Genomic DNA, 72,089 nt, shown 5'->3' with positions numbered 1-72,089 from the left:
ACCACTTCCAAGTACCCTCCAGAAACCGCATAGTGAAGAGGCTGGATGGACCGATCATCACACATAATCAATCAACACAAGGGTAAGCTATCCACAAACAAAATAACACGTGATAGTTTTGGCATTCTCTCACAGTGTCACCATCTCTATCAGTAGTGTTTAGTATCCTCTTGAAAACCTCCAAGTATGGAGCAGTATTTATCAAAAATGCAACAACTTCAGCGGATCCTACAAGATATCAAGCAGGCCAGGAACTAAGTGGATGTTGGGAAGAATGAGAAATGTAATTTGAGAGAGTCGGGGTTATGCCTCCTCCACAAGCATTATGAAGAGGATTCGCCCCATTTAAATCCCTGGTCTCCAAGTTTGCTCCTCTCTCCAACAACAGCTGAGGGCCAAGCAAGTGTAGGGCTCTTTTCAGTATACTGATTGAATAAACTATAAAAGACAAAGAAAATGTTGAAACATTCAACTGTAACCAACCTGGACACAGGGCAAGAAACCATCAAAGCATGTCATATGAAGAGCACTATCCCCACGCTTCACAGGAACATCAATGCAGCCATCTAGATTATCTGCACCCATTAAGCAACTCAGCACACATGCATTAGGTAAAAAATTACTTGGATAGATACAAACAGGGATCACGTAATGCTAAAAAGTACTAGGATAGTTATGAACAAGGATCACATAATGCAATTTAAATTTATTATTTGAACAAAGTACTGAGTTCTTATAAACCAACAAGAATACAAATTCACAACCAATTGCAGATTGGATATTTCAACGTTCGCATCCATTAATAAGATGGGAGTTTCTAAAGAACTGTTAATATTTGACCTGGAAACAGAATTCAGTAGCAATTCTAACAGCTAAACATGTTGCACTTTAAATTATAAATATCTTTCTAAAAAGATCCAACAAAAATGACAACAAAACCTATAACTCCCAATGACTATCAGGAGGTGGATAGAACTCTCGCAAGCTTCACCAAATGCCCCACTCCATGGCTCATGAATCTTGAATGACCTTGCATGTTGCATTGTACCATAACTGTCACAAATTTGCAAAACTGTGTCAGCCTAAGTCATTTGAACGAACATCATTATTGAGTCCATACTTCTGAAACTGTTTAAAGAAGAATATACAGAGTTTGCGGTGACAAAACTCATAAATTAAGTTATCCCAAAGGAAAAAAGCTATCAGTTCTGAGACTTTTAACTGATTTTTGGGTAACTTGGATTCACAATTCTACAAGAGTGGAGGTTCATGCCTTTCTCAACATCATCTAGCAAGGTTGGTTGAGTTGATGGGAGAGGGTTTGAGGCTCGAGAGGTTCTGTATGCATGGTATAGTGGGGCAGAAGGATAGGAGGTTGATGCAAAGCCGAAGTTGGAATTATGGTAGCAGGTGTGGGTGTGAGGGAGTTGTCATGGCATTGAATGTGGTTGGAGAGGGGAGTTTGGGGAAGGGGGAGGATGATAGGGGATAATAGGCGTTTAATCACCTTAGAATATTTGTGGAAAAGAGGGACCAGAGGAATATGGGTTGATTTTGGATCGTAGGTTTGGAAACAAAGGCAGTAGGAGCATTGAGATGCACAATTGTCGGAGGGCAGCAACGTTATGATTAACAAGGGAGTAGGGTGAGGATTAGAGGGACAAGCATAAGGACGTTGGGGGGAAAGAAATGGTTGGGTGCGAACAGAAGCAGAATGCAACCTAAAATTTGTCATTGGGCAAGGGATCAAGGCTATCCACCCCTCAACAAAGTCGATAGTGCCATGCACTTTGCTTCTTGCTACACCAGGAAATTGCTCGTCCTCTCAAAGTAATGACATATCCTGACGTTGACTTGCATTCATCCAAGTAACCCGCCCAATCAGCATCACTAAATCCTCGCAATCTAAGATCACTTCCTTGAAAGACCAGCTAGTAATCCACAGTTCCCCGGAGATATCAGAATATCCTCTTCACGGCATGCCAATGCTCCGGACTTGGATTGCTCTGTTGGAATTATGTCCTTTCAAGGCCTTTACGGCATTTTAATGGCTCTCAGCTTCAGTGGGAGTAAAAGCGCAAAGGATCTTTGCACACTGGGACCAAGAGTTACGGAACACCGACGAGGGTTCAGGTTACATCTTAGTCAGGGTCGGTTGTTATGCTTGTACCTCAAGACTGCATGGGGCTAGGGCGATGTGACTTATGCATTTATGTAATATGAGTCGGTGACAAATAGTCATGCACGAGAAGGTTAGGGCCAATAGAAGACATTGGCTTAAATCCCTTACTATTAGAACATTCTTGTAGCATGTGCATATATAGTTGCAATGCATGGGAAGCCGCTCTTCTAGGGATCCACTGGTTAGAGGTATGAACGTGCCAAGAGAAGAACCCCCACACCATGTGTGTGCAAGTCCTCTGTGGGTTGCACCTGAAATCCACTTATACATGGGGATTCAAGTCACACATTGGTTTGACTTTGATAGGCTGAGATCATGAGCCCCTGATTATACACTGTGGGTCAGGAATCTGTTAGGCCATATTGAGAAGGTGGATTTGGATTCCGAGTCTATCCGAGTGGAATGCTCTAATTTGTAATTCAACTCCAAGGATCCTAATTTCCTTTGTAAATGTTTTTAAATAATGCCAAAATGATTTATTTTGATGCAAAATCGTTAAAAAGATTTTTATGGATTTTTGAAAAAAAAAATGGATATTTTTCGACACCCAATGACTAGTGAGCATCCACATGGTGGCGGCTTCGGGGGTCCCATGTCACCCCACGTGGAGGATGACGTAGGGGTGACGTCAACCCCCTCATGGGACCCCCATGTCTTACTATTTGTTGTTTTAAGTTAAGGGCATTGTTTTATGGTATTTTGTGAAACATTGAGATTTTGGAACAATCATTTTAACACATGTTTAAAGCTTAAAGCAAGGGATTTGTACACAAGGTTAAATGTGAAATTAACCACCTAGCTTAGGTGGCATAATTTCATTAGCCCCACATGCTCTTATAAATGAAGGATACTTTTGAGATTTTCTTTTTACCTGAACATTTGTCAGATTACCATAAAGGTATACCCTCCATCTTGGTTTTGATTTTATTAAATGTAAAGAGCATGGGTATTTTAATAACGAGGGAAATTGGAGTGTATTAAAGGAGGATAAAGGTGCTTAAATCCATACCACACATCTTGAAGGCGTGATGCTGGATGGTGGGCTAAGATCAAGCCTCTCTTTATACCATTGGAAGATGACATGGAGGGCTAAGATTCATCAATTTAGAAGCATGTCCACACTTAAGGGTTATAAGCTTATAAATACCCCTTTGAGTCTTCATTTCACACATGAGTTCATTTCACTCTCTCTCTAAAAGTGGTACGCCTCTCCTCTCTCATTGTGTGGCACCCCCAAGCCAAGTCTCTTCTTCTTTTCTCTCGCTAAAAAGCAACATTCAAGTTAAGGTGAGAGAGAGCTCCATTGACGCTCCTAAACTACTCCATTAATGGTGATCCAAAAATCAAATTCAAGTCATGGATATCTAGATTTCAAGCCTTCAACAATTGAGTAAGATCTCTTCCATTTTCATTAATGCTCGTTGTTCCTCCTTGCTATAAGTTCTCAATTACCGCAACATTTCTTCATCCTTGATGATTAGATCCTTGATCCCTTGAATCATCTTTGATCCATATAGTTGAAGGCATCATCCATGCATATTTCAATCTAGTTTCCTTGAGATTTCCCCTTTGATTTTTGGAGCATTTTTTACTGATATTACTCTGAGATTTTTATGATCATATCAGTCACTTAGATCTTCTTTTTGATCCCTTGAATTGTGGTTTTTATAAGAGGAGACTATGCTGAAATTGTGTGGACCGAATTGTGAACTCAATTGAACTGGTTTTATGTTTTAAGAGCCCGGTTTCTCCCACAATTTTCCTACTTGATTCGATCTTTAGATCTCTGCAAATTCTTTAATGTTTTACGTGTGTATCAATAGATGCTTGGCTTCCCACTTGTTAGATAGTGAATTGGCCCGATTTTTGAGGTATGCCATCGCATGTCACCCATTGGCACATAGCTAAGACCCAAAGCCGTAAACAGCGCACCCGAGCACTCTGATTGTCTTCCCATGGTCATGATCCTTTGAATTTTCATTTGTAAATTTGTGTGGTGCAAAATTTTCAAATGCACACTATACAGGTGTAGTTTAATGTTCTCTTTTTCTAACTAGTTTTATTCATATGCAAACTAGTTTTATTCATATGCATGGGACCCTAATTGAGTTGTATCCTCTCATTTGAGTGTATTTTGAAATCAATAACTCACTGTAGTTATAGTGAACTTGCTATAATTTGATTCTGCAGGTTGTAGTTTCAATTGTATTGGAAAATTTAAAGGTGTATTGTCTTGTATTTTGTCTACATTGCAATCTAAGTCAAGAGAATTGGTTCCTATACACTCTCATGCTCTGGTAGGGCATAACAAGTCCTATCGCCTAAGAGATATCTAGTCCCGTACACCAGATATCTTCTCTTTTTCAGCCTCAGTCTTGGGACAAAGGATTAGACTAATTACATGATCCTCTAAAAGTTTTAGGAGAATCTAAAGGGAAAAGAAACTCTGATAAGGAAACTTGGTAGTGGAGCGATGAAGTTCAAAGGCCATTAGCAAAAAACGATCATCTACTAAAACTTGGCAGTGGAATAGAAACGATCAAAACTTAGAAGAGTATAAAAATGCTGAGAAAAACGTTAAAACAATAGTAAGTATACCTAAACTTAAGGCATATGATAATCTATACAATAAACTGGGAACAAGAGAAGGTGAAAAAGATATCTTCAAATTAGCAAAATAAGAGATAGAAAGCGTAGAGATCTAAACCATATTAAATGCATTAAGAATGAGGATCAAAAGGTCTTGGTGAAAGATGACGAGGTCAATGAAAGGTGGAAAGTTTTTTTCAAAAACTATTAAATGACGAACACAATGGGAACATAGCAGTAGAAGGAACTGTCGATTCAAATGAGGGCAGAGGTCATAGACACATTCGTAGGATTAGGATGTCAGAAGTGAAAGAAGCTTTGAAAAAGGATGAGGGTAGGAAAGGTTTTAGGATCATATGGTATACCGATTGAGGTTTGGAAGTGCATGGGGGAGACTGGCATTGACTGGCTGACGAAGTTGTGCGACAAGGTATTGAGAATAAAGAAAATGTCAAATGAATGGAGGAAAAGTATTGTGGTACCTATTTATAAGAACAAAGGAGACACAGAATTGTGTGAACTATCGAGGAATCAAGCTTATGAACCATACTATGAAGCTCTGGGAGAGAATGACTGAGCAACGACTAAAGCATGAAACAAGTGTATCAGAAAACCAATTTGGTTATGCCCAGAAGGTCAACAACTGAGGTTATTTTTCTACTTGGCAGCTGATTGACAAATTAAGGGCGAAGGGGAAAGCTCTCCACATGGTCTTTATTGATCTAGAGAAAGCATATGATAGAGTACCTCGAGATTTGATTTAGCGGGTATTAGAAGAGAAAGGACTCTCTAGACACTACATCCACTTGGTGGGAGATATGTACGGCTGAGCGAAAACCACTGTACGAACAACTAGAGGAGAGACGAGTGAGTTTTCAGTAACAATAGGTCTACATCAAGGGTCAGCATTGAGCCCGTGCCTCTTTGTCCTAGTTATGGACGACTTAACTAAGCACCTACAAGAGGAGGTACTGTGGGGCATGTTGTTTGCAGATGACAGTTTTGATCGATGAGACCCGAAACAGTTCTTCATGGAGCTAATCTCTTCACCCATTGCGGCGACCCACTTGACTGCATTAGATCTCATTGCTTCCTGGTATGAACCGGGTTCACCCTCATCAATGGAGATGCAGGTTAAACATTCCCCTTTGTTCTCAAAATGTCTCCGAGGAACTCTACCACGTGAACTCCTACAAGGTTCACGAATGAATGATGGTTCACTCCCATTGTCCTCAATGACCATGGGAATAGTCCCACAGTCGTCTATTAGTGGAGGAATTTCCTCACCACTCTTTATATGAGTATCAGCCATCTCATATAGGTCCAATGTCAACCCAGACCTTTTCTTACTTGGGAACTCGTCTCAATCACTGTTAGAAAATTCAACAGCCTGAGCACTCAGGTGGCTGCCTTGGCCAAAAAATTCAAAAAATGCCTAGGCGTTGTCTGGGCAGAGTCATTATGCGGCCTGTCTATAGGCGACCGCCTAGGCGCTACTGTCTGGGTCAAAAAACTTAATTTTTTAGGGGGAAAAGGGTTTTGGGGGGTATTTTAAACCCCCAAAACAAAAAATGTTGCCTTTAGGGTGAGAAAACTCCCCCAAAACCACTATTTTGTGATTTAACGAAAGATTGACAATTTTTTATATTTTCGATTTCTTTCCAAAACAAAGGCAATAGCTCGTGGTTGGAATTGGAGCTTCTAGTAGTTGATTTTCAAAACTTTGGGCGACCCAATAGATGAGGTTTGCACCGACATCGATTTTATTTTGATATTTTAAAAGTATTATCATATTTGGAAGAGGGTTTTGATTTTATTTTGCTACAATATATTATGTTGTGAATCATGCGTATTTTCTTTTACTTTTTTCTTTTCTCTTATGATATATTTACATGTTTGCAGGTAAAAGATTGATTTTTTTGTGATTAATTGATATTTTTCTCACTTGGACGATGAAATTGAGCATATATTGTATTCTTTTATGAATACTTAATTCTTTTTTTTGTACAATGTGTCATGTTTCGTTATTCTATTATTTTTTGTTTTCTTTATTTGATAAATAATTGATTATGTATTTATGTGATATTTTAATGAATTTAAGTCTTAATTCTTGAAGTGAAACAAAGATCTTATATATTCATTTAAGTCTTATTGTAAAGTAATATTAAGCCATACTGTATTGAAACTAACATCTTAATGATTTCATACATATATCTTAATTCTTAAATTCTTAATTATATGATATCTTAATGAGTAAAGTCTTATTGTAAAAATAACATAGCAACATTTTAATCTTATATATTCAGTTAAAACTCATATCCCCGGGGGAGAAGGGGGGGAGGGGGGTTTCAATTTTTTGAGGATTGTGCGGGTAGCCCGTTCCTGGGCAGGTGTGCCTAGGCGGCCAGGCACCCAAAACGCGTAGGCGCCCGAATCCGCATTTTTGAACATTGGTCTCAATGAAGTTCACATCGCGGGATTCCACATGTTGTAAGCTACCCTCATCAGAATCATAACACAGAACATACCCCTTCGAGTTTTCAGGATATCTAATAAAAGTACACACAGTGGACCTCTTATCTAGTCTACTGGTCAACTCAGTTGGTATATACACGAACCCAGCCAACGCTCATGGGCGCAAGTGTGATAGGTCAGGCTTTCTACCAGTCCACAACTCATAAGGGGTGTTGGGTACTGATTTTGAAGGCACCCTACTCAAGATGTACATAGCAATCAACAAAGCATCTCCCCAAAAAGTAACTAGGAGATTCGCACGTGACATCATGGACCTTACCATGTCCATTTGGCTCTACAACACCATTTTGCTACGGAGTATATGACATCGTTTCCTATCTATGAATCCCATGTTCTTCACAGAACTTTCTGAACAACTCAGAATTATACTCGCACCCCCTCTCAATTCTAAGAACCTTAATCCTCTTCCCTGATTGGATCTCAACCTCTAGCTTAAATCTCTGGAAGCAATCAATTGCATGAGATTTATGTGAGATTAAGTACAAATAACCATAGTGTGAGAATCATCAACAAAACTGATGAAGTACTAGGATTTGTTGCAGGACTTCACATTAAAGGGACCACATATATTGGAGTGAATCATTTCTAAGAGTCCTTTTGTTCTTTGAGCTTTAGGGGATGGTTTCCTAGTTGATTTTCCCATTAGACAAGGTTCACACGTGGGTAGGTCTACTTTGGTTAACGACCCCAAAAGTCCTTTAATCAGTCTGGTCATCCTATATTTACTAATGCGCCCCAACCTCGCATGCCATAACATAGAATCATCACCATGAATAGTGGAATAAGAAAAAGAGGTAAGGCATGTATTATCAAAAGGAATAGATGAATCTCTAAATCCAAAGTAAACAACCCACCATGGAGGAAACCACAAAAAACACAACCATTATACAGTTTAATTTGAACCCTATTATCTAAAAAAAAATAAAATCAAGCGTCCTTCTGAAGAGAGCTTAGGTATTGAGACTAGGCTCCTCCTCATCCAAGAGCATAGAGCACATCATGGAGAAACATGGTCCAACCAAATTGAAAGTCCAAACAATAGGTCCCCATGCCCGCCACATCTTCAGCAGCATCATTTCCTATGAATATCTTCATGCCTCCCACTAGAACTCAGTGAAGCTCCATCATCCAGAGAGGGTCATGTCAGGGAGGGAAGCAGAACTTCATCTGACAGCCATGGTTGGGCCATATCACGTGTATGATGCGACGGCGCAGCGTCGGGACATCCCACCACCATCATCCAGACGCGAATCCTGTCTGGTGGCGAGACACACCATCATCCACTGCCGAAGGCATGCCATATTGCACCAAGGACGCAACGCGCAGCATCAGGCCTGCAACCCCACCACCATCCAAAGAGGGTCATGTTAGGGAGGGAAACAATAGGTCCCCATGCCCACCACATCTTTGACAACATCATTTCCTATGAATATCTTCACGTCTCCCACTAGAACTCAGTGAAGCGCTACGAACCTGCCTTCATCCATCACTTTGTGTTTCATTGCTCCCAAATCCACAATCCAACCATTAGATAATGGATGAGTAACTACCACTTTTGTACACAAAATAGCAAAAATAATGTAAAGATCGGTTTGCACGTTCTTCGGCTCAGTGCACTCACAAGCGAAGTGGTCGGTCTTCCCGCAGTTGAAGCAAGTCAAGGCTAATTTGTACCATGGAGCACTCTTGTCATAATTGCGCTTACGCTTAGTATCCTCAGCTTTCACTTCCTCTTTCTTGGGAGGAGCTTTCCCTTTAGGCCTGCCCTTGGATTGTTACCACCCTTGGGCTTGCCTTATCTAGTGAGCAGGGCAACGCCACTATCATTAGCAGAGCGGCGTTCTATCTCAAACACTAGATAGTGAGATAAATGCGCAAATATCTTAAAATTCTCATCAGGCGTCATCATTATCTTCATTTGCTCCCTAAAAGAAGGGAGTGAACAAAGCACAACAAAAATTTGTTTCTCATCACTCATAGAATTACCAACGATGCCCAAGTCACGAATCACCTATGACATTTTTATGCTCCGTCAAGGAGACTTTGGCAGCATTTTGTACGTCTCAAATGCCAACGTGAGAGCGCGCTTCCTAGTAGCTGAGTTACCATTGAACTAAAGTTGTAAAGAATTCCACATTTCCCTGGTCAAATAGCTGCCAAACTGCCCAATTAGATCATTGTGCATACTACTTAATAAGGTAAAGCATGCACAATGATCTCTCTTGAGCCAATTCTGATAAGCTTCCATATCACAACACACCTGTGCACTCGTGCCTTCTTCAGACGGTTCATACTGTGGTCAAATGTTCGATTACCCCTTGCTCATCAAGTATGTAGTGGATCTTCCCGTACAACATGGCATGATTATTGAAATACAGTTTTTCCGCTCTAAGGAGGTCGGTTATCACATTCTAAGAGGTCATAAAAGGAGGAAAAACACAATAAATATTACGGATAAGGGTTTGTTCATACCCACTCAGGTATTCACACACATGTACCATTGATTTTAGCACTTGCTCACATCATCAAGAATTAACGAGTCATACTTCCGGAGTAACCCAAAATGAAAATTTCATGCAGCCATAATGGGGCTAAGGCTAGTAATCAGGATCGGATCTCACGTCATCAAGTTAGTGTTTGCATCCCAGATGCAAAATCTGACATGAAAACGGGGCAAACTAATTGCAGTCAATATCCAGAAGGATGCAATCAGATTACCAAGGCCTTATCGACATCGATCGCACCCACAGCATAGCCAAAAATGTGTATAAAATAAAAATAGGGCCAAAACAGGGTTAGCAATAAAATCAATAGATAAGAACCTGCTCGTTGCGTTCCTCTTCGCGAGCTAGCCCAAAACCATATAAGGCTCGCCAAAATCTGACATCCGGATGCAAAGTCATGCCCCACGCAAGATTTGAGGCTGCAGTCAGCCACAAGCAAGGCAACACAGAACCAAGGTCGCACGAAAACAGGTGCAACCACAACATCACCTCAACAATGCGGTTTCATAGGACAGGGAGAGAGGTTGCACAATCATATTGTACGGTTCCAAGCTCACCTACAACAGTGCGGCCTCAAAAGACAAGTTAGAGGTTGCACAGTTTAATGGCGCGGTTGCAGCCTCACTTAAAATGTAAGGCCACAGATGCACTTTCACAGTGCAGCTTCTGTGGGCTCACGTTCTAAGGCTACACAATATTTTGTAAGACTGCGGCCGCACAATTTAAAGTGCGGCATCAGATGGGGTGCATAGGCACGTGTGGCTTCGCATTTATGCCATTCCACATGTGTGATAGGACATGCCTTTTCAAACAAACCTCTATGCGCAACCGCACATGTCTAGCCTAGCAAGTGTGTGTGAGTGAGCCCCCCCCCCCCACTTTTGGACAAGTGTGCCGAGCTAAGGGTCCACACAGCTGGGTGTACACTTGCAGGTCCACTTGATCAATGCCATGGTCCACCACGACCATGTGACCTCACGTGGGCCCACATGCCTACTCCTTGCATGCACAGGTGTGTCACCTGTCCCATGTATTCACATCGATGGACGTGCACCTCGATGGTAAGTCACATGACCACCACACAGGACCATAGTAGGTTCACACTTCCCACGTGACCTGGAAGAACATAGCGCCCACATGCACTGCTTGTCCACACACTACTGCAGCATGGTCCCTCGCGGTGACCACCGCGGGACTAGGATGTCCAACACATCTTTGGCATGCAATCAAGTCGTTTGCACCTGTAGGTGCATGGCGCAACCCCGAATCAAACCAGACACCTACAAGGGCCTAACAGTATCCAAATATCCAAAAATAAACACAAAAATAGTACGCAAAAAATATCCTTAAAAAATAGTTTTGTGTTCACACATTAAACTGCACCGATTATCAAATCGGAAGGAGAGTTTCCACCATAACGGCTCTAATACTAATATTAGTTTTTGGGTGAGGTCCGCCCCTTGTCCGTAAGGGCGTAGTTTTTATATCATAAGACTTTTTGCTTTATGAGATAAGGAGAGAGAACAAGAAGGATTTTCTTGATAAGATTATGAAATCCAAAAAGATAATGGGAAGTTGTTAATCCCTTAAAAGGGGGACCCACTTCTATAAAAGGGGGACCCACTTCTATAAAAGGGGATGTGAGAGAGATGGGAAAAGATTAATCCAATTGAAAATGTAACTTTCTCTCTCCTCACTCCTTGGGTATTTTCTCTTTTCTCCCATAAGAGTACATTCTCCCTCTAGAAAAAGCTAGTCCCACATAAACCTCTAAAAATAAAAAATGGTGAGATCAATCTAAGCCAGCTCCATCAATCAGGCTCAGTGATTTGGGTTGTGCATACAGTTCTCTCAGTTCTAGTAATTGAGTGTGGGCCTAAGGTTGCATCATCAACCTCTTAAATAAGATGATGCGTTCGAGGAGGAAAACCAAAAAAAAATATATTAGCCGCACAGGAGGATCCGAAAAGGAATGTAGATTTTATCCAATCCTCTTATTTTTGTGTTTCCATGGCCTTTCTAGGTTCATCCCAATTTACAACATTAGTTTCAAAGTCGTTACAGTAGAATTCCACCTTCGGATCTGATAACCAGTGCAGTTTAATGAGCAAAAAACAAAAAACATTTTTCATATATCTTCTTCCATTCATTTTTGTGTTTTTTCTTGATTTTTGGACACTAGTAGGCCCCCCTATAAGTGTCTAGCTGGATTCAGAAACGCGTCATGCACGCACAGACGTGAATGGCTCAATTGCAGGATGCACAGGCATGCCAAAAATACGTTGAGCACAACGCGGATGCCCTAGTCCCTCGATGGTCCATCGCGAGGGCCCACTGCAAGGAACCACACCACACTAGTGCATGGATAGGAGGTGCATGTAGTGCACCTCTAGGTCACGTAGGAAATCGAAACCTGTTGTGGTCCAGCGTGGCATCATGCTATGAACCATCGAGGTGCACTTCCAGCGATGTGAACCTAAGGCCAGGTGGCCCACCTGCACAGGCAAGGTGCAGGCATGTGGACCCACATGAGGACACATGGCCCCGCCGGACCACGAAATTGATCAAGTGGACCTGCGGATGCCATCACACACACGTGCCAGGCCAAACACATGTGTGGTTGTGCACACAGGCCTGCACACGTGTGGAAAGTCACGTGTAACACATGGAATGACACACAGTGTGAAGCCACACATGCCTATGCATCCCATCAGATGTCGCACTTTAAATTGCGTGGCTACAATCTTACAAAATATATTGCTGCCTCAGAATAGGAGCCCACAAAAACCGCACTGTGTGAATGTAAGACCGTACAATCGTAGGAGATAGTGCAACCTCACCATTATTCACAAAGCCCATCTAAGCAAAGTTAACTTCATTTTCAAAACAACATGAGATGGTCTTTCTAGTTTATATCATTCAAATGTTTAGGCCCAAGCAATTGCAAATGATTGTCACTCATCAGAATGCCAAAGCCAACTTTCTAAGCTTAAATAATATTACAGTGTGTGAAAAAAGCAATGATCAAATTTTCTCAAGATCATGAGATCATACCATAGATATGGGAAACTCTATTGGGGGGGCGATCCCCTCGGAATCTCGACAAGAATCTCCAAATTGGGACCTGAGCAAAGCTTGCTTCCCCATATCACAGGATCTCGATCACTATCATATATATATCTCAATCCCTGACGATAATGGATCTTGATCTTTGTGAAAGGGGGATCATGAACCCTTTGAAAATGGGGACATGATCCTAGTTTAAAAAGATCTCGATCCAAGAGGGAGTTTTAAAAGTTTTTGAATTTTGAACCGAGCACCTTTGATTTTTTGCTTTCTGATAATTTTCTAACTAATGACCACATGCTGAATATTTTTGTTTTCCGGTTTCAAAGTCATAGTTTGCATTACTGGTTGAAAACCAATGAACTGACTAGGTTGAAAACTAGTGACTCGAGACGGCTCGGCCCATGGAGATTTCACTATCCTGGATGGTCCTGAACTTGTCAGGTGGTTAGCTTCTCACAGTAGTGAATCTCCCTGTGTTGCCTGTTTACAATAGGGACTCGGGCAATTCCTGAATTTGGTTCTTATCATGGTCCTACATTCTCATTTTTCTCAATTTGTTTTTTTTATGGGGCTTTTATGCTACAAATTTCTCATTGTGTATAGGTAATGCCAAAAGTGGAAAATACATTTCCAATTTTTAAATTACTTTAAAATAAAATTATATATCCCCAAGTGCTCTCATATAAACCTAGTACACCTAGACCAAAATCCTAGGTGCTCCCAAAGTAAGTTGATATAAAGCTCATGATCCCACTCCAGTTCCGTCACCCGCTCCCACTCCAAACAACTGTGGATCATACACCAAAGTTCATGTCCAAGAAATCCCCCAGTAAAATAGCATGATAGGATGGAAGAAATACCACCTCCTAGAGGTATTTGGGCATGGTTAGAGGGACAGGACTCAAACTCAATCAAACTCCTGGGTCAGATCGACCTACTTGCGATCGAGTTAATAATAATTCAAAAACAACATATTATAAAAAAAAATTAAAATAGAAGTGGATGTCAAGAAAAAAATAAAAATAAAGAAAACATATTGTTTATTCAACCAAATTTCAAAAAATTTACAAATTCCCAAAAATTCAAAAAAAACTTCAAATTCCTATGCACAACCAACACAATGCATGATTGTCACTTATGACCCAATCTATTAAGATGAAAAGTGATGACCCAAATATAAAATTGGGATCATCGCAATATTGGAAGTAGTGAAGCCATTCCATCACATGTATGGAACAGCAGCTACAAGAAGACAATAGTCGCAATGCCCTTCCCTGGACCCATGGATGCAACAGGGGGTACGTTGACGTACCAAAATTTTGAAATGGGTAGTCAGCGATAGCGACCATTTCCTTTTCACTTTAATGGCCCATTCTTCATCCTAGATCACTATAAAATCCAACTAAAATTTTATTTTTTTAAAGCTTATTTTCAAATAGACAAAGATTGATGTGTGTCAGAGAGAAGAATAAGAAGGCAAAGAGAAGGTTGCCATTAGATAAGGAAATTATTGTGGAAAATGCTGCAATAACGAAAACAAAACAAAATACAGTCATCATCAATGTTCAAAAAGGTGGATGCTGCCGCAAGGGTCTGCGGGCACCCAGATACCTAGGCGGCCCAAAGGGAAGAGGGTTGGGGTGGGGGCCATATGTTGGTTTGTGTGTGTGTGTTTTGTGAATGTGTTTGTGTATGTGTTTATTGTGTGCATGTGCATGTGCATGCGCATATATGTGTGTGCATGAGGTCTCGCATGAAATTCTTAAAGATCATCCTCCTTTCTTTCTTTTTTTTCCTTTTGGATCTGTATTTGTGATAGAGAGATCTCGAACACATGGAGGATATGGAGAGAGAGAGAGAGAGAGAGAGAAAGAGAGTCTATGAGAGAGAGGGACCTCGCATCGAACACTTGGAGGTCATCTTCTACTTTTTCTGCTTTTTACATGTAAAGAGGGAGCATATGGGTCTATGTATATCTTTATGTGTGTATGTGAGAGAGAAAGAGGCCAACCTTCGCGCAACTTTTGTTTGCTTCCTGCACAGGCTTGGCTCTTCGACCAAGGAGGAACTCTTGTAGGAAAGCATATATAACCTCTCTTTTTTCTGGTGACGCATTGAACACTTGGAGTCCATCTTCTTCTTCTTCTTCCTCTTCTTCTACTTCTCATATGTAGAGTGAGCGCATGGACCTGAGAGAGAGCGAGAGAGAGAGAGAGAGAAGGGCAATACCAGGCCTTATTTTTGTTTGGGTGGATTTTAATTTCTTTCTTCTTGTTTTCTTTTAAGGGATGGCACTAGGTGGGCGCCCAGACTGCCTAGGCGCCCACCTTAGGCATGCCAGCCCAGACCCCACCTTCTACGCAGTTTGTCAGCCAGGCCACCTAGGCAGCAAGGCGACTGAATTTCCGCTCATTGCTCATCTTTATTCCAAAAAGATGACTAGTTCAGCCTAGTTGGGCCCAAGCAAAGTCAAACAAAACCCAAGTCAAACAGTTTTTAGCCAAGATTCAAGAAAACCCAAGTTTCACCATAAATTTGGATAGGTTGGATCAACTCTAGGAGGTCTCAGAACTACCCATTAAGTCCTACAACACTGGATCAAAATATAATCACCTAGAGTTCATATGGGGCATGGATACAATTACTGGTACACTAGATTGACAAAGGTTATGGGTATGTTTCGGCACATCTTAGAGGATGACATTCGTTAAGATACGGATACTTTAAAAATACAACTAGGGACACTAAATTGAAATGGCCATGTGTAGGATGTTGGCAAAATCCATTATGAAAATGGTGCATCGTATTGGTATGTCAATGGTAAATGGTGGATAGATATGTCCATTCTATGTGCATGCTTGTGGAAGTTTATACTAGGGAAGTATAACTTTTAACAATTTTTTTTATCGACTATTAATGCAGTTATTCCTCTACACATTATCATATCATTACAAACACATGAAGTACCCCATGGTGATTGAAAAATGAGTCCCATGATATTTATTACACTATATTAGCGTTATATTGAGTTTTTTTAACTTAAACAAACCTAATAAACTTAATGAAATATAAAAACAAAATATACCAAGTCTGTCAAAATGCATTTTTAGGATTATCTACCTCGAAAAGGGGTGTAAATGCTTTGGCCACAAGTTGAAGAAGGTATTACATTTCCAAAGAGGTACTTTATGGGAAGATGTAAGCTACTCCATTCCATAAGAGTCTGCTCAAGGTATTACTCAAGAGGAGAATTTTATATTTTAGATTGGTATGCAATGTCCAAACTCCAAACTCCAAACTCCTCTCTCTCCAGAATCCCAACTTAATCCCCCAATGTTCATACAAGTGAATTCAAGTGAACCTCCTCCTCCAGATGCTTCCTAGGCATCAAACCCATCCACAAGTATGCCTTCGTAGTACTCACTATCACCTAAACTCATGATACCACTAAACAAGTCATTCATCTCATCTAATGTTTTATTTCATCATACGTCAAAAACACTCACCATCATCAATGTTTCAAAAGGGGCCAGGCTGTGCCCAAGCGACCTAGGGGGCAGAGTGCCCCAGCATGATGCAATTTCCTAGGTGGCACCTTGGTTTTGAGGTGCCCAATACGCATTTATTTTCATATTCGAAACACCCACACACATAATGGGCTGTAAATGACCCGAATATAGTGTTTTTTAACCTCTCTAAAAACAGCGGAATGAATCCTATCCTTGAAATTCGACGTGAGAAGATTTCTTGAAATTTTTTCATTTCTTTCCCAGAAAAATTTAACTATCTTCAATTTTTGTTTATTATTCTCGATTCTCCCCTTATAGAGGGTAGAAAGACAAATTTTCCCATGGCCCAAGGGCGATACGCTCTCAGTCCATGAGTAGGCAAGGCAGGTACCTCAGCTAAGGTGCCCATCTATGGGCTAGCCACCTGGGGGGGGGGGACCACAGAGCCAGCTACGAGGATCCTAAGCTGCATAGCATTCCCCACTGGATGTGGCATTCATGCACATGAACACAAGGATTTTAGTTCCTTGCAGAACAGTGAAAACCAATTATGCCCAAAATATGTATCTTAATTCAGTATATTATGAAAGCATAGCATGGGACAAATACAGTAGGAAAATGTGGTTGGCTTGACAGGGTAAACTCTTCCGTTCTCGTTAGGTAGACAGTACAAGCTTCTTGGAGAATTTAACGATATGCTAAACAAAAAATTGAAGATCACTTAAGCTGATCACATTTGAAATTTCAGAATCGGCATACTGCCTTGTTAGTGCTCAAAAATCCCGGATCACAACATGCACCTGAATATCCAAACTTAAATCAGGATTTTCAAGGTTGTCTAAGACTGATCTAAGGTAGAAATATAAAAAAAAAATCATATTTCAGGTCTCTGGTATACTATTAAAGGTAACCAGTCACACAACACGAGTGGCATATGTAAAACTTGTAACGATCAGAAAAGAAAGGTTTTTATTCCTCTTGTCCAAAGGAAATCTTCGGTACATAATCACTAATAGATTGAATGGAAAAACTACATGGTTTGATCACATATCATGAGACATGCGATTGCTGCAAAAAAAGTGCTGCTGTTATTTGATGAAAGAATAGCCCCAACCAATGAAACCAAGACTAATAAATATTGTTATCTGCCTAAGTTGGAGACATGGGCAATTACATGTTGGCTTCTTGTTCTAGGAATGGTTGAGCCAAACATTAAAGCCCTCAGCACCATGAGACATTGAAGGAGAGAAAGAACTAACTCCAGCATTTGCATGTTAACTCTAACATATCTCAGCATTACAAGCTCTATCAAAAGATAACCATGCTAAAACATGTTAATAATTAAGTACAAGGGTACTTCTTTGTTATGCACACCCTGATGGATGAGCGACCTACATGGATCACATTGATGTGGATCATAATTATCATCATTACATGAACCAAAACTGATTTTTCAGATTACAGATGGTACTAAAGCCAGAGTTTGAACAAATTACAGATTCAATGATACATGACAATCATGTAACTTCCATGAAATAGGCACATTCCGAACTTAATGCAGAAGAAGCAAGATTGGGTGCAATGATCTCTACTATGGTGCAGCATAAATCAATATGAGAAGGATGAAACTCATGATACAGATTGTGAAAATCGAAATCACCTCTTCACTACACCAGTAATAATAAAAGAAATGGCCATTTCTTACACCTATTGAAATTCTCATTGGGATTCTAATAACATGTAATGAACAAGATAATTAATAGTTTGTCAGTTCTTCAACATCTAGAGATAAATATTGCTGCCAAATCTTTTAGGGACGAATTCATGGGGAAACCAAAACACTTCACGAGCTTCCCCCATCATATTACCCGAAATCTAGATCATACTATACTGAAATATCATCATGCAAAAGAAAACAAAAAGCAAAACAAAGATAACAAAAGTGAAATGCAAAAGAAAACAAGAAACAAAAAAAGAGAACAAAGCTGAAGGAATGAAAACTACATAAAGTCATCACAGCTATAACAGCAAGTGGCAACAAATGGAAATGACGAGACATAAACAGAAAGAGTAGGGAATCAAAAGACAGAGAGGAAGGAAGCAGAGAACGTAGAGAGAAGGTAGAGTACAGAGACAAAGATAGAAAAAGAAGCAAGATAAGAGAAAGTATCAGGGAGAAGATAGATTAGAGGACAGAGAGAAGAGAAAGTATAGTGAGAGAGAGAAAGATAGCAGTCATGGTGTAGAGAGAAAGAGAGAGAGTAAGTACCAAGGGCAACGCGAAGCTGATCGACATTGCCAATCCTCGCAGCCTCGAAGATTGCCTTTCGACAGTCAGCGAGGTCCCGATTCCCGTTGGGGAGAGCCACCTCCTCCTCTTCCTCTTCTTGCATTCTCTCTCTCTCTTCTTTCTCACTCCCTCTACTTTCTCACTCTCTCTAACTTCTTTCTCTCTCTCTATATCTTCTTTCTCTCTCTCCTCTGCCCGAAAGCTACACCCGGTCTCCGAAAGCTACACCCAGTCTCCCTTGGAACAGGCGAGAAGTCCTCCCTTTATAGCTGAGTCCCCAACCTTTCAACAAGGGAGTGTATATATAACTTATTATAATAATATAGACCACCATGGTCGTAGAAAAGCTACGTTCACAATAACCCAGTTGATTGAGGGTGATGGATCCCCATAACCGGTTGATTGATTGGATGGTTACAACCTCATTGTTTAATTAAATTTATTTTTATTTATATAAATTGAAATTATTTGAAATTTTAGGTAATCATTTGTCTCAAAGTTCACTTAATAAAATATAAAAAAAAAATATTATAAAATATAAATTAACTAAAATGTCTCCAAAATGATTCAAGAGTATTTTGATCTATTTATATTTTGTGAATTATTTTTTTATAATTTAATTAGATTCTCCTATTTTTGAAGAATACCCACTTTAAATTTCAAGTGATAGCAGTCAGCCGCTGACATATATATATTGATGTTGAAATGATCAATTAGAGATTTTTCAACATCAAAACAACATTTTTGATGAATTTTTTAGGTGCTCCATAATTCAACATTTTAAGGTTGCAACATTATATACAATTTTTCTTCTATATTAAAAGTAGGGAAAAGTTTATATAAGGCAGAGGCTCTAAACAATCAATTTAGGGCACACCTCATAAATTTATTGAAAAAGGTTATTTTGAAGCGCAAAAATCCTCAAATTAATCATCTCGACCTCAAGATATATGAACATGAGAAAAAATAATTTCAAACCTTAAACAGTGTATCTTGTAATACAATTTTCGGACCGTTAATTTTCAAGATTTTCAAATGTTCATAGATCAGCTCCAACAACACTACTTTTAAAATTTAAAATTTTGTAGTTAGAGATGAATATAAATTTTCAGGCCATCACAAGGATTTCCAGTATTGAAACAATATCTTTGGATACTAGTTGAAGGTGCGCCTTACTTTGATTGTTTATAGCCTCGGCCTTATACAAACCACACTCTTAAAAGTATGACAAAAGTTTATAAAAGTGTGAGGCCCTAAACAGTCAAATTAAGGCACACCTCAAAATTTTACTAGAAGAGGTTGCTTCAATGCTGAAAAACCCTCGATTCGATCATCTCAACCTCAATATATATGGACATAAGAAAAACTAGATTTCAAGTCATGGAAATTGTGTATCTTGAAGTGTATTATCTAGACCGTCAATTTTCAAAATTTTCAAGTGTTCATAAATATGCTCGATCTACAATTTTTTAATCTTAAATTTTATAGTTAGAGATGAAAATAAATTTTTAGGCTGTCACAAAGATCTTTTATACTAAAATGATAATTTTGATGTTGTTTGAAGGTGTGCCTTACTTTGATTGATTAGGGCCTCGGCCCTATACAAACCACACCCTAAAATTAAATGGTCTCTTTCTATATGTTTTCCTTATAGCTTCTCATCATCCATCCCATCATTTCTATTACATGTCTTTATATGCCTCACGCTTCTAAAAATACATGGAGCATGTATATTTTCACTGGTATATATATATATATATATATATATACCTCACGCTTCTAAAAATATATGGAACATGTGCATTTTCACTGGTGTGGGTGAATATATATATGAAAACTCTTAAAAATGTCTATAGGTGAAATTAAATAGTGTTTCAACCCGCCACGGACATTCTATGTCTGTTACAGTTTACCTTAAAAACCGCCACTGATCTACGAGAGTGTGGCAGTTTCCCTTTTTTTTTTTTTTGCGTGAAAAAATACTGCTACAGAAATGATATATCCGTTGCAATCTTTTAATCCTCGTTGTCCAAAAAAATTAGATGGTGCCGAGCTTATGGGCAAACACATTGTTCATTTTCGCCCATAAGCGTTGCGTAGTGGCTTTATATATATATATATATATATATATATATATATATATATATATATATATATATATATGGGAAAGGTTTCTATGCTTTCCCTACAACATAGAAGATCTATGCTCCTCCTACCATCTAGCCGTCCAATTTTGATCAAGAGAACTACTCACCGTTTGATCTTAAATCTGACGTCTCAAAGTATTTTATTTTTAGTTTTTTTATAAAAATTTATGGAAATGAAATTTGGTACGTGTCATCTTCTCATTGGGGCACACCTATAAAAAATATTAAAAATAAATTTTTGATAGAATATAATGACCAAAATACCCCTTGAATCTTTCAGGGGTATTTTGATCTTTATAGTTCATTGAAAATATTATATTCATATTTTTTGCTAGTGCGAGTTTAATAGAAGATTGGACGTAAAAAAAAATTGGTGTCAAAATAGTTTATATAAAAAAAAAATTTAAAAAAATAATGTAGAGATGTGACACTGAGATTTGGGGAATCTTAGCCCTCCATTCAGAATATATGGTTGGATAAGAGGAAGTTTATAAGTTTTAAGTTTTGTGTTGTAGGGGAAGCATAGACAGCTTGCCCTATATTTTTTGTGTAGGACCCCAAACGATCACCATTAAAATTGGCATGGATCTCTAGAAAAGTCATCACATGGGTGTGGGACTTGACTTTTTTAGAGATCCGTGCCAATTTTAATGATGATCCCTTAGGGTCCTACATACATGGGTGGGGGAGAGTCCTACAGAATCATTACTCATATATATATATATATATATATATATATATATATATATATATATATACTATGCAACGCCTATAGGTGTAAATGAACAATGATTTTACTTACGCCTATCACCGTCCAAAATTCATCAGGCGGTCACGATTGTCTGGTATTGTATTATTTTTTTTCTACAAATCAGAATGATCTGAAATTCAGAGCGTGTAAAAAATGTGGGAATCTTCGAAAAATATAAAAAAAAATATTTTACATGAAAAACTTGACCAAAATACCCCCAAAAAGTTTCAGAGGTATTTTGATCAATTTTGTTTTTGGGGATAATTTTTTTATATATTGTTATTAGATGCGCCTCAATAAGATGTACATACCCTCCAAATTTCAGGTCATTTTGAATTGTAAAAAATAAAATAAAAAATAAAACATTACCGGACAATCGTGATCACACGATGAAATTTGGACGGTGATGAGGGTAGGCGAAAATGCCTATACCATCCAAATTTCATCGCACGGTCACGATTATATATATATATATATATATATATATATATATATATATATATATATATATATATATATATATATATATATATATATATATATATATATGAAGATACTACAAAACGCCTATAGTCGAAAATGAGCAGTGATTTCGCCTACCCTCATCACCATATAAATTTCATCGTACGGTTACGCTTATCCGGTAGTGTTTTATTTTTATTTTTATTTTTTACAAATCGAAATGACCTGAAATTTAGAGAGTGTGTTCATAAAAACAGATGAATCTACAAAAAATATCAAAAAAATAGTTTATATTAAAAAATTGATCAAAATACCCCCAAATTTCAGGGGTATTTTGATCAATTTGGTTTTCACGAATTATTTTTTGTAGATTTTTATTAGGTGTGCCTCCTTAATATGTTCACACGCTCCAAATTTTAGGTTATTAGAATTTGTAGAAAAAAATAAAAAAAGTGAAATATTACTGAATAATCGTGACCGTGCGATGAACTTTGGACGGTGATAAGAATAGGTGAAATCATTATTCATTTTCACCTATAAGAGTTGGGAAGGCTTTTCCACACACACACACATACACACATATACGCACACGTACACACACACACACACACACACACACACACACATATATATATATATATAGACACATATCATAGTATAATGCAACGACACTTCTAGGAAACCATGTTTGTGGTATTTGTATGAACCCAAATTTTGCACACACACTATCGTTATCTCAATAATCAATCCCCCCAGAAAACAAAAGTTCAATTTTAACCCTAAATATGGTCAAAATGAGTCCCTTTCAAAAACGAATCTAAATCATTCATTTTGTGAATTTCAAGATTTTAGCTTTTATAAACTCAAAATTATTTTTTTATTTTTTAATATTGTTCATCTAAGGATAATAAAAAAAATGAAAAAAATCCCTCTAGAACCTAGATCTAAGCATCTTATGAAAATTAACGACAAATGTTAATTGGGCTTAAAAACTACTTCTTCAAGAAGAATAAATGAGAAGGTAAGGTGTCTAAAACCCGAAGTACAACTTGAAGATGCCTAAATCCTCAAAGTCAATAAGGGCATATCCAAGCTAAAGAAAAGGCCCAAAGTCATTCACCAGTCTGTACCCATAAAAAGCAATCAAGGGGCATCAGTTGAACAAACCATGGAAAAGGGATTTTTTGAGTGAATCAAGGGACCTCAGCCATCCAAACCTCAAATGGCGGCCGTGGAGGAGCAAAATTGAAAATTCAAGAAAATCTCAAGCACTAGGTACAATATCGCATGCTTTCCAAAACATGATTTGTATAAAAATCTCAATGAAATCTTCTTTGAGCTGCGACTTGAGGAACGAAATTTGAAGTCGGGACAATACTTGAAGATTCCTAGATCTAAAGGTCCCATAAAGGGAAGCTCAGCTAATTGACGTTAATAAATCAAATCAACTAAGTCTTCTTAAACAAAGCACAAATGGGCAAAATTGTTTTGCCAAATTTAGCTTCCAAGTTAGGTTTGGGTAGATGAGTCTCTAATTAAATATAATAATGATAATAACAATAATAAATAAAATTTGCACCAAAAGATTAAATTACAAGACTCGCCTTTTCAATACATTTCAAAACCTTTCTAAAAAATACGTCAAAAATCTTTCTTTTTTATTAGGATTCAAATTTGGAGTTTTTAAAAGTTTCAATTTGGATTTCAAATTTCACACTATCTGAGGTTAACCCAGATTTTGGATTATCCAAATTTAGGATATGTGTTTTCTAGAAATTTAATTGTCTTTTAAAATCTATCACCAATCTCTTTCTAAAATCTCCGCTATTTCAGAACTTTTGTAATTTTTAAAAAAATAAAGGAGTTAGATCAGGTGCCAAAAATAATCACATTGCATTGTCACAAAAAGTCTAAATCTGGAATTCGAGAAGATTGCCTATACAATAAGTATATCAATAATGGGAGAAAATGCCTAGAAAATAGAAACATCCCAATTAAAGTCTTCACTTTAAGGGCCGGGATTAGTAAATCAGCACTGACTAACTGTCGCCTAGAAGCGTTGGTAGTTAAGGGCGGAAATAAGCATTGTGAGTATTAAAAAAGACCGTCAACTTGAAGCATTAGCAACGTGCACTTCTTCATTTCTAAACTCTTGTATCACATATGTTTAGTTCTTCAGCACTCTCCTGCTCCTAAGTAGATTCTCAAAAACCTGTGTCCCTGAATCCTAGGGAACACACTAGATTCATATACAATAGAACAATAGAACCACCAAACTGTAGTAAATACCCCCATATTACAACACAAACACCAAATATTCCCCAAAATTATAAAACCTATTTTTAAGAGGAAATATTTGAAAATTAACAAACAGAAGTCCATATGAATCCCAAAACCACCAAATCTCACAAAATCATGAATACCCAAAAGAAATAATAAAATTTGGAGGGAATTTTGTTTCAGTGATGTGTATTACATTGTTGGGCCTAGAGACGCGCACACCGCGTAGCTAAGGTTCCAATGGCTCAGATCAAGCTATGTAACTACAGTTTGATGTTTTGATTTTTCTATTAATGAGTGGCTTTTGGTCAAATTTCAGATGGACTTTTGGGACTTTAAGCAGATTAAATGCAAACCCTAGTCTCCCAACTTCCGATTCAATGAATTTAGAAAGCCTAGTAAAAGCCTAGGTGAAATCAAATCCAAAAGCCCCTGGAATTTAGAACCAAAACCAACCAAACTCAAGAGAAGAACATCAAATCCAAAAGCCCTAAAAGAATGTTTTTAGGCACAAGAACTCAGCCCCGGGCAAAGACTCAACTTTTTGTCTGATATGGGCCCAACTCCAGTGCTGGGCTTGAGGGCCGGGCCTCTAGATAGTTTTTATATTTTTTTTTTATCTATTTTTTGTTTTATTCATTGTTTGTCTCTCTATTTTGAAAAGCTTTTCAAAACCCCTCCTACTTTCATACTAATTTTGAAAACTTTTTCGGTTTTTCATAAATCTAAGCTTGCCCCTTGGCCAATGATCTATGAGAAAGAAGTCTCTCCTAAGACCAATTCCTCATAGATTGGGATTTGGTGGGACCCATTGCTGCTGATTTGTTTTTATGCATAGATTAGGATGGGACAGACTCGATGCAGTCTATTTTTGTAAACAGTTAAGAGTCTCAGGTTTCTTTGATGAGACTCGATGTCCATTAATTAATATGAATATACAAGCTTCTCTTATGTAGACAAATACATATGACAATAATAAAAACAAATCACATACACCTATACTATACCCAAATTTACCCTTCTCATGTATACTAATCACAATATATACCTTTCATATTAACTTGGTATATATACAACATTTCACAATCAACCTAGCAAAAGAAGAAAATCATAGACCACGTTTCAAAAACAATAGATTACTCTAAAGCAAGGAAAAAAAAGAAGAACGCATTCATGACTTCCATCTCAATTTCACATAATACAGTAAAGTTATATAATGAAAAACGCATACACAAAGCAACTATGTTCATGTGAGAATTGCAAACATGAAATAAGCAACCTTCGAATTGTTCTTGAATCTGAAATGCACCAATCACTTTTTGAAAAAATAAGAATAGCAGAACTAGATTACAAACCGATAATAATAAAAATCAAGAAATAATACTAGATTTAAGGAGGAGAAATTGAAAAATAGAAAAGATTTATTGTTTGACATCAGACACATCCTGCGACCAAAAAACAACGTAATAAAACCCTGAAATGATAAATAAAGAAATGAATATTTGTTGAAGAAAGCCGTAGAACTCTAAAAGTTCGCTAAGAAAATCTTACCTCTTAAAATAATAACCAAAAATAAAATTCATAGCCAATATATCAAGAGAACCACAGATTTGCCAAGACATCATATTTCAAGAAAGAAAAGATTAAAAAAGGGAAAAAGTTAAACTAGGAAAATCAACAAAAAAAAATTCAATGAAAATATTAGAATTATCTAAACACTTCATTTTTTCTGTAGCATCATTTTTGACATGTGTCACACAATACGGCCTGGGGCATTCTATTCGTACGCATCTTCTAAGCTTTCATCCTGATACAAATTTGTCACAATTAGGTGTCAACATTTTTAGACCCCATTTGTTTTTATATTGATAGTAGTGCATTTGTGAGACTTGAACCCATGACCATTTGAGATGGCATTCAAAGGAATAACCACCAACTACCTTGTCATCCATTCAAGGTATGAACAAAAGTCAACCATAAATACTTAATGGTGCATTTATTACCAAGAAAGTATTAATTAAATACATGCATATGTTTATGCATGCCCTTTCATGCATGAAAATCATACACACTCTTATAATGCACACCCTTCGATATATGGGTAGCTGCCATACATATTATTATATTACCATATGCATATCTTTATGAATATAATTTTATGCCCATATAAATCATGCATATTATTATATTATCATATGCATAACTTTATAAATATAATTTATTGCGATATTTATATGAGTGCATATGGACTAAGAAAATACCATCTTTTATAAAATATACTTGTTTTAATTTATTAAAGTAAGATGTAGTTTATAATCTAAAATGTAAATTGCTCTCTATGTGATTTGAATTTTGCAAGCTTCTAGTTTGAAATTAATTGATCTACTTATATAAGTATAAAGGATGTTTTACATACATACAAAATGCTATTACTAAAAATATCTAAACAATGCAATTTTAAAATATAAAAAATAGAAACAAATGTAGTTGTACAAATGTATTGGTACCATACTAAATTTTGGGCCTATGTACTAAATACTCTACACTTGTGCTAGATATGATACCCATGTTGGTATCAATGTAACATTGATAACAATGAAGTGGAAAATGAAGCACATAATATGGTGATAAAAACAACAAATCACATACTTCTGGTTTTTCAAATAACACGAGGGCTATAGAGGTGATGATCCTAAACTCTTCTATCCATAAAACACCAAAAAAATGGTGTAAAAATAATGCTCAAAGATAGACTCACGAATTTAAGGTGGTGGAGGAGTTTCTCTCGAACCCTGTGATGATCGAGGGCGGTGGCAATCGGAGTAAAGATTCATTAGGCATCGCTCTTTTGCACCACCATTTTCATATAACAATCTTTTTTGTAGCCCTTCTTTTTAAAAATTTATCATTTATAACTTCTCTGATTAAGAAAAAGGTGCAATTGGCATACAGATGCATCATAGAGGTAAAGTGCACCTTCAAATTTTATCATGGTATATAATTTTGACGTAAAATGTTCTTAGGATTATCTCAAAATTTATTTTTATATCTAATTATAACATTTTAAATTTCAAAAATGATTAAAATCAAGTAGATATATACATGTGAAAATCTTGAAAATGGACGGTGTAGATAATATGTTGTAAAATATACTATTTCTGAGATTTAAAATCTTTTTATTTTTCATGGTCATACATCTCGATGTCGAGATGATCAATCAAAGGGTTTTTCAACATTAAAAACTACATTTTCCAATGGATAATTGAAGTGCATCCGTAGTTCTACATTATAAGGTTGCATCCTTATATAAACTTTTTTTCTTAAGAAACTCTTGCTAGAATGCATGCAACTCTAGTAAACATATTTATTTTTACTTTCTTATAAAATCCCTTAGTGGTGTTTCCAGCCTTATCCTATAATTTTATGAAAATAATGTAATACTCAGTGGATAATCCACGATGATGCATGTAGTTTCTTGTTTGTAAACCACAATCCATCACCAATTTTGTTTTCTATGAAAACATCATAGTATACTCATGTTTGGGTTCAAACAATATGCCAATACCTCATCGACCGTCCAACAAATTTGGTGGACTTTGAGTGGACAGGTCTTAGCAAATTTTTGATACCCAAATTCTAGCATAACATACAAGCTCAAGGAGGAGAATAAAAAGGTAAAGAGCTATTCTATAATACTTGGGAAATGGAGTATTAACTGCTCGTGACAAACCAATGTTTTAAAAAACGGATTGATGACCCGGATCGACCATCCGAAAAACCAACCTGGATAAGTGAATTGACAATTTGGTTTGGTGGATTGGCCGGGTTGGCGGCATTCGACCATAAAAAAAATTCAAAAAATGCTAAAAATTGTTATAAATAATGTTTTTGGAAGAAAAAAATTGGGGGGCAGTGCATTATGAATTTTTATTATCTTGTAAAAATATGTGAATATTGAGATGTCGTTTCTTGTTGAATGTCTATTTATCAACATTCTAATTATATTTTCAGCCACTATTTTATGGGGCTTTTCTCTTTATGTCTTGAGAGATGATGAGGGACACAATGTTAGTTTTAAGGTGGATCTACGCTCTTTGCTCTTATAATCATGGTTTCCATGCATTTGATGTTGTTTGTAATGTCATGAGAGAGAAACTGATATTTTAAGCTAGGTATATGCCATTAGAATTTTGAAATAATGACAGTGTTAAAAGAAGTATCTTATAATCTTTTGGTTTTCAAGGAAATATAGAAAAATATAAGTGATTATCCCTTTATTTTTTATATAATTAGAGCTTTGATTTCATTGTTCAACCTCCCAAACCTTGGCGAAACTTCCATCCTATCCGATTTATTTTCTCTCTCTCACTATCTCCATCTCTCTCTGTCAACTATTGGTAGAGAGATAGATAGAGAAAATCATCTATAAAGATCAATTATCTATGGAGACCTGTTAAAATTGAGAAAAGACATGAGACCCTAGAGAGAAAAAGAGGCAGAGGGAAGCCCAAATCATCCAAACAACTTCAACGCATCATGCCACTTAGAGATTTGATATATGCATACAATTGACCAAATTACCCTTGACGATAAGATGAAAGAATCAACTAATAACCTCATATAATATTAAAAATGAGGTAGCTCTCTTTTCACATCACCCATCAAGCCAAACATACGTCTTGTGCATTGAGAGCTTTTTGTCTTGTCAATGTTTTAATGAACATGTTTGCAATCAGATAGAATGAGGGAATAAATTTATAGAAATATTACCTAATACAACATTTTCTTTGATGAAGTAATAAACAACTTCTAAGTATTTAATGCAAGCAAGAAAGACAAGATTCGTAGCTAGTCACATTGGAATTTTGTTATCACAAGCTTTGCTTTAATTGTGGAGATCTCAATTTCCTTTAGAACATGCCAAGTAATTTCTATTGCCACATTTCTCATTGTTATATACTCTGACTATGTACTTGATTTTGATATTGATGCGTGCTTCTAGCCACTCCAAAAAATTAGACCATCCTACAGCAACACAAAATCCTATAATGGATCTACAATCATTAGGGCACCCTACTCAATCAGCATTGGAATATGCCTTGAGGTCAAATGATCAAGAGAAAGTATGGAATAGGTGTCATCATATATAGTATCTTTTAAAAACTTCAAAATTCTTTATGTAGCTTCAAGGTACCTACATGAATTGTCAAATTGTATTCATTGCATAAGCAATATTACAGTGTGTAAATGTGAGGTATTGACGGCTATCAACAACACTTTTATAAAGGGAATGATTACATAACACCACCCCTTCTTCAGTCCTCAACTTCCCACTTCAGTTGGAGTGAATATAGGCTTGTAACGCAATTCTCTCATTTAGAGACTAGATCAAGAATGTACTTATGTATGGTAAGAACAATACCTTTTTTCTGTTTGATGGAGTTCAATACCAAAAAAGTATTTCACTTTTCCAATATCCTTCATCTTAAAGTTTAGCTTTAATTATTTTTTAAGATGTTGAATGCCTTTAATATCATTACCAGTAATGTTGATATCATCTATTTTACGAGGAGAATGATATCTGAAGGTGGTCCTTTTAGAAATAGGGAGTAGTCAATCTTGCTCCTTCGAAAGCCAATACTGCTGAGTAGATAGCTGAATTTCTCAAATCAGGCTCAAGGACCTTGTTTGAGCTCATAAATAGCCCTTTTTAAAATGCAAACATGATGTGGTTGCAAGGGGTCTTCAAACCCATAAGGTTGTTCTATGTACACTTTTCCTTTCAGATCACGATGAATGAATGCATTTTTTACGTTAAGTTGACGAAGTTTCCAGTTGAGCATAGAGGATAGAGCCAAGATGCAACGAATAGTGGGTGCCTTCACAACAGGGCTGAAAGTTTAATCGTTATCAATGCCATATTTTATGACTAAGCCCATTTGCCAATAGTTTATAATCTTTCAACTGACCCAGTTGATCTGACCTTAACCTTGTACACCCATTTTGAGCCCATAACGTTCTTATCTTAAGACAATGGCACCAAATACCAAGCATGATTTTTCTTAAGTGTATCGATCTCTTCTTTCATTGAGGCTAGCCACCCAGTGTTGGACGTAGCTTTTTTATAGGTGGTGAGTTCATGGATTTGGGAATTTTGTGTAGCAAATGCCTTGTAATCGGAAGACAACTCTTGGCAAGTGCTAAAAGGGTACTTTGTTCTAGCAATCTTTAAGTGATGTTAGGAGTGAAAATAGTTACAGAGTAAATATGGTAGTCTGACAGATATTTAGGATGATGTGTAGAATGAGAAGAATGATAGGAGATATATGTGAGTCCTCTAAAGGTGCTTTAAATAAGGTAGGTTATGTTGTGGAAGATGTTTCTAAGTTGGAAACATGAGAGAGGGGAGGTGGTGGTGTGGTTAAAAAACATATCTATCAGAGTAAGGAGATGATTGATGAGGGTGAAGCTACTAAGATGGCTCATCTGTAACCCTAGAGGAAATAGGAGCGTACGAGTGTATTTCTTGCTGTTGTTGAGAAGTCATTGAAATAGGTGCATGAAAATAATTTAACGTGGCATTACTTTGTTAGTTTGAGATTACTGCTCCTTAAAGTAAAACATAGTTTCATCAAATGTTACATATCTTACAATAAAGAAGCAACGTGACATCTTGTGATAACATCGATAACCTTGTTGTTCTAGATTATATCCTACAAAACTAGATTCATAAGCCTAAGGAGAAATTTTATTTCTTTGATAAAGATAAGTATTTAAAAAATAGACAACCACATACTTGGAGAAATGAGTATTCCGATGTACTACAAAAAATCTTTTGGAAGGGGGATATAAAAGATAATGTAGAGCTTGATAATCTATTAATGAGGTACACAACAGTGGAAAAGGCTTATGGGCAAAGGAATTGCTATAGACCAGCACACCACTCTCAAGAATGTGACAGTGCTTGCTTGCGTTTAGCAACACCATTTTATGCTGGAGTTTATGGATATGAATATTGATGACAAATTTATTGTTGATTCAAATATTTTTTAAAAGCGTGAGAAGTAAACTCTCCCCCGCCATCAGACTTAAAGATATTAAGTTTGCAAGCAAATTGGTGCTCATCATAGGTATAAAATTTAACAAAACAATTAAACGCATTAGATTTTTGTTGTAAGAAATATATCTAAATATACTGAGTATAGTCATCCATAAAAATTACATAAAATAGAGAACTTGATGAGGAGCTAACTAGGGCTGGACCCCAAACATCATTGTTAATCAAATCAAGAATAGCATTAGACTTCTTATTAGTCGAGTCAAGTGCAGACTCAAAATGTTTGCCCTCTAACAAGATGAACACAATGAACTAGAAGGTAAGTCATCAACAAAATTTGTGAGAACAGAATCTCTTAAGACGACTAACAGTAGAGAAACAAGGATGACATAAATGTTCATTCCATAAAATAGAAGCTCATCTTTTAACTTTTGAGATGGACAATATAAAACCATAGAGTTGATCATTTTGGAGCACATATAAGCCTTCAGTACCCCCTAAATAATTACCTTCCCACTTTGTAGGTCCTTCACAATACAGATACGAAGAGTGAACTCAAACAACACCTAAAATCTTTAACAAATTGAGATATATGTATGAGTTGTTTCTTTAGTTTGGGAACAAATAAAACATTGAGAATATTGAGTGAACCAAAGGTAGTAGAAATAAAGACAATTCTACTATGGGTCATAGGTAACGTCGTACCATATGCTAGGAATACCATACAAGGGTCGTTGCAAGGAATCATACCTCAAAATTGAGAGTTGTCATCCGTCATGGAGTAGTTGCACCAGTATCCACGAACTACGAACTATCAATTGGTGTGGTGACCAATAGTTTGCTTAAGTCATGCACTAGAGGATAAAACATTTTTTATATTCCTATAATTTTTAGCAATGTGTCCATCCACGCTATTGATAGGTGACATGAGTATGCATACCCACCCTTGGCTGTTGAGGTCGGTGATAAGGTATGACTTGCTGATTTTCATTGCAGCCTCTCCCTCCTCTACCTCCATAATGGCTACATCCTTGATCATATCCAACTCTATATCATAAAGATATATTGATACGATCTTGAGGATTTTTCTCAACAATTAGTAGAGATATTAATCAAGCTTCATATATGAGAAGGGAGGATCAAAGCTGATAAAATAATATAAAGGGAAATTTGGTTGTGAGAGATGTCTCAAAAGACTTAAATTCTGGAAAAAGACCCTTGAGTGTATACATGACCCTATCTTGATCATTTACTGGAGTATTAATTATTGCAAGATCGTCACATATAGTTTTGAACTTGTTCAAATATTCAATTACTGATTGAGAGCCCATACATAAGTTGATCAGTTAAGTCTTGAGTTAGAGAACATTGGTAAATATTTGTTTTTTATATGTATTATAGAGGGTCTCCCACTTTATTGAGATATCTTCCGGTGAATCAATTCAGTGAGGAGATCAACTGATAGAGAAGAAAGTAACAAGCTCAATCATATTTTATTATTATCTTTCATTCATCATTCTAAATATTTAGGGTCCATTTCTTGTTTAGTGGAATCCTTTAACAATCCCAAATCGGTGCCTTGATTCTTTGATCCCTCAGAAGTACATACATTTGATAGCCAACTAGATCCCATCTAGGTGACCTTTAAAATTCTAACTCTTCCCTACAGTCCAAACCTTCAGCGTTCCATTTGAGGCAGTTGTTGCATAATGGAAATGAATAATGGAAAACTCACTGAAGCCATAACAAAAATATTTCACTTGAGGTTTGGGAGTGAAGAGTTTATCGGAAAAAAGTGGTTCTGGGAGCCAACATGAAATACTTAATAATGTTCTTGAAGTTTTTGAAAATGAACGCACTTCAATACGCAAGGTACCAATGATCATTTGGAGCAGTGGTTTAAAAACGGATCGGTGCCTCAGATCGGGAATCCCAAAAATCCATCTAGATCAATGAATCGACGATATGGATCGGGAATCGGCCAAACCAATCGGATTATGCTTTAAAAAAATCCAAAAAAATTTCTAAAATTCATTATAAATATTGTTTTTTTAATAATCCAATAAAAAATTGGGGTACTACATTATTAACTTTCATTTTTTCATCAATGTACGAATATTGAGATGTGTTTTCCCTATATGAACTTATGTTAATCATTAAATTTACCTCATACAAAAGAAAAATCATAGAATTATCATGGATGAAGTATATAATCATACATAGACTACAATAAATAATTGATTAAATCGATGAAAAAATGGCCACCAAAATATCAAATTGGTGGAAAACCCTAATCCGCTAAAAAAAAACACAAATTATTACAACCTAATTAACTATAATCCAAAATTATTACAACATAACTAACTATAATATTATATACTGAAATTGAAATTGTTGGTTTACATTTTATAATCATTTTATTATACAAAAAATAACAAATCCAAAATATCTTATAATATCATTTAATTTAAAATGTATTATTGACAACTGTAAGAAAAAATAGTACATCACATAATTTATAATGTAAATAAATTAAAATAAATAAAATAAAATATTTGGTTATCAATGTAGAAATAAATTCTAAAGTGGTATAAGTTAGTGTTATTTTTCTCTCTTAAAATATCCTCTAAACTAATATTTTTTAATATTCAATAAATTGAAATTAGTATTATTTTTTGTTTTTTAATATCCTATGAGCTAGTACTAATTTTTAATCTCAATTAACATTTTAATTAACTATTAATCATCTAATGAAATAATCACATGAGATAACAGCTTAATAGAGTTTTAAAAATATTGGAAAAATCTTTCATATAATTTAAAAATAATTTAATGTATATAAAAATAATTATATTGAAATCATCCAACTTTTTAAATAATTATATTGAAATCATACTGACAACAAATATGCCTCCGACTTTTTAAAAAATTCAAAAACTTACCCTTATCGGTTGAAATCGCCTATGTCTCGGCTGATTTCCGGTTATACGATTCCTTGCTGACTCGATTTTTAAATCATTGATTTGGACTAGTAACGTACACAAGTTCGGTACTAAGTCACATGCCAGGCACTGCTTCTTTACCCGTTTGAAACCCTAACCCCTCTCTGAAACCAGTCGCTTTTATGCCTTCTTTGAAACCTGTTTCCTTCTCGCCCTCTCTGAAACCAGTCGCCCGCTTTGAAACCCAATTGCTCTCTCTCCCTCTATGAAATGCCCTCTCCCCTCCTTGATACCCAATTGCCATGCACGTTGAAGCTCTCTGCATGTCTCGCCCTTGCCTGTAGCACTCCAATTACTCTGTCGATCTCAAGAAATCTTATAAGGTTTAGCCCTAATTTCACTCTGGCTCTTGATTCTCTCCCTTCATCATTGCTTTCTCTCTGCAATGGTGGCTCTTGATTCTCTCCCTTGATCATTGCATTGTTTCTGCAATGGTTTATGCCCCATCTTCTCTGTGCTTTATTGATTCTCTGTCCCAGTTGATGCCCTTAATAATTAACTCAATCAGCATATGGTGAGTGAATCAGTAGTCAAGTGCAATGTCATGCCACTACAAATATGAACAACAAGAAGGAAATTGGTGTAGAACCTTTAAATCTGAACTTTCAGTCCTATATGATCCCAAAACTCGACATAATGAAGATGGTTTTTTTTGTGCAATTTTGATAATAAAGAAAATCATGTAGCTGCTTCCCAAAGTATTTTTGGCTTTCTCTCTCCTCAATCTCTTGCATTCATCTTGGTGAAAGGTTACAGCAATGTCATCCAAGAGCACAATAAAATGAAATTCAAACGCATCACACACACTTTGTTGCTTTACCATAAAATACATCTTTACGAGTAATATATCATGTCGAATTTTGGGTGTTATTATAAATGACATTACAAGTTCGGTAATTTTGAAATGTGGCCTCACTTGGACAAATACTAGAAAAAAGGATTCGATAATCACAACATTGGAAATGGATAATTTTTTTGGAATAATAGTAACTTATAAAAAAATTGAAATTTCTAATAAAAACATATTTTAAGCAATCCAAATAGAATTTTCATTTTCTTGGTATCTATGACATGCAATCCAAACAACATACACCCATATTATAGGAAATGCCAATTCTGGTAAATACCAATTCCAGGATATACTTTTCTCAGGATTAAAAATTCCAGAGAGTCAAACAACCTCTAAAAGTAACAACTTTTACAAGATGAAGATTGCTTATGTAATGTATAGATAGAAGACTTGGATAATGGAATTGATTGGGTTTAGCACTCAACGAGGTGGAGAGTAGAGAGAGAGAGAGAGAGAGAGAGAGTTAGGAGCCCTCTTTTAACAAAAATAATGTGTTTTATGTCAATTGTTTATTGAACAATACATTGATAAGGTGATGATGTATTATTTAAGGCATAATACATTCATGGTAAAACTTAAAAATGGATGGCTTCAAAATAAAAAGAAAAAAGATTTATTATTATTATCGCAAGTTATTATTAATAATAAGTTATTTATTTATCACATTGTCTAATTAGTAGAGTTTTTCTGTTAATTGATAACTTTATCAAATGATAACGGGATCAAACTCACACGCCCTCTCGCTCTCAGCATATAAAGATCAATAGAGAGAAAGAGCAATTATTCGAGAGTCATTGATGTGATTTTATTTTTAAAAAAACCTAAGGTTAAAGCCCCTTTGATTTACTCCGACATCTTACCTAATTCGCTTGCTCTCTCTGTATTAATAGTTTTAAAAGGTTAAAGATGTACCCAATTCTTGTTGTAAAAGGTCGACTTGAACGGGATCATAGGGGCCGGGCCTCTATGTTAGGATATAGATATCTCAGGTTCATATTGATATACATCATTATGAATGTATATGGATATCTCAGGTTCATATTGATATACATCATTTTGAATGTATATGTACATATCTCTTGATAAGGTTAGGTATCTAGAAGATATACATCATTAAGGTTAGGTATCTAGAAGATATACATCATTATGAATGTATATGTATATATCTCTTGATAAGGTTAGGTATCTAGAAGGTAGAGACCAAGTAGTTACTCGGTCATCAAGTTATCATACCATATTTATCTCATGTAATTGTATGTCTTATATATATATATAGGAACTTATTGATGTAAATATTCATCCAAAATAATGAAGATATAGCCGATTGGGATTTGGATATGTTATTTATCTCATGTATTGTATAATCCTCCTCTGTATATAGAGGAACTTATTGATGTAAACATTCATTCAAAATAACATAACGCTTCGACCTGATGTCGTGTTCTCTTTTTTTTTTTCTTTCTCTTTTTTTTTTTCTCTCTTTTCAATATTTTTGTGCTCCTACAAATTCTAACTCTTTTTTTCTTTTCTCTTCATTTAATCTCTCCATTTAATATTTGTGTGCTCCTACAAATTCTAACTCTTTTTTTCTTTTCTCTTCATTTAAGGCTTCGGCCTGAACCACGTATATGTTGTGTTCTTTTCTTTTCTCTCAATTCAATATTTGTGTGCTCCCACAAATTCTAACTCTTATTTTTTTTTCTCTTCATTCAATATTTGTGTACTCCCACAAATTCTAACACTTCTTTTTTTTTCTCTTCATTCAATATTTGTGAGCTCCCACAAATTCTAACATAGCATTAGAGCAAGGTTGATATCCTCTTCAGATCCAAACCTTCTTAACGCTGGTGTTGATATCTTCTTCAGATCCAACTAGGGCTGGTGTTGATATCTTCTTTAGATCCAACTAGGGCCGGATGTCCAGTAAATTGGGTATGCTTAGCAAGAGTGCTATTTCCCATGGGTCCATTGCTGTGGTCACCGAACTTTTTTGAGGCTGTGGAGACCCACCCATCTGTTTAGTGTTGCTTAGATGTACATATATGCATTCCAAGAAGTGGCACGTAATTTCATTGAAGTCCGTAATAGGTCTAACTGAGAAAGCTGGAGCATGCTTTTTACCCTGAAAACTTTTCAAGTGACCAATGACACAAACATATATTTCATTCTTTACTATGGGCATCTCATTACTGTATGTAGCATCATTGACCCATCTATGTACATCGATTCTTCTAGTACCATCATCGAGGATGAATTGCACATTCGTGAACATTTCCACTTTATGAGCCCCATTCCAACCAACTTAACATTGTTTGATTTCAGAGCTTCAACACGCAATGCTAGAATTATCATATGATGATACTTGGCTTATCTGCTTCACCGTCATGGGTATCAAGGTACTATTACCACGATTCCTGCATGAAGAGGGAGAAGGTTAAGAGGATTGAGTAGAATCCTTGAGCAAAATTTATTGCGTTCACGGGTTTGGTGCTATTCTAAAATCTCTTCGTTTTGGGGTTGTTTCCAAAAAAAAAATTGAAGAAGTAGAGAAGATAAAAAATGGGTCTTATTTTTTTTAAGATGTGCTAAAAGCTTAATTTTATTGGCATTTTTTTTTTATATGATGGTACTAGAAAAGAAAAAAAAATTGTATTTTGAAAGTGGGATGTTGCTTCGCATCCAGACCCAACTTGAGGGGGAGAGTAGAGAATAGGAGATATGGAGATGAAATGAGATGAGCAGAGATGAATTCAACATCTTTAATGTAACCGCGATCTGGACAAGAAAATCCAGATTTTGGCTCAGTCCAACTACTTTGTAAAGGAAAGTTATGGTCATATTGATTCAAGAGTTCCGTCTCCAGATGATGAGATGAAGATCATCAAATGAGTTCTGTTTCTAGATGAGGAGATTTAGATGATCGAATGAGTTCCGTTTCCAGATGAGGAGATTTAGATGATCGAATGAGTTCCGTTTCCAGATGAAGAGATTTAAATGATCGAATGAGTTCCGTTTCCAGATGAGGAGATGAACATGATCGAATTTCTCGATCATGGTTGATGATCAAGTTTTCACTTGATCCTGTTTGATAATGGAGTCTTCCGTTACTCCATCTTGTGTGCCTCTAGAAAGAAAAGAAACCTTTGAGAGAGAAGATCTTCATAGAGGAAAACTAATGATCATTTTCTTTTAGAGAGAGAAAGCCTTTAGATCTTCAAAGAAAAAGACTTTAGGGAGAGAATAGAAGCCTCTAAGAGAGAAGATCTTCAAAGAAGAAGACCCTAGGGAGAGAATAGAAACCTCTAAGAGAGAGATCTTCAAAGAAGAAGACCCTAGGGAGAGAATAGAAACCTCTAAGAGAGAAGATCTTCAAAGAAGAAGACCCTAAAGAGATAAAGTCTCTAGAAGAAAGTAAAGAGCAACCTCTAAGAGAGAAGATCTTCAAAGAAGAAGACCCTAGAGAGATAAAGTCTCTAGAAGAAAGTAGAGAAGATCTTTAAAGAAGAAGACCCTAAAGAGATAAAGTCTCTAGAAGAAAGTAGAGAGCCCAATCAAGGTTCTTTTTTGGAAGACCCAATACCTTAAAGAGATAAAGTCTTTATAAGAAAGTAGAGAGTCCAAAAAAGGTTGTTTATTGAAAGACCATGGTAACATGTAAAATTTATCATGGATTTAATCACTAGTTTTTTTTGGTAACTTAGTATTATTCAAACTCTAGATGCTTTGTGTCAAAACATCTTGAGTTTGAGATAGACATCTCTTGATAAGGTTAGGTATCTAAAAAGTAGAGACCAAGTTACTTGGTCATCAAGTTATCATACCATATTTATCTCATGTAATTATGTGATTGTTCTCATATTTATCTCATGTAATTGTGTGATTGTCCTCTATGTATAGATGAACTTATTGATGTAAACATTCATCCAAAATAATGAAGATGCAGCCGACCTAAACCACGTAAATATTGTGTTTTTTTCTTTTCTCTCTATTCAATATTTGTGTACTCCCACAAATTTTAACTTTTCTCTCTATTCAATATTTGTGTACTCTCACAAATTCTAATACTCTAGAAAAGGCCCATGGGTGAGCAATTGGGGTGTATGACCCACTCATGGAGATGGATGGACCACCACATTAGAGGGCCTTTAAATTGAAATACAAATTTGAAATTGTATTTCAATTTTAAATACAATTTGTAATTATAAATTTGTAATTTGTAATTTGTAATTACAAATTTGAAATACAAATTTAAAATAAAAGCTTAGAAGACCCTGCCTTCTAAAAAAAAATTCACATTTGAAACAAATGAAAAAAAAAGATTAAATGGCTAGCTGAACTTCTATGATAGAACCGGATCGGTAAGTTTTAAAACACCGTAACAAACAATTGATCTCCACAACAATGTTTGACCATAACAAACAATTGATCTCCACAACTCATCGTTTCTTCGTCAATATCACAAAGAAATTCGTTTGATATGGCTACAACTTTATCAAAATAAAGTAAAGCCTCACCTCCAAACTCATCGAAAATTATAATTCTGGCGTAAAAAAAAGCTAAAAACCTTTAAATCGACCATCTCAGTTTGACCATTATAGGTATGAAAAAAACTTAGGATTCCATCCCTAAAAATAATGTATATCTAGATAAAACTATCTAGACAGTCCATTTCGCTTTAAAAATACGCGTTAGCGAATATGCAAGATCTAAATCTTTTTTAAACTTCAAATTTCATAATCAATGTTGAAAATTGATTTTAAAGCCATCATGAGTATTTCTGATGCTCAAAGTGCTTTGAGACGAGTATTTGACGTGAGGCTTTCTTTTTCTTTCATAAAGCCTAGGCATTATAGAAACTGTATTCATATTACAAAATATATTATCATCAGATAATTTAAGAAAAGTATGTAATATATTGCTAAGGGTGAATGATGTGATATTAGATTATTTTCAACACAAGGATGTGAAATTACAAGTGAAATTAGATTGCTGGGGGGGAAGGGGGGGGGGGGGGGTGTTTCATGATTGATTAGGCATAAACTCAATAAATTTTTTTAAATTATGCGGCACATCCAAGTTGTTGAATTTGACATTCAATCACTATTAATCTTTTTATTGGTCTTATTTTAAAGTCTGTTCCAGTACCGGGATGTAACAATCCTAAAATTTCAAAAAAAAAAAAAAAAAAAAGGAGAAAATATGCTTTTAAATAGGTGATGTTCTGTTCGAATATGATGGTCCTTGAGGACCATCACTATTTTCAAAAGATTTGCCTTTGCCTTTACTTTTTTTCTTTTGCCTGCTTTTGCCTCCTGCTGCTTGCAGCTGGCAACGTCCTTTAGCGGACGTGGTTTTCGTACGATAAAAGTCTGCTTTTAACGCGACACCTCAGGTATGAGGTAGAGCGTAATAAAACAATATAATAATACGTTATAAGAATTTAAATAGGGGATGTGAGCACTCCCACCTTAAAACAAAACTTTGAGATCTCTCTCTGGTCGAAACACAGTGAACTTCTCTCTCGAACCGAATTCTTTTATCGGAAGCTCCCTCTCAAATAATTGTGGGTAAGTGATATCGTCTTTCTGAAAAATAGTCTATTTTTAATAAATAGTGATATTTCCGTCTAGGATCTTTATTTTATCAGTTTTGTGTGTAAGTGACCTCATTGTCTGGAAAAATAATCTATTTTTTTAAAAAATAAAATGAAATAATTATTTTTGCTTATTATCATGAATTTTAGGCGCGATAAATTTTATGCGCACGTGACCTCATTATCTTGAAAAATAATCTTTTTAATAAAAATTGTGATATTTTACCTATGTTAGAAATTTTGAATGATGTAAATTAGAAAAATAAATTTATTTATTTTTCTTGTCTATTGTTAGAAATAAATGTGATATTTCTGCTTTTAGTAAAATTGTGATATTTCTTTCTACTGTTTTGAATATTTAGACATTGTAAAATTCATGTGCAAATGACTGCCTTATTATTTAAAAATTGACATTTTTGCAATTGATTATAGTATTGTTGTGAAATGTTTATTTGTGAATTGATATTCCATAAATTGTGATAATTCCGTATTCTTGAGTTTTTATAAGAGTTTTTTTTTCTATACATATTAAATTGGCAATTATGCTAGAATGCCTTTACAAACTGCTACCTTTCTAAATTTGAGCCCAAAATATTTGATTGGTTATTTTTGAAATATTATAGGGAGTGACTGTTATTAATGGTTTAAGTGAAATTCATATTAATGGTTTCAGTGATATGTTGAGTACATGATATTGCTGCTTTCGAATGTTTAAAGAGATTTAGAAATAATTTAAGTATGCAAGTGGACTCATCCGGTTCGCCGGTGAGGTATAAGTGGACCTATCTGGGACGCCGGTAGGGATTAAGTGGACTCATCCGGTACACCGGTGAGGTATAAGTGGACCTGCAGGGATTAAGTGGATCTATCTGGGACGCCGATAGGGATTAAGTGGACCCATCAGGACGCTGATGGGGTATATAGGTGACCTACTTGGGACGTCAGTAGGGTATTTTGTGAAATCCTTTGAATTATGTACTGCCGTTAAAAGTGTTATAAGCATTTCAATTACTCGGATTATACTTAATCATGCATTTATTGAAAGTGAAACTGTTGATGCATTTCTGTTAATAGATCTCATTTTGGAAAATATTGATATCTTTCAATCATGATTATTTTTAGGATTATGATGATCACTTACTGAGTAGCCAAACTCATCAAACTATGGTAAACATTTTTTCAGGATAACTACGGATTCATTTTGAGTGCTAGTCAAGATCAACCTTGGAAGATACTGATGTTGTGCTAGCTTTCTTTATTTACTATGTAAGACCTCGCCACTGTAAATTTGTCCTATCAATAGATGTATGTATGTTTTGTCCGTCACGTCTCAGGAATAATAGTATTGTAAATTCTTGGGGTGTGACACGGGATTAGACTATCCTAGGGATAGGCTTGTACCGGAATTGGCTTATCTTGGAATTGGTCTCGGATATAGTTGTTTGCAGTTTGGATAACACCTGATAAGAAACATGAATATTCAAACTGTCTGTGGTGGGATAGAGTTGTCCATTGTTTGGATTGTCTGGAATAAATGAATCCATAGAAATTTAATTGCAGTTTTTGTATAATTATTCTACAATTAATACTATATAATCCCATTCATTGATGGGGATGTTAATACTTTATTGGACATGGTTTCTATGCGGTCTGTATAATCCCATTCATTGATGGGGCTGTTATTACTTTGTTGGACATAGTTTCTATGCGGCGAGCCTGCATATTGTAAAAATGCGGGCTCGTCAAATAATATATTTTTAAACTATAATTTGATCCTTATTTTAAGTGGATAGATAATTCTTAAAAAAATTTGAAAACTAGGAATAATAATTATATTTAAAAAAAATTTGGACTGTTAGTTACACTTATTTTTAAAAAGACCACCTATTTGCATTCATCTTTAAGATGGATGATTTATACCTTTGGACTGTATACGATAGCAATGCGGTCCAGCCCGTATGAAACAAATTTCTCACTTTGTTTACATACAATGATGTTGCAATTTGCAAACAAAGATGTATATAGGATAAGAGTAATTATCTTATAGGACCTTCCGCTGTCTAAAATTTCAAAGGATTACTATTACACTAGCATAAATCTCTAAAAAAATTTATCACGTGGATGAAAGTCTTATTTTTCTAAAGATTTGTACCAATTTTAGTGGTGCTCGTCCAAAGTCCTATACAAAAGGGTGGGAGAGTGTCTATAGGATCATTTCTCGAGGATAATTCAAGACGCATTTTAGAGTTTCCCTCCTTCAAAATTTTCAAACTGGATTTATTTGGCGCCATGGCGGGCGGGATTTTTTACTAAACTGGAAGTCCAAGACTCTCTCTCTGTGAAAATTAGTGAGATGAGGTCGAAAAGGAAACAGCTCACTATTCGTCAGTTCGGTCAACGATCTCTTACTTCTCTGTTCCCCTCCATTGAACCCAGGTACCCACTCAAAGCCCTAATTTCATGATTCCATCTACCATTCCTTTCCTAATCTTCTTAGTATGGGGTTTCTATCCCTCCAGGGTTCCTTTTGTTCAAATTCCCCTGCATCTGCTTGTTTCAGGTGTTAAAGCATAAACTAGATATGGATTTTCTATCTGTGGTGAATGCTTCTTTTTTGTGATCTTGTTTGAATTGATCACATTTTTCTCTGTGTACTAGCTCAAAAGTTTCAAAAGTGAATCCAGAAAGTTCTGGTTCATTAATATCGCTTTCTGATTTCCTTGATCGAAAATTGGACAGAAGCAGCACAGATAGTGGAGATAAGGTGGGTTTGATTTCTGATTTATTTTCAATGTATTTTTTTTTTATTATTATTTAGAGAAGAATAAGGAACTGAAATTTGAGCCCACTTTTTATCTTCTTTTGCGGATCTTTTTGCAGGGAATTTCTAGTGTTTTGTCTCCAATAGGTGGGGAGAGGACTGAGCTTGATCATGAAGGAGAAGTAATGAGGCCTGGACTATCACCGAAGAATGGTTTTCTTGATGAAGCTGTGTTTCGGTTGTTCAAGACTAAGGAGGAGGCACCCGTAGGTACATGAGAAAAATCTAGTTTTTCCTTTTCAAATTGAGCAAAATTTTTAAGTTTTTATTTGGGCAAATAGATTTGTGGATAGCTCTCTCTTCTCTCTCTTTTTTTTACCATTTTTTTTAATAATTGGGTACCACTAGATATTAATGCCTGGTTGGAAGCTGTATTTACAAAAGCAGCTACAGAAACATTAGGTATGCACAAGGTGAGCTTTGCAGCTGAGTGAAGCATATTTTTAATTTTATTTCTCTGCGGTGAAGTACTCAAGTGGAATTGATCTCGTGAATGAGAAATTTAAAATGTGTTAGCAATGAAATGAATACAGAGGATGGGAATTTATGGGAACAAGAGAGTTAATTGATTGTGAACTTTCAAAGAAGAAGGTGTTGAAGTCTTTATGGATGAGCAGATGAATCATGTAAAGGAACATTGCTGTTTTTGATATTGACATAACGATTGTTATTTCTATTGCATTTCAAGTGGAGCATACCAGACAAACACATCTAGTTGAACAAATGTTCTTACCAAAAAATCTATTAAAGGCAGAAGCCACCCTCAGCTGGCCAGCGTCTGGCATATGATGTGGTGGGATATATTATAGCATATGCATCTTGAGCATGATTACGTTCTTTAAGTCATATAAAATCTAACCTAGACCAATTTTTGAATGTCGAGTAGGAGGCATCTACTTGCAACTGAACTGAATGAAGATCCATGATCTTTACACCTGGGATGCATCAGTAATATCTCCGCATCATGGGTGTAGCAACTGCCTTGTCAAAGTTTGAGGACAGTACATGTAACCCATGTAGAAAACATTGTCCGAGTCATTTTCAATTGAAATTTCCAAGAATTGTCGTATTCTGATTTACTGATTTCAAGAGACCAATCTTGGAAAATATATTGATCCACCCTATTGAATTAATTCCATAGTGTTCAGGGATGAGTGTAATGGTAAACCGACGGGTGCTTTGCATTGTAATTGATGAACTTGTCTTTCATTTCGAGTCTTCGCATAGATATTTCAAAAACAGTTCTACCTATTTGAAGAAGCATTGAAATAAGTCTTTGAACTTTATATGTCTGCCTTAAGAGATTCATGTATCGAAGCTATAACTTATCTAGGCATTTCTTGTGTGATCAACATCTGTAAATTTCTGTGCACTTCTGTTTGACTGCATGTTCTACAACTAGTTGTAGATTTTATTTTATCTTATTTCAATGTTAAAAGAAAACGAAAACATCAACTCCAATAAGCTGATGTAACCTTCAAACTCTGGTTTCATGATTATGTTGGTAGTGATCAGTTTAGGATTTATATTGCAGAGATCTGCAATTTTGAAAAATGTTTGTTTCATAATAAAAAAAGGTGAAAAAATATGAATTTTTTGTAAGCTTAATTTTGTAATCTTAGCATAAATGTTTAATGTAATTGAGCTAAGATGGGAGGAAGTTAGGAACAATGTTTGTACTTCTTAAGGATTCCATGGCTCAGTGTGCTTATGCATGAACACTACCATGATGGATGGCCTTTGGGAATGCTCTTGTACTGCTACCAAGAAGAAAACAAAATTATCATAAGGACAAGTGTTTTAAAACTCTTGGACTTCTGGATTTAAGGATTGAGCATGAGAGTTTACTTATGTCCTTATAAGCAAAGATGGACATGAATCTATATATTTTCTGTTTGTTGAAACAACTGACAATCCTATTATATATACCATAGTATGTACTTATAAGGATAGACAACAACAACTTATTTGGGGTAAGGCAAATATTGATAAACGTGAGTGGATTATGGATTGATGCCAGGGGAATTATGGGGCTGTATGGAAGAAAAAAACTAAACCAGAAAAGGTACTGTAAAACATGAAGTACATGCTTGCACAAAGGGTTTTAAAGTAGGATTTTTAATAGAACTGGATCTCCAAATTTACATGGAAGTTCTTTGCAGTAATATCCCAATTGGAGGGTACAAAAAATAGCTGGTTCTACACAATATTCATATTTGGTTGGAAAGCATGAAAATTCAGAGCAGATGGAGGATCAATGTTTTTATGCTAGCTTAGCAGATTTAGCACCTGAAACAGTGTTTCTCATTTACTTAAGCTGAGTCTCAATCAGATGTCTAGTAATATTTATAGAAACATTGAGAAATATTTGAAAAAACTCATGAAATTTGGGAATTAGGGGGAGGAAGCCATTGTCTTCACCTAGAAAACCATTGGATCTTAAATTTCAGGCAAAACCAATATATTTCTTTTTTTCTCTAATGTGGTAATGTTTGAGCAAGTTTGCTTCTTATCTGTCGGTATGCATGGGAATGCAATTGCAAGGTTCAATTTATGCATGGCAAGATGATGCACACTGAATGAATCTAGTTTAACACCTAAAGGGTCTCATTATTGCTCCTATAATAAGATTAGGAATTAGGATTTGTCCATCAACCAATCAATGTTTCAATTTACCCTCCCTTAAACAACTTCCATAAAATGGACAACACTCAACCTCTACGTAGAATTTCACTCAGCCAATAATCGGCCCTCCTCGCAAATGACTTCTAGTGATACTCATTACATAGATTCTGCTCTACACATAAGCTCACCTTTGTGTCACATGCTAGTCTTCAAGAAGTTCAAGAAAAACTGTGAATGGAACTGTAGAAAACCCCTTGAGATGTGTCAGCTCATTAACTCAACAAATATTGCCAGAATAAATAGAGATATAACTGAGCCAGAGGAAGCATGGAATCAGTTAGGAGACTTTTTAATGTTTTTGCTATCTCTATTTTCCTTTGGGAAGTAGGGTGCTCCCAAATACTTGAGAAGGAATAAGGGCACATTAGAAACCTAGAAACAACTCTTCAGCAGAGTTTTATATGGTCCTGATTGCTTCACTACAGACCAAGAATGGTAATTAGTCAAGACTTGGAGCCTGTAGCATGCATCTTATTGCCCCTAGAATGGTCCATGTTTATTCACGTCTTTCATTGAGTGGGTTTAAACTTCATGCTAGTGCTGCATGTGTCAGGACCCTTTGTTGTGGGACTTGTAAATTGCGGGGCTTAGGCTGATTGCATTTGCTCTAAATCAATCTGTGATTGAATAGCCAATAACAGAGTATTCCCACATATAGGTTTGTAAGGTGTTAGAGTCTATCTCTCCTAGTCTTCATTTCTTTCCTTTTGGAATTGGTTGGTTTTTAATGATAGGAATTTGATGCTTGATTTATATGGAATATGCTCCGTGAAGGCGTAGGAAGTATATACATTTTTATGCATGAATTATAAAAAAATAGTTTGAAAAATGAATAGAAGCACACAATACTATTTCCATATTTGAATATCAAGATTCAAATTAGAAATGATGAATGTTACTTGGCCTTTTGCTGCTCTTTATATCTACAAGCAAATTTCTTTCTGCTATTTATCGTGGAGTCTTCCTAATGTCACTGATCTGTAGAGGTTTGTAGTAGTTCATTCCTGCATTTTTATTCCTAGCATATCCATCTGTGGCATAGATATATAGCCTTAAGAGTGTGTGATATCTTCCCAGATTGAGATAATAGTTATCAGTTTATTAGTAATAAGATCAACCCCCCAAAAATACAGGGAGAGAGAGAAGCAGAAAAATGAAAAATAAAGGCATTTCCACTTCTTACAATTGGTGTTTCTGTTCTTATTTTGTGGCTCCTCTTCCTTTAAGCATGTTCCTATCTTTTTCCTTTTACAGCAGGAAACTCCTGTCTTCTACTTCTGTTATTTATAGGTTTTCGAAAACTGCTGCACATCAATTTTTTTTCATGAACCTTATCATGGGAAACCATTGCTATGACAACTGTTCGTCCAATTTCTGTCTTGATGATTTGTAGATGTTTCAAAACCTCACTGTTCCTCTACTTTGGTTATTCTTGGTGATGATCGAAAACCAAAACGAAAGGGATGCTTGAATAGGACTATGAATAAGAGAACAAGAACATTCTACAATCACTGTAAGCATCCAGATTTAAGTCGCATTTCACTCAAAAAACAATCGAAACAATTTACCTGTTTTTATTTTTGAAATTTACTTCTCATGAGATGTGTTTCTAATTTTAGATGCAAGTGGGAGTGGATGGTGGGACAGTGACATGGAGGGGCTTGACAGTGAAGAAGTTGGTTGTAAGGAAGTATGGGAAGGCATGGGGTCCACCACCTTGGGAGGACTGGAGTGGCACTGAGTGAATGAATGATTCTATGAAAATTTCAGTTAAACAAGTTTCAACAGTGTTTGAGCTTTCAATGATGATGCAAAACCTGAATTCATGTTTTTAGTTACCATTGTTGTATCTTGTATTCCAACGTCATATCTATGGACTTTTTTTGTGGAAAGAAATGGGATGAAGGTTTTATTTAGTCTTGTAGAGTCAGTATATAATTTGGGTAGGTATGAGGTCCTTTTTCTTCCCCTTACCTAGTTAGCAAATGTTTCCTTGAGACCACCAATTGAACGTGGTTCATTAGATTGTTCTTAGTTTGTTGAATTAAGTTGGATGTAATGGATGTATGTATGGCAGTTTATTTATTATATAAACTAGTGCGGCATGTACACTGCACGTACTTTATGAAGATATAAAATGAAATAATGCTATATTAATTGAGTCAGTTCAAATAAAAAAGGAAAATTCATGTAAATATAAAATATGCATTTTTTATGAATACTATAAAATGTCTGAAATTTTTTAAATTTATGTCCCCTTTCTCCTTCTTAAAATACTCATTAGTTATGTACTCTCAATTTTGAGTTTTGTTGAAGTTTGGTATTGGAGTATTGAAGGTATTGAGAGTATTGAACATATTTATGCCTTTAACAAAGCTTTGTACAAAGAATACTGAGCAAATATAAAACAAATAAATAAAAGTGTTTGGTACTCAATACTAAATATAAGAGAGAATAATTTGGTATTGAGAGCATTGGATATAATATGTAAAAAATAAATTTGTTTCATACTCCTAGTACCGAACTTAATTAAGGGCATCAGAGCTCACTCACTTGGCTTCCTTCATGTCCTTTTTCTCCTTCCTAAAATACTCATTAGTTATGTACTCTCAATTTTGAGTTGTGCTGAAGTTCGCTACTAAGAGTATTGAACATATTCATGTCTTAAACAAAGTTTTGTACAAAGAGTACCCAGCAAATATAAAAAATAAAAAATGGAAGTGTTTGGTACTCAAATACTAAATGTAAGAGACCATAATTTGGTATTGAGAGCACCAATTATAACATGTAAAGAATACATTTGTTTCATACTCCTAGCACCGAACTTAATTAAGGGCATGAATCTATTTGGCACATTTAGAACTTAACAATAGTTTTTGTAAAAAGTGATTTCAATATAGTTTGGGATTGAGGATCTAACTAAGGAGCATTTTGGGCAAAAAGTTTGAATGGAAAAATTTGGGACATCTACAAAAATTAAAAATTTAGTGACATTTTTTAAATATTTATAAAAAGGGATACAAACTATTCCTAAAGGACATGCTCCTGAGGACTATGTTGTCTATATATTCCCATGGGCAAAACCCAACTTAGGAGTATTTTTAGGACCCCAACCTCTTTAATCGATATGCATATTCAATAGAAAAACTATTCCAAATTGCATTATCTGTGGGTTTGAAAACAATAATGTTTCAAAACTGCCAAAATTTTTAATGGTGATATGTAAGTGTTAGAAAACTCTAAATAAAAAAATTTCTTTTAATATCATCATTTAAGGATTTTTAGGTGGTTCCAAATTTTGGATTAAAAAAAAACAGTTTTCTACTTGAGGGAGTAAATGTACAATATGCTTCCGTGGGAGCATAGTATGCACACTATAAATTATTCTAAAATATATTTTTATATAAGTGTGAGGTTCTAAACAATCAAATTAAGGCACACCTTAAGAATTTCACTAGAAGAGGTTGTTTTGATGCTCAAAAGTCTCAAATTGATCATCTCAACCACAAGATGCATGGCCATGAAAAAAAAATGGATTTTAAGTTTTGGAATAGTTAATCTTGTAATGCATTTTTGGATTTTCAAATTTAAATATTTTCAAGTTTTCATAGATTTATTCAATCTACACTATTTATGAAGTTTTAAATTTTATAATTAGAGATGAAAAGATATTTTATGGTTATCACAAAGAGTTCTAGTATTGAAACCAAATTTATCGACATTATTTGAAGGCGCACTTTACTTTGATTGTTTAGAGCTTCGGCCTTATACAAACCACATCCTCTTCTAAATTATAGGATGCAGTTTCTATAAGGCTTAGGCTTTACAAAAAACAAAGTAAAGCCTCACCTAGAGTTGTCGTCTATAAAGCATTATAGGTATTATAAATCTTCATGATGGCTTTAAAATTAATTTCTAACATCGACTATGAAATTTAAATCTAAAAAAGTGGTGCAGATCTTGGGGATTAATGAACATTTATTTTTAGGGTGAAATTGATGATATTGACCGTGGTGTCTTTTTTCTTTAGGTATTGACCATGGTATCCCTTCCACATGAGATGGGACACCCTAATAATCTTCCCCTCCTGTCGCATGAGGGAGGTTCACCTTTGCAAATTAACCTGGTGCTTAGATAGCACCCATGCCAACCATTCTTATGTACAACTCATGCTTGTTTTTGGTCAAGGTCTTCGTTATCATATCCAATCTATTCTAGTCAGTTTTGAGTTTTTGCTAGCAGTAGTAACTTCTTATTCAGAACATCCTGAATCTAATGCTAACGCATGTCAATATGTTTTATCCTAGAATGGAAGCTAGCATTCTTGCTCAAGTGAATAAGCTTTGATTTGTCACAATGGATGATATACATGTTTTGTTTCAAGCACAACACCAGGAGGAATCTCTTCTTCCATATCATCTCCTTGCAGGCTTATATGACTGCAATGTACTATGCCTCAATGGTCGACAGAGTCACAAACTTATGTAGTTTGGACTACCAAGATATATCTCCCCCTGTCAAAATAAACAAATATCCTGAGACTGACTTCCAAAGTCTATATCTTTAGCCATGTCTGCATTTGTGCACCCTTGTAACACATGTTTATTAGCCCCAAAGATGAAACATACTTTAGATGTTCCTCTGAGATATCTGAAAATCCACTTAACTGCTGCCTACTGTTTCTTGTCAGGATTAGCAATGAATCTACTCACTACGGCTACTGTATGTGTGATATCTGGCCTCGTGCACATCATGGCGTACATCAAATTTTCTAAGACCGACTCATAGGGAACTTTATGCATTCCTTCCTTCTCATTCTCATTTGAAGGGCTCTGCTTGGCACTCAACTTGAAATGGCTTCCAAGTGGGGAACCATTAGGTTTTTCCATGTTCATATTGAACCTTTCGAGCACTTTCTTAATGTACTATGACAACCATTGCTCCCCAACCTTTATGACAAAAGAGATCTTCATACCCAAGATCTGTTGAGTAGGTCCAAAGTCCTTCATGGCAATGACGTTGCTCAACTTGTCTTTCAACCTGTCTGACTGAAAATCAACATATCATAAACATACACTAAAAATATTATGAAATTACCGTCGGAGAACTTCTTAATGAACACACAATAGTCTAAGGCTGTCCTCATATATCCATGACTACCCATGAAGGAATCAAACTTCTTGTACTACTGCCTTGGGGCCCGTTTCAGCCTGTATAAGCTCTTCTTCGGCTTGCAAACCATGTGCTCCTTTTCTTTTACCTTGCATCCTTCTAGCGGCTCCATCTATATCTCTCTCTCTCTCTCCAAATCATCATGGAGAAAGACAATCTTAACATCTAGCTTTTCTATCTCTAGACTTGTAGCTAAGCTTAACGCCACACAAATTGATGAGATTTTCAAATATTTCATCAAAATCGGTGCCATTTTTTTGCTTGAAGTATTTCACAACCAACTTGGCCTTATACCTTGGTTGTGACCTCTTTTCTTTAGTCTTTAGCCTGAAGGCCCTATTGTTCTTTAGTGCCTTCTCGCCGTTAGGCAACTTTACCCGGTCATAGATGTGGTTCTTATGCAAGGATTCCATCTCCTGTTGCATAGCTTCAACTTAATCCTTTTTATGTTCATCGGCTTGAGCTTCCTGGTAGCCTTGTAGTTCACCCCCTTCAATGTATAGGATATACTTTGATGTGAGGTATCTGGTAGAGGGTTTATATCCCCTAGAGGACCTTCTTAGTTTAACTGTAGGTAGTACTTCTTGAACTGGCTGCTCCCCTTGCTCTACCTTACTCAGATTTGACATGTCAAACTCTTGGGACCCATCCTCTTATTGCACTTCTTTATGTACCATGGTAGGAAGAACTGTGACCGGTTCTGAATCATTGGATATATATGATTTTTTTGACTTTTTCACATCTTCAATGTTAAGATCATCTTGAAAAGCCACATCTCTACACTGGATCTCAAGATCCTATAGCCTATAAACGAACTCTTCATCTGAGTACCCAAAGAATATATATAGGAGTGCTTTCTCGTCCAACTTGGATTGTTGCCCCTTGGGCACATGTACTGCCTTGCACATGAACACCCTCAAGTGTGAATAAGAGATATCTTTTTCAGTCCATACTCTTTGGGATCTCACCATTCAGAGGAAAATATGGAGATCTAATATGGCTTTCGTAACTTGGCGGCTGATAGCATGCTCCTACCTATCTCCATAATGGTGTGATTCATTCTCTGTGCTATACTATTATACGGGCTTGCTCATAAATCTCTCCATAATAATGCGATTCATTCTCTCTGCTACACCATTATGCTATGGGATATATGATATTGTCTTCTTCGACCTTGTGCCACGCTTGGTATAATAGCTTTTGAAAGCATTTGAGGTGTTGTGGGGTATATGAGACTGTCTTCTCTTATCGTATACAACGCTGGGCATAATAGCTTTTGAAACCATTCAAGATGTACTTCCCCTCATTATCTGATCTGAGACGCTTCAACAGCTTGTCTGTCTCCCTTTCCATCTTAGTATGGAAAATTTGAAAGATCTTAAACACTGAATCTTTCGATTTCATTAAGTACACCCACACCTATCTTGGAGGTGACGAGGTATGATGTGCCACCAAGTGACTTCACATTCATGGGACCACACAGTCTGAATATACTTTGGAGTTTTTACTTGAGAATGAGATTCTATGTTGTTTGCCTAGCAAAAATTGGTCACATGTGTTCAGATATGCATTCTTGACACTGTGAAAAATATGCTGCTTCACTAATATTTGTGTTCCTTCTTAACTTATATGGCTGAGATGCCTGTGCCACATGTTGTCCACAGTTTCCCCATAATGAACATGCATAGCATCCAGAATCTTACCCACTTCCATGGGGTGAATGATTAGGGCCAACTTCTTGTCATTGTCTACAAGCACATCAGCAAAAGTAGATTCTTCGCCATCCTCAACGAGCTCTTCAATAAGAGCATCATCTTCCCCAACATCATCCGGGACACACGAGGTGATTGGGGGCACCACCAAGGGTTAACCAATCTCATCCTCTCTCAAATCCAAGAACTCTCCATCTAGAACAGCCGGTCTGTTCTCTAACTTGAACTCCTCTTTGTGAGTGGGGAAGACAGGCTCATCATCATCCTCTTATATTTTACCTTCGATATAAAAACCAAGTATAGGAGTTTTCGTTTGCTTCCCCTTCTTAGGATCACTGTAGGTTTTTTAAGCTGCCATCTTAGTCAGTATTCTCTTCATCTCTGCTTGCTTCTTGTTTGCTTACTGGCTGATGGAGTACCAAGCTTTAAGGTTGAAGCAACAATGGTAGAACAGTCTATGTGCTGAATAGGAAGGTTTGACTTAATAGGAAAGACAAGAGGCGGCATTTTTTTTTGAAGAAAATCTTGGAAGTAGATGTGCTTGCACACATGGCCAAAGGAAGAAAGCTATTTCAAGAGGTAAAACTAGTGTTTAAAAAAACGCCGAGTCGAACCGGATTCGGGAATCGCCATGGACGGATCGAAAAAACGCCCGGTTCGACTCGAGAATCGCCATGGACGGATCGAATCGGCGAAAAAAACAAGAATCGTCCGGTTCTAGAGAGAACCGAACGATTCTGCACAGTGACTCGCCGATTCACTGTACGGAATCGGCGAGTCCCGTACGGAATTTTTTTTTTTTTTTTTTGTAATCCATGATAGATTTTTTTGTAATACTTGATCGATTTTTTTGTAATACATGATTGAATTGTTTTTTCTTTTTTTTTTGTATTCCATGATCGAATTTTTTGTTTTTTTTTTGTTTTTTGTAACCCATGATAGAATTTTTTGTAATCCATGATCGAATTTTTTGTAATCCATGATCAAAATGTTTGTTTTTTTTTCTTGTAATCCATGATCAAATTTTTTGTTTTTTTTGTTTTTATTAACCCATGATAGAATTTTTTGTAATCCATAATCGAATGTTTTGTAATCCATGATCGAAATGTTTGTTTTTTTTTTGTAATCCATGATCGAAATGTTTGTTTTTTTTTTTGTAATCCATGATCGAATTTTTTGTTTTTTGTTTTTTTTGTAACCCATGATAGAGTTTTTTGTAATCCATGATTGAATTTTTTGTAATCCATGATCGAATTGTTTTTTTCTTTTTTTGTAATCAACGATTGAATTTTTTGTTTGTTTTTTTTTGTAATCCATGATCGATATTTATGTAATCCATGATCGAATTTTATGTAATCCATGATCGAATTTTTGGTAATCCATGATAGAATTTTTTGTAATCTATGATCGAATTTTTTGTAATCCATGATCGAAATGTTTGTTTTTTTTTCTTGTAATCCATGATCGAATTTTTTGTTTTTTTTGTAACCCATGATAGAATTTTTTGTAATCCATGATTGAATTTTTTGTAATCCATGATCGAATTGTTTTTTTCTTTTTTTGTAATCCATGATGGAATTTTTTGTTTTTTTATGTTTTTTTTTTTTTGTAATCCATGATCAAATTTTATGTAATCCATGATCAAATTTTATGTAATCCATGATCGAATTTTTGGTAATCCATGATCGAATTTTTTGTAATCCATGATCGAATTTTTTGTAATCCATGATTTAATTTTTTGAAAATTTTTGATTTTTTTTTTTTAATCCATGATCGAATTTTTTTTTGTTATCCACGATAGAATTTTTTGAAAATTTGTGATTTTTTTTTTTAATCCATGATCGAATTTTTTTTTGTAATCCATGATAGAATTTTTTGAAAATTTGTGATTTTATTGTTTTAATCCATGATCGATTTTTTTGAAAATTTGTTAATTTTTTTTTTTAATCTATATTATTTAAAGAGAAAATGAGAGAGATGATGATTCTGAGGCCACCCTATCCCAGCCATATTATTCACCTATCGAGTCCCAACAGCAACAGTGTAGGGATGAGCGACAGTGCAGGTGAGCATGAAGGATGAACAAGCTTCGGGGATTTTAGATTGGGAACACAACAAAACACTAACACTCAGGGATTTGGGAATAGTGAGACGCCTGCTAATATCGATGATTCGTTTTTAGATCGAATCAATGAATTGTTAAACGAATTCAATCAATGGCACCAACGTGATCAAGAAGAACAATAACGTCGTCTATCATTTTTATTTTTAGATCATATGTTACTAATTTCATGCTTTACTGTAGTCCATGTATGTTGATATACTTATTCCATGATAATTCTATGTTTATCCTTTTGTGTGATGTAAATTAAATGCTGAATGGCGGTTCATGCAGGGAAGAACATATCAATATTCGCATATTCATTCAAAAACATGAAAATTCTTAATGGAGTACCCTCATTTCTTATTGAATTCCTAAAAAAACAATATTTATAATGAATTTTAACAATTTTTTTGGATTTGTTTAAGCTTTATTCTGACCGATTCACCCGATTCCCGGTCCGGATCGCCGATTCGCCGATACGGATCAGTTTTTTGGGTGCCCAATCCGGGTCACCGATCCGTTTTTTAAACCATTGGATAAAACTATTATGGCAATAGATAGGCACCACTCCTGAGACAGGGTTTTTGAATTTGGGTTTCAAACTTTTATTACCATCATAAGTAATAACCAGTTTTTTTAATGATATGTTTTCCTTTGATGATAGATGTGGCATTTGATAGATTGCTAGATTTCCATGAACTCCGAGATCTACAGTTAGGGAGCCTTTTCTCTCTATGCAACATGCCATGCCATTGTTGTTGTACAAATTAGAAAGTATGGAACCATCATACCTCCTAGGCCTCTGCTTGTACTATTGCCTTGGAATGTGTGTCTTTTCCTGGGGCAACAATATTGCCGTTTAGAACACATATCTCTTTAAAAGAAATTTAAAGTCTAGCCCTCCCAATTTAAAGATACCATGTTTAGGATAGTCCAAAGCTCTCAGTTCTACCAAAAAGATAAGAGATTAATAGTTTGTCAGATTCCAATCTATTTTAATCAGATGACCACACAAGCTAGCCATCTATTTAAAAACTGTTGTAGACCATGTAATGATTGGAATACTAGATACAGAAAACCAAGTAGATCTAGGTTTGGTCAAATAAGTCTTTAAAGCAAGGATCCACCTTTCAGCCACATGATCTAAACCTTTGTACTTCCAAAACGATGTGAAACTACTTTGCACGCATCCTTGCTAGAACAAGTAAAACATATAAATTTACCTCTTGGAATTGATCGACAAAGTCTAGGGTTATCTGTCCAGGTCTTATCCACTCATTTATGAAAAGCACCAATCTTGTAAAACTCATTTTTAAAAGTAACAATCACAACTGAGAGTATTCTCTTCTCACACACCTTGATAATGTCATCTCTGACAATCACTATAGGAATTCTTTGAAGGTAAGTTCTTGAGGGGTTACGCATGACTTAGCAAAAGATGGGCTCCCCATCTCCATCTCTCTCTCTCTCTCTCGAACATTGTCTACTTGGACTATGTTTCATATGAATTATTGGTTTCCTCCTACTCTCTCTCTATAACATGCAAAGCTTACTCAAGCAGAAATCACTATCTTTAAACCCATTCTTTTCACCAATCTTTGCATTCATATATAAATTCACAAACGCACAGAGATTACAAAATTCGATATAGAGAAATCAAGTGTTATTAAAACCCTAATCAGAGCCATGGGTCCATCAATTCAACAACTCAAACATTATTATCTCTAAAACCCCAATTCTCAACCTAAATCTTGCCATGGCTACAATCAATTTGATAAAACTGAAAATAACAGCTCTCATAGACCACTAAAATTGAAAACCCAACCCCTCGTTATATATTTTTCAAGAACCAGCTAGATCAGGCTCCATAGATTCATGAAACCAATTCGTAACCCTAAAAGCAATAGGATCAGGGTTTCAGGCTTGGGTTTCTGTAATAAGGTGCGTGCATGTCTAGATTTTGTTGTTGTTACTAGAACTCATATGCCTTTCAAGGTTTTTACAATTATTTTGCTGATTGTTTTTTTATTTTTTGCAATTACATTGTTTTTTGTTATTCCTCCCTATTTCCAGTTTATGGTTGGTATCTTCTTGATTATTGAGGGTTCAGTCTTGGATGAGTCCTTTTCCCCTTGAGAAATGGGAGGGTTTTTTTGTGTTTCAACACTCCTCAACGGGCACTGATTTGGTCACAGCCATGTGCTCTATTTTTAGCCAGACTCACCAAGTTAGAGAGAGAAAGTATTTTGCGTTGTGTTAAACATAGTTTTTTACTTTGAGCTTGATTATATATCGAAAATTGGAAACAAAGAGAACAAGGATCATGTCGTTTGGCTATGGTTTCAAAGCTATAGACTTTTGAGGATTCAAGTTTTTATTTCCCCATGTATTATTATTCTTTGCTTTTGAAAGTCTGTTCCTTACTTTTGTTTCCCTAAGAAGACTTCGCTTTTGATGATGGGGAACGAGGAATGAAAATAGTCATTTTTTTTTTCTGGGTAATTCAGTGGGGAAGACAAGCGCCTACCCATTTTTCAAGTAGATTAAGAGTTAACTTTTTGAAAGTATTAGTGGGTCGGTGTTAGTGGTGGGTGGAAATCACAATGTAGTGACTAGGATGTGGGGTGCTACCACCACGACCCCAGCCCCTAACGAAAATAGTCATTCATTATCAAAAGGGTGCAAGTTGAAAATTAGGGCCCATATTTCTTTCTCTCCTCTCTATCTTCCCATTGAGTTTTTTTTTCTAATAAAAAATAAATTAGAAAAGGGTGGGCTCTCATTAATTTTAATCCAACCAATTTGGAATGATTGTGAAACCACCATAGTGATGCAATCATGAGAAATTGGATGGTATTAAACTTTTGATGAGTCTCAATAATATTTTTTGGTTTTGACTTATTTCTTTTAAAATTTTTTGGGAATCATAAAGGAGCCCACAAATTGGCGTTGAGCGATTACAAATAGAAATCAAGCCTAAATGTAATTTTTCATCAGTGCGAAATAGGGTTGTAATTGTGAGCACTATAGACCAAGAAGGTGTTAAACCCAAAGGAGTAACTTGTTCGACATCTATGATGTTTATAATCACTAGCCCTATGGTGGACATAAGGATTGACAATTCACTAATAAGAAGCCATTTGCATTTCATACTCTTGGTCCAAAGGAGGGGTTATGATGATGCATCTGCTCACTAAAAGGCACATGATTTTAATATTTTATGGAAAGTTATTACTAAGTTTTATTGGTAAATACAATTTTGTGAGCATGAATGTTTGACAATCATTGCAACCCTAGATGGCATTGAAGCTCTAAATAGATCTAATGATTGACTTTCCAAATAGCCACAACTCTAATAGACCATGGCAACCCTAGATACAATGGCCACAACTCTAGGCACCATATTATACAAATGATTGACTTTACAAATCATATGATATCCATGGACATGAAGATCTCAAAGGTTTTTTTGGTGCAGTTCATTCTCAATTATGTGCCTGCACAGTATAGTCAATTCAAGCTCCATTATAATACTCAGAAAGAAAAGTGGAGTTTGAACGATTTTCAAATCATGTGTTTTCAAGAAGAAGAAAGATTAAATCAAATTAAGCTAAAGGTCGCCCATTTAGCAGAGACTAGTTTAGGTAAAAAAGGACCATTTAGAGCTTCAAAAAATAAAGGTTTTGAGATGCATGCAAATTATCATCAAAAGGGCCTACTACTCAAATTCAGAAACAAAATAACCAGAAGGAAACAAAATGCTTCTTTTGCAGGAAGACGGGGCATTTGAAGAGAGATTTCCTAAAATATAAGAAGTTGGAAAATAAAGGTATTCCTCAACAGTCAGAGACTCATTAATGGGAAACAGAAGCTTGTAATGGCAAATTGAGTTGAAGAAGAAATAAATGTGATAGGAGTAGTTAGATTAATTCTAGATGGTGGTTTTGTATTAGACCTAAAAAATACTATTTATGTGCCAACTATTATATTAGTACTAAAATTATATATTAATAGCTTTATTTAATTTTGGCAATAAAAATTAAGTGATGGTCTCTAAATTTGAATTATATTTTTATTAAATCTCTCTTATCCCTACATATGTGTAATGTGAAACATGAAAATGTGAATGAGAATTCATCTATGTTGTTGTACATCCTAAGACAAAGGCTTCAAAGATTAGTCAAGAAAGGACCATAGTTTGTAACTAAAATTTGTCTGTTTATCTAGGGGAGCCCTGAAGACTGTTGTTTATATACTGAATTGTGTTCCTAGTAAACCTTGCTAAAGACCCCATATGGAGTTATAGACTGGTAGGAAGCCTAGTTTAAGACAATTGCATGTGTGGGGATACCCCAGAGAAGCAACATTTTATAACCCTTTTAAATAGAAATTGGATTTATGGTCTATAAGTTGTTACTTTTAGGTATTTTGCGTTTGTTGAGAATCTTGTGGACAAATGCATTAAAGTCTATGTTAAGCGGGAGTAAATTCATTGTATTGATTCTATATGTCGATGACATTCTACTGCCTAGTAGTAACATTCATACGTTGCATGAAACAAAACTTGTTTCATGAAGGACTTGGATGAAGCTTCATGTGTGATTGGAATCAAAATTCATCAAGACAGATCTCGAGGTATTTTAGGATTAACATAAAAGGCATACATTGAGAGGGTACTCAAGAAGTATAATATGCATAATTGTTATCCAGTTGTAGCTCCTATTAAGGGTGATAAAATTAACAAATTACAATGTCCCCAAATTGTTATGGGAAATTTAATCTATGCTCAAGTTTGCACCTATACATATATAGCTTTTGCTGTCAATATAGTTAGTAGATATCAAAGTAACTTAGGGCTAGAACATTAGAAATCGACTAAGAAAATAATGAGGTATCTGTAAGGAACAAAGAATATTATGCTCACATAAAGTAAATTTGATCATTTTGATGTTATTCGATATTCAGTTATAGATTTTGCTGCCTATCTGGACGATAGGAAGTTGACATCAGGTTACATCTTCATGAGGGTTGGTGGAGCCATTTCATGGTAGAGTAAGAAGTAAATAGGTCATAGCTTTGTCAACTACGGTAATAGATTTTGTAGCTTGCTATAAAGCTAGCAAGCAAGCTCTATGGCTGCATACTTTTATCTCGAGGCTCTGGGTTGTAGATTCTACTTCCAAGCCATTGAGAATTTTCTTCTCGAAGACAACAAGAGTTTGGACAATTCCAAGCATATAGAAATTAACATATCTTGTTGTAAGGGAGAAAGTACGGGAACTTTTAATGTCCATTGAGCACATGGGTACACAACTGATGGTTGTTGTTATCTTGACCAAGGGTCTATGTCCCAAATTGTTTGTAGAGTGTGTTGTTACATGGGTTTAAGAAATATATGGAATGCACTTGTTAGTGGCAGTTATATTGCCATCATACAATATGTGGTATTCATCGGTTTGATTAATACATATTTGATGAATCAAAGTCCATGTTTTGGTATATGGATACATAAAGATAATTGAACAGGTTTTAGGTGAGATATGGAGCTTACCATATCATAAAGTTTTATCCACCATAAAGATGTCCGCCATAAAGGTTACATATTGGAGTCTATATAGAGTAACTATGAAAGGACATTGTGCCTTTTATAGAATTTAATTAGCTTTCATGATTTGGTATTAGTAATTTTACTTGTCAAAGTTTTGATTTTTAGAGAAAATTTTGCATATGTTTGCATTAAGGATGTATTTTCAACCATAATTATTATCAACCCGAGTGCGAGAATGTTATAAAATATTCTTAATTTGTGGTCTCACAATAATTATAGAAGGGAAATATTATTCATACTTTAAGATAAATGGTTATCAAATATAAAATAAGGATAATTGGTGACCACCTCCCTCCACTCTCTCTTAATGATAACTCCATAAGATCGGTTAGGATTAAGAAAATAAAAATAATAGAGATATAATATGACAGTCAATCTCTAGCTCATTCTTCACAAGGAAGGTCCTCATCAAGCATGGAGGAGAAAAGAGGTGAAGGCCAGTTCACCCATTCAAATATCATAACCAAAAGTTGTTTCTTCATTGCAGGTATGTTTAAATTTGTTAATTTACATTCTTGTTTTTCGGTAATCATGATCAATGATCCGTCATAGATTTTTGTATTTTTTGTCAATTTCTTAAATCTGCAGCTTATTTTACAAGATTTTGAGACACTAGTTTTATGTTCCAACAACGTTGGGATTATATTGCATGGGAAACCTTATGATAAAGGTGAGGAGAATGCTATTACCGCTAACCAACCCTAATGGAGCTCAGCAACGGCTTATGTAACCTGACTATGGTCTTAACCAAGATAATTAAACTATTTAGTTATTGAGCACTTCCCATGCTTTCTTGTACAAGACTCGATGATATTCAGTATTTAACACTATTTTAGAAATAGATAAGGGATTGTCTACAGAGAGACTATTCTATCTTCTGTACATAAAGGTCACAATCATTCTTGTCTTTTTAAATTTCAAAATAGTTGGTTGTAAGAGCATCATTAAAGAGATGCAGTTAAAAAAAAAATTGCCGGACTTTGTGACTCACCCCAAGCTATCCAATTTGACATCTAATGAATCAAATCATTGTGAACTCCATATACAAAAGATAAATGGTCTCTTCGTAGACAATCCCAATAGATAACATAATAGAAAATATTTCAATACAAATTAGGGCAGTACATGGTTTATCCGTGAATAATAATAGAGATACACATGGCACACACATGCCTTATGGCACCTAAATAACTTACCTAGAAAAAGAAAGGGGAAAAAGAAACAGTGTTACAATAACGCACTGACAACGGTTGCGTAGTGCATGGCATGAAAAGTATGAAGGGACTGATGTGTCTATGTAGGCATGCTACGGATCACAACAGTCTCGATGGTGAGCCCGGGCCCAAACCCAAAGAGCACGCCCCACTCGAGCCCTTCTCCGGTCGTGGCGGCCCCTTGTTCTGCAGACCACTTCCGCATCTCGTCAAGCACGAAGAGAACACTTGGGCTTGACATGTTCCCATACTCCTCCAACACATGACGTGTGGCCCGAAGCTTCTCGGGCTTCAACCCGAGCTCATTCTCCATCTTGTCCATGACCAGTGGTCCACCGGGGTGTGCGGCATAGAATATAGAATTCCAATCTGTGATGCCTAGTGGCTCCAGTGCGTGGCTCAAGCAGTCTTTGACGCTCTTAGTGAGCAACATGGGTAGCTCCTTGCTCAGCGTGAAGGTCAGGCCCACCTCACGGAGGTGGCCTGCTAGCGCATGTGTACTGTCCGGCACGATGCTCTGGCCGGCCCAAGCGAGCTGGTAGAGCGCTCGTTCTGTAGTCAAGGGGTCGGAACCGATGATCACGGCAGCCGCGCCATCTCCAAAGAGTGCAGGGCCCACGAGGCTCTCTAGATGGGATGCGTGGACCCCCCTAAAGAAAATTGGGATCATCTCTGAACAGACGACCAAGACACGAGCATTGTGGTTGTTCTCGGCAAGGTCCTTTGCGATGCGTAAGGCAGTGGCCCCTGCAAAGCAACCTTGCAGATAGAGCATGACGCGGTTGACACAAGGGGAGAGATTGAGGAGGTTCGCAAGGCGTAGGTCAGCACCTGGCATGTCGATGCAACTGGTGGTGCAGAAGACGAGGTGGGTGATGCCAGACACAGGCTGTCCCCACTCCTTGATGGCACATAGGGCTGCCTCTTTACCGAGGCGAGGGATCTCCTCAAGCACAAGCTCTTGTCGTGCGTCGAGGGAGGGGGCCATGTAGGAGCAGAGGCTTGGGTTGGCGCTCAGCCTCTCCTCAGTGAGAAAGAGGTGGCGCTTCTTGATCCCTGACTTGGCGCCTGCTTAAACAACCGCACTTGTGTGAATGAAACTTACTTAACTGCAACTATTGTTGTTGAGATGTTATAATTTGAAGGGATTCTTACTAGAGAGTTAATATTTTCTACCAATTTGAAGGGATGCTATTTGTAAAAAAAATGCAACTATTGTTGTTGGGATGTTATAAGTTAAAATTTTCTACCACTATTTGACCATATCTACCAATTTTAACTCTATAGGGTACCCTACAATATATATCAATACAACCATGTCGACATGTTTCTTTTATGGCTGAAATTATAGATATTGTAACTGCAAACTAGGTTCTGGTGAACAATTGCCATCGCAAAGCAAGTATGTGGGTTGATGAGTTAGCTAAAGGAGGTGTGCCATATAAAGTTTTTCTGATCAATGGAGGGGTCATCTACTCGTGGTGGTATGGAACTCAAGATATAATGTTGTGGCACCGAACACCTTGATCACTTTTGCCTTGAGTCCATTCCTTCCATCGTAAAGATTTAGTAGTTATTCTATAACTAACTTTGCAATGGATATGGTTTGTATAGGATGTCAACCTTAAGCATTCAAAGTAAGGCTCACATCTAAATCTTGATATGGTTTAGGTGCTGGTAATCCTCACGATATTCTATTTTTACTTTTAATTATGAAATCTAAAATTTCAAAGTAGTGTAGATCAACCAGATCTATAAATGCTTAAAAATCTTGAAAAATAGATGGTCTAAATAATGTGTTATAAGACGTACTATTTTTAAAATATAGAATCATTTTTTTTCTCGTATCCACATATCTCGACGCCAAGATGATTAATTGTATGGCTTTTTGACATCAGAACAACTCTTATGATGAATGCCTTACTTGACCTTAAATAAACTTTTTCCTTTTGTAATATTCATATTTAGGATTGTATACTATGAGACTATTTATCTTTTATAGAAGGATACCACAATCATGCCTATCTATTAGATGCCAAATCGAATGATTTGGGATGTGCCATAGAATTCAAATTTTGTCTTTGGGATTTTGAGTATAGTCAATAACACTTTTATAATTACCCGATTTGAAATCTAACACACAATAGTGATTGTGATCTGCTTGTATTAAAAGTAAATGATTGGTCGTTTTGTATATTTTCCTTCACGCTTATACTACGGATTGTACTCTATAAACTTTTGCAAGTTATTGGAAAATTTGAAATCTGTCAAATCAACATTGAAAAAAAAACAGACACTTACATATGCGAGAGAATTTGTCTTTAAGGTATAAGTCTTGGAGGTTGGTGATGTTGAAATAGAAGTCGGGAAAGTGGGCTTGCTCCACCACGTTGGGTGGGTTTGCCGTCCCTATGGCTAGCACCGTTGCTGGCCCATCTGCCCTTTGTGCCTTTCGAAGCTCCTCCACACTTACCATTCTCTGTCTCTCTCTTGGTTACAGGTTGCCTTGGTTTCGATGGTGGCCAGGGCACTCTTATAGCACACTATTGACGGAGCAAGGCCCATGCTCTCGTTTTGTTTTCTCATGTCTTGATTCTTTCACAGAATTGTTATAATTCTCAAAAAGAATAAAATATAGTTCAAAGTTATGGCGGGGGGTCCAAGTTGCATGATTCAATAACATAGAAAAGGTAATTTACAGGCAAATAACAGTATTACATTTCAGCTCTCTCTAAAATGGATCGCTTATGAATTGTGGTGCGGACCAATGAATGGCACTATTCCTTGGTAAGTGGTCTGCCCAAAAAGGGGCCCCAAACAACAAAGTGGTTCATTCATAAAAGGGTGGCAATGGGCCAGGCCTGCGCCGGGCCAGCAGTGGCCTTAACCTGGACTTTATACCCATAGGGCCCGTCCGAGGCCGGCCTGGAAAGAAAAAATAGAAAAAAAAAACAAGAAAAAAAAAAAAAAATTGGGCTGGCGCGGTTAGTGACCCTAACCCGGCCCAGGTCTTACTTTTTTAGTCATGACCGACAGGGCGGGCTGAGCCGCCTAGCCCATCGCCAACCCTAAAGCCATAAAACAACATAAATACCGAACAATATAGGAAAATTCAATTTACGATCAAAGGTGGGAAATTCACTGTAGACTGCAGCGATAAGTTAATCTCCACCAACAGTTCTTTTGTTGTACCATATATCATACTTGAACTATTGATGGTATTCGGTGTACCTAACCTTGCTTATTTTTTATTCGAAAGGGCTGGTGGACCTTAATGCTCCAAATATGGCATGTTTGCCCGCCTTTGTGTGCTGACCTCGTGAAAGGCTTCAGTTTTTTTAATAAAGAGCCTAGGTTATTTTATGTGAAATTTACGTGTATGACTCCTATAACTCATGTTGTTTAAAATTTACCTAAGTTCTTTCTATTTTTATTTTGTAACCGTTTTTTCTCTTTTTTGTTTTAAAAAGACCAAATTCACTAAATTTCAGATCTTTAAGATCTGAAACTTTATACTTTTGAAATTTAGTTAGTTTATTTCTTTATTTCTTTTTGCAAATTTTGAATTTTGAATTTTGAATATCCAAAATTTTTTTCAACCCAAAAATTACATTTTTAAAATTTTCATATTTTGACATTCTAAAATTTGTAAGAATAAGAAACTTTTGGGCTAAAAGAAATTTTGATTATTCAAATTCAAAGCTGTAAAAAATAAAATTTTTGGGCTCAATAAATTTTCAGACAGTCAAAATCCAAAAATTGTAGAGTGAGAAAGAGAGAGAGTTTTTGTTTTTTTTTATAAGATTTCAGAGCTTTATTATTCAAAGACTACAATAAAATTACAGAGTCCAAGACCAAAGTCTCGATTAAGGCAGAGCCACGTTTAGCAAGATGATATGCCATTACATTGGCTTCATGAAACACATGCACAAAGGAAAAAGCAACGGGCTTGAACATATCTCATATCTGCAATAAAAAGGGCCGAAAGTCCCAGGGTGGTTTTTGAACCCCATTGCACTAGTTGATGACATTCAACGTGTCCACTTCCACCACACAAAAATGTCCCACCCTTCTATCTACGAAATGTTTTAATCTATGAAGTAGAGCCACCATCTATGCATAGTTAGCCGTTTTTTCCCCCAACCGACCCGCATAAGAAAAAACAACAACTCCATTCCAATCTCTCACTACACCTCCAAACCCAGCAGCTATTGGATTCCCAAATGAACTACCATCGAAATTAAGTTTAAAGGTTCATTCCAAAGGTGGCATCCATCTACCCTTCGGTCTGCACTTGAAAGAACCCAACTGGAAAAGATTTGTTAAGTTTCTCTTGACATCCACTTCCAGAGCATCACACCCCACCTTTGTCACAGAGCATGAGAGCCACACAACATGTAATATTTTTTCCAAAACTCTCTCAACGTGCACGTAGAAACGATCAAATACACGTCGATTTCTTTCCTTCCAAACTTCCCACAGAATCATACCTCTCACAATTTGCCAAATAACCACCCCAATATTGGGAAGAATATTGACCGACAATTTTGAGATTACCCCTATCACCTCGGCAGGCATCACCATAGCAATCCCAAGTTTATCAAAAAAACCACCGCCAAATTTTGTAGGTGAAATAACAATGAAGAAATAGATGAGGACCTGTTTCAGCAACATCCTTACACAACAAACAAATATTAGGCAGAATCTTACATCTTTTAATGAGATTGTCAATAGGAGTACCTTATCTTGCACTGCAGTTATAGAAATGCTTGAACCTTCAAGGTAAATGACATTTCCAAATGGTGGTAATTTCAGGCATGGACCATCTCCAACGGTCATGGAACAATAGCTTATACATAGGCTTCACCGAGTACAGCCCATCTGGATCAACCACCCAAATGACTACATCTGAGGCATGCTGTGGAATATAGACTTCTTAAAGGAGAGATAATGAGCTCACATACTTCCAAAATATTTGTTTGGAGATCCTATTATAGGGAAGAACAATGTTCTAAAAAACTTGGTTACCTCTACTGTCAAAACGAAAAAGTGAAGATAAAATTTTTTACGTGGTTCGGCATTGGGCCTACATCCACGAAGAGATTGTACTTTATTTCTTGTCATGGCTTCTCTAAGTACAATCATACATATTTATAGAAGAGCCATGGCTATTATAGCTCAATCATGCTATAAAGAGAAGGCAAAGAAAGAAGAAACTGTAAAGAACAAGAATAAAAGTTATAGGGATAACAAGGGGCAGCTCAAGCCAGCCCAACCACTTTCCATATCTTTAAACATTCCATATATTTCAACACTCTCCCTCAGGTTGGAGCGTATAGATTAATAAATCCCAACTTGAACAATATTTCTTGAAATTTATCACGTCTAACATCTACATTCATAAAGATCAACAACAACAACATTGGGATTATCCATACGTTGAAGAACTGAAGGAAAGAGATATTTCAGCGGCAAAGACCCTACCCACTTATGGTGCCAAATGGATATATTATGGCCATCTCCCATACACCAGCGAATGTCTCTATGCATCAAGGATTTACATTGATTAATGGATCTCGAGCAGTATGACATTCCTCTAGTACCATTTCTCAGTCCAACCTATATTTTATATCTATCACCACCATACTTGGCAGCAATAACTTGATACCACAACTGATGTTTTAGGTTTAAGCTTCTCCACCACCACTTGTATAGGAGAGCCTGGTTAACCAAATTGATTCTCCTTATACCTAGTCCACCTTCCTTCCTAGGCGTGCACACTCTATCCTATCGAAGAAGATGAAACTTTTTTAAGTTTTCAAATGAGCCCCAAAGAAAATTCATCCTTAAAACTTCCATTTTCTTGGCCACCCTAAGAGGAATCTGCAACAAGGACATCTGATAAATAGATAAATTTGATAGACAAGCTTTAATTTAAGTGATCCTCCCTCCCAAAGATAGATATTTGTACTCTCACAAATCAAGCTTGACTTGTATTCTTTGGATCACTTTATCCCGGATAGCTAATGGTAATCGGCCACCTGAAATTGGCAATCCCAAGTACATAATTGAAAAGCTTTCTACCTTACAACCCATCGTCTCAGCAATCTCAGAGAGCAAAGACTCATCATAGTTAATACTCACCACAACAGACTTTGCAAAATTAACCTTGAGCCCCATTTCACTTCGCAACAATTCAAGAAAGTTGCAATATTAGCAGCCTGCTCAGACCTAGCCTCGCAAAAAAGCAAAGTATCATCGGCATATTGTAAGTGCGAGATGCAAGAACCATCATTAGGCAAGTGAAAACCCACAAAATATCCACAAGCTACTATATTGTACAGAAATCGACCGAAACACTCTGCATAAATAGTGAACAAAAAAGGGGATAGGGGGTCACCCCCTGGATGTGCGGAAGAAACCACACGAACTACCCTTGAACATAATAGAAAGAAGAGCATAGGCAACCATATATCCAGTTTCTCCACTTCTCACCAAAGCCCATGTTTTTCATGATCTTTAACAGAATGCTCCATTCTACCATATCATATGTTTTTTTCATATCCAGTTTAATCACTACCCCGGCTTCATCACTCAAAATTCTCAAATGAATGCACTCATGTGCAACCAAAATACTGTCAGTAAGCAGCCTATCCTTGATGAATGCAGACTGGGGCCCAATGATAATATCCGATAAGACTACTTTTAGTCGTTCTGCAAGCACCTTGACAATAATTTTATAGAGGTTTGAAAGCAAACTAATGGGCCTTATATCACCAAGGCTTGCAATGACAACCTTTTTTAGAATAAGCGTTATATAGGAGGAATTGACCCCTCTAAATAGTTCACCTCTTCTCATGAAATCATAGACTATTTTCAGCAGCTCACTACAAACCAGATTCCAAAATTTATGGAACAAGAAAAGAAGAAGGCCATCAGAGCCTGGTGCCTTATCACCAGGGGGGGAGAAGGCTGCTTGTTTCACTTCTTCCATAGAGAAAGAGAGAGGGTTTTTTGGTTTAATTTTTTTTCGGATATTCAAAATCTAAAAATTGAAAAAATAACTAAATCCTAAAAACGTATGGTTTTTGATCTTGAAGATCCAAAACATGCGCAATTTGGTCTTTTTAAAAATTTTGAGGAAAAAAATATTAGGAAAATAAAATTGAGCTAAAATTTAAATAACGTGAAATTACAAAGATATAGAAGTAATTTTCTCTTTTCCAATTTCTCTATCATTCCAACAATCTTTTTATCTTTTAAGTTCTATGGATCCAAAATCCACCTATTCGAAGATAGATATTTTTAAGGCTTCTGCGCTGAGGAATCTTTTTATCTTTTAAGTTCTATGGATCCAAAATCCACCTATTCGAAGATAGATATTTTTAAGGCTTCTGCGCTGAGAAAAGGACATGATAGAGATGCATGCCCCATTTCATTATATCCACTCCAAAGCAATATGATCATATATATCCTGACCATTACTGCAGTTGTCTCAATGAAACGATTATCTTCGTGGCTTTTGATTCTAGTCGTGTGACACTAGGTGTAGAGAAGTCTTAGATTTTCTTTATACGAGGTGAGCTTACATCCCTAAAGTAGGGTTGTCAACGGACCGGGCTCAGGCTGGAGCTCAGCCAAGGCTTTTGTGACTTGACTATGGTCTTAACCAAAATAATTAAATGTTTTAATTGTTGATGCACTTCCTATGTTTTCTTGTACAAGACTCGATGATATCCAATATTCAACAATATTTTAAAAATAGATAAGAGATTGTCTACAGAGAGACTATTTATCTTTTGTACATAAAAGTTACAATCATTATTGTCTTTTTAAATTTCAAAATAGTTGGTCGTAAGAGCATCATTAAAGAGATGCAGTTAAAAAAAAAAATTGCCGAACTTTGTGACTCACCCCAAGCTATCCAATTTGACATCTAATGAGTCAAATCACTGTGAACTCCATATACAAAAGATAAATGGTCTCTCCGTAGACAATCCCAATAGATAACATGATGGAAAATATTTCAATACAAATTAGGGCAGTACATGGTTTATCCATGAATAATAATTGAGATACACATGGCACACACATGCCTTATGGCACCTAAATAACTTACCTAGAAAAAGAAAGGGGAAAAAAAAGAAACAGTGTTACAATAACGCACTGACAACGGTTGCGTAGTGCATGTCATGAAAAGTATGAAGGGACTGATGTGTCTATGTAGGCATGCTACGGATCACAACCGTCTCGATGGTGAGCCCGGGCCCAAACCCAAAGAGCACGCCCCACTCGAGCCCTTCTCCGGTCGTGGCGGCCCCTTGTTCTGCAGACCACTTCCGCATCTCGTCCAGCATGAAGAGAACACTTGGGCTTGACATGTTCCCATACTCCTCCAACACATGATGTGTGGCCCGAAGCTTCTCAGGCTTCAACTCGAGCTCATTCTCCATCTTGTCCATGACCAGTGGTCCACCGGGGTGTGCGGCATAGAATATAGAATTCCAATCTGTGATGCCTAGTGGCTCCAGTGCGTGGCTCAAGCAGTCTTTGACGCTCTTAGTGAGCAACATGGGTAGTTCCTTGCTCAGCGTGAAGGTCAGGCCCACCTCACGGAGGTGGCCTGCTAGCGCATGTGTACTGTCCGGCACGATGCTCTGGCCGGCCCAAGCGAGCTGGTAGAGCGCTCGTTCTGTAGTCAAGGGGTCGGAACCGATGATCACTGCAGCCGCGCCATCTCCAAAGAGTGCAGGGCCCACGAGGCTCTCTAGATGGGATGCGTGGATCCCCTTAAAGAAAATTGGGATCATCTCTGAACAGACTACCAAGACACGAGCATTGCGGTTGTTCTCGGCAAGGCCCTTTGCGATGCGTAAGGCAGTGGCCCCTTAGATAGAGCATGACGCGGTTGACACAAGGGGAGAGATTGAGGAGGTTCGCAAGGCGTAGGTCAGCACCTGGCATGTCGATGCAACTGGTGGTGCAGAAGACGAGGTGGGTGATGCCAGACACAGGTTGTCCCCACTCCTTGATGGCACGTGGGGCTGCCTCTTTACCGAGGCGAGGGATCTCCTCAAGCACAAGCTCTTGTCGCGTGTCGAGGGAGGGGGCCATGTAGGCGCAGAGGCTTGGGTTGGCGCTCAGCCTCTCCTCAGTGAGAAAGAGGTGGCGCTTCTTGATCCCTGACTTGGCGCCTGCTTAAACAACCGCACTTGTGTGAATGAAACTTACTTAACTGCAACTAATGTTGTTGGGATGTTATAATTTGAAGGAATTCTTATTAGAGGGTTATTATTTCTACCAATTTGAAGGGATGCTATTTGTAAAAAAAATGCAACTATTGTTGTTGGGATGTTATAAGTTAAAATTTTCTACTACTATTTGACCATATCTACCAATTTTAACTTTATAGGGCACCCTACAATTTGTATATACCTTGAAATTTTAGTCTTTGAACCATGTAGACATGCTTCTTTTATGGCTGAAATAATAGATATTGTAACTGCAAACTAGGTCCTGGTGAACAATTATCATCAAAAAACAAAATATGTTGGCTGATGAGTTAGAGGAGATATGGAATGTAAAGTTTTTCTGATCAGTGGAGGGGTCATCTACCCATGATGGAATGGAATTCAAGATATGATGTTGTGGCACCAAACACCCTGATCACTTATGCATTGAGTCCATTCCATCCATTGTAAAGATTTAGTAGTTATTGTATACCTAACTTCGCCATGGACGTGGTTTGTATAGGATGTCAAAGTTAAAACACTCAAAGTAAGGCTCACATCAAAATCTTGATGTGGTTTAGGTGCTGGTAATCCTCATGATAATCTATTTTTACTCCTAGTTATGAAATCTAAAATTTAAAAAATAGTGTAGATCTACCAGATCTATAAATGCTTAAAAATCTTGGAAAAATAGATGGTCTAAATAATGTGTTATATGACGTA

The 72,089-nt window shown here is 36.3% G+C and overlaps 2 protein-coding genes, 1 long non-coding RNA gene and 2 pseudogenes across 8 annotated transcripts in view; 1 reads left to right on the top strand and 4 right to left on the bottom strand.

Moving 5' to 3' along the window:
• The window catches only part of LOC18428595 (uncharacterized), a 19,569-nt gene extending 665 nt beyond the window's left edge, over window positions 1-18,904 (bottom strand). Inside the window, exons 1-6 of one of the 5 annotated variants that reach the window (XR_016059177.1) lie at window positions 18,658-18,904; window positions 940-1,053; window positions 484-575; window positions 310-388; window positions 134-228; window positions 1-41 (exon numbers count right to left, since the gene is read on the bottom strand). The exon at window positions 1-41 is cut by the window's left edge and continues 55 nt beyond it. This is a non-coding gene — a long non-coding RNA (uncharacterized LOC18428595). Of the gene's footprint in view, window positions 42-85; window positions 389-483; window positions 576-939; window positions 1,054-10,128; window positions 14,245-14,890; window positions 14,966-18,657 lie in introns of those variants that run through there. The other 4 variants (XR_016059179.1, XR_016059176.1, XR_016059178.1 and 1 more) reach the window with 4 other exon arrangements.
• A 17,776-nt stretch (window positions 18,905-36,680) lies between these two features.
• On the bottom strand, window positions 36,681-37,524 carry LOC105420234 (replication protein A 32 kDa subunit A pseudogene; annotated as a pseudogene).
• A 5,456-nt stretch (window positions 37,525-42,980) lies between these two features.
• LOC18428597 (RNA-binding protein) lies at window positions 42,981-48,464 on the top strand. 2 transcript variants are annotated; one of them, XM_006837913.4, is made up of 5 exons: window positions 42,981-43,256; window positions 43,479-43,584; window positions 43,701-43,851; window positions 47,720-47,839; window positions 47,946-48,464. In XM_006837913.4, the coding sequence occupies exons 1-5, from the start codon at window positions 43,174-43,176 to the stop codon at window positions 48,065-48,067; spliced, it is 582 nt and encodes a 193-aa protein (XP_006837976.2). In that variant the 5' UTR covers window positions 42,981-43,173; the 3' UTR covers window positions 48,068-48,464. The 2 variants fall into 2 exon arrangements, with proteins under 2 accessions (XP_006837976.2, XP_020519474.1); XM_020663815.2 differs by lacking the exon at window positions 47,720-47,839 and having other exon boundaries at window positions 43,029-43,256.
• A 13,527-nt stretch (window positions 48,465-61,991) lies between these two features.
• On the bottom strand, window positions 61,992-64,881 carry LOC18428598 (chalcone synthase 1). Its single transcript, XM_006837914.3, has 2 exons — window positions 64,438-64,881; window positions 61,992-63,204 (listed from the first exon to the last, which is right to left on the bottom strand). Exons 1-2 carry the CDS (start codon window positions 64,610-64,612, stop codon window positions 62,216-62,218), a joined length of 1,164 nt encoding a protein of 387 aa, XP_006837977.1. The 5' UTR covers window positions 64,613-64,881; the 3' UTR covers window positions 61,992-62,215.
• Window positions 64,882-70,355: 5,474 nt separating this feature from the next.
• Window positions 70,356-70,961, bottom strand: LOC18428600 (chalcone synthase pseudogene; annotated as a pseudogene).
• Window positions 70,962-72,089: the final 1,128 nt, after the last annotated feature.

The sequence above is a fragment of the Amborella trichopoda genome, chromosome 7, assembly GCF_054954075.1.
Source record: "Amborella trichopoda isolate Santa Cruz 75 chromosome 7, AtrichopodaSantaCruz75HAP2 v2.0, whole genome shotgun sequence".
NCBI classification, from domain to species: Eukaryota; Viridiplantae; Streptophyta; class Magnoliopsida; order Amborellales; family Amborellaceae; genus Amborella; species Amborella trichopoda.
The sequence above is the reverse complement of the archived record's forward strand: the minus strand, read 5'-3'. Positions and strand labels throughout refer to the sequence as shown.

What these genes read in the sequence shown, in the direction of transcription:
- LOC18428597 (XM_006837913.4), top strand. Translation starts at nt 43,174, where the DNA reads ATGAGGTCGAAAAGGAAACAGCTCACTATTCGTCAGTTCGGTCAACGA. An exon ending in TTCCCCTCCATTGAACCCAG is followed by an intron (nt 43,257 to 43,478) that starts GTACCCACTCAA and finishes TCTGTGTACTAG; the next exon opens with CTCAAAAGTTTCAAAAGTGA. An exon ending in GCACAGATAGTGGAGATAAG is followed by an intron (nt 43,585 to 43,700) that starts GTGGGTTTGATT and finishes ATCTTTTTGCAG; the next exon opens with GGAATTTCTAGTGTTTTGTC.
- LOC18428598 (XM_006837914.3), bottom strand. Translation starts at nt 64,612, where the DNA reads ATGGTAAGTGTGGAGGAGCTTCGAAAGGCACAAAGGGCAGATGGGCCA. An exon ending in AGACAAATTCTCTCGCATAT is followed by an intron (nt 63,205 to 64,437) that starts GTAAGTGTCTGT and finishes TTGTTTAAGCAG; the next exon opens with GCGCCAAGTCAGGGATCAAG.